At 37.2% G+C, this 70,370-nt stretch overlaps 6 protein-coding genes and 1 long non-coding RNA gene across 9 annotated transcripts; 3 read left to right on the top strand and 4 right to left on the bottom strand.

The window, feature by feature from the left end:
* Positions 1 to 352: 352 nt before the first annotated feature.
* LOC131328868 (VQ motif-containing protein 9) lies at positions 353 to 1,699 on the bottom strand. The gene has a single exon (XM_058361827.1). The coding sequence runs from the start codon at positions 1,486 to 1,488 to the stop codon at positions 628 to 630; it is 861 nt and encodes a 286-aa protein (XP_058217810.1). The 5' UTR covers positions 1,489 to 1,699; the 3' UTR covers positions 353 to 627.
* A 20,499-nt stretch (positions 1,700 to 22,198) lies between these two features.
* On the top strand, positions 22,199 to 27,558 carry LOC131328867 (alcohol dehydrogenase-like 2). The gene is made up of 11 exons (XM_058361826.1): positions 22,199 to 22,230; positions 23,032 to 23,158; positions 23,302 to 23,441; positions 24,237 to 24,283; positions 24,424 to 24,749; positions 25,499 to 25,581; positions 25,766 to 25,841; positions 25,973 to 26,037; positions 26,122 to 26,217; positions 26,338 to 26,499; positions 27,190 to 27,558. Exons 2-11 carry the CDS (start codon positions 23,104 to 23,106, stop codon positions 27,304 to 27,306), a joined length of 1,167 nt encoding a protein of 388 aa, XP_058217809.1. The 5' UTR covers positions 22,199 to 22,230; positions 23,032 to 23,103; the 3' UTR covers positions 27,307 to 27,558.
* Positions 27,559 to 30,217: 2,659 nt separating this feature from the next.
* Positions 30,218 to 38,946, top strand: LOC131328866 (cytochrome c oxidase subunit 6b-1-like). The gene is made up of 5 exons (XM_058361825.1): positions 30,218 to 30,469; positions 37,236 to 37,568; positions 37,989 to 38,071; positions 38,174 to 38,255; positions 38,508 to 38,946. The coding sequence occupies exons 1-5, from the start codon at positions 30,428 to 30,430 to the stop codon at positions 38,559 to 38,561; spliced, it is 594 nt and encodes a 197-aa protein (XP_058217808.1). The 5' UTR covers positions 30,218 to 30,427; the 3' UTR covers positions 38,562 to 38,946.
* A 3,174-nt stretch (positions 38,947 to 42,120) lies between these two features.
* On the bottom strand, positions 42,121 to 44,512 carry LOC131328865 (histone H3.3). Its single transcript, XM_058361824.1, has 5 exons — positions 44,160 to 44,512; positions 43,461 to 43,532; positions 43,248 to 43,324; positions 42,863 to 42,953; positions 42,121 to 42,434 (listed from the first exon to the last, which is right to left on the bottom strand). Exons 2-5 carry the CDS (start codon positions 43,530 to 43,532, stop codon positions 42,264 to 42,266), a joined length of 411 nt encoding a protein of 136 aa, XP_058217807.1. The 5' UTR covers positions 44,160 to 44,512; the 3' UTR covers positions 42,121 to 42,263.
* An 838-nt stretch (positions 44,513 to 45,350) lies between these two features.
* LOC131329860 (serine--tRNA ligase, chloroplastic/mitochondrial-like) lies at positions 45,351 to 54,314 on the top strand. 2 transcript variants are annotated; one of them, XM_058363264.1, is made up of 10 exons: positions 45,351 to 45,615; positions 45,755 to 45,903; positions 49,483 to 49,576; positions 49,665 to 49,813; positions 49,901 to 49,993; positions 50,720 to 50,899; positions 51,578 to 51,744; positions 52,950 to 53,084; positions 53,196 to 53,289; positions 53,736 to 54,314. In XM_058363264.1, the coding sequence occupies exons 1-10, from the start codon at positions 45,444 to 45,446 to the stop codon at positions 54,009 to 54,011; spliced, it is 1,509 nt and encodes a 502-aa protein (XP_058219247.1). In that variant the 5' UTR covers positions 45,351 to 45,443; the 3' UTR covers positions 54,012 to 54,314. The 2 variants fall into 2 exon arrangements, with proteins under 2 accessions (XP_058219247.1, XP_058219248.1); XM_058363265.1 differs by lacking the exon at positions 45,351 to 45,615 and having other exon boundaries at positions 45,765 to 45,903; positions 49,476 to 49,576.
* On the bottom strand, positions 45,713 to 47,032 carry LOC131329861 (uncharacterized). The gene is made up of 2 exons (XR_009200873.1): positions 46,956 to 47,032; positions 45,713 to 46,654 (listed from the first exon to the last, which is right to left on the bottom strand). It is a non-coding gene; the product is annotated as an uncharacterized LOC131329861 (long non-coding RNA).
* Positions 54,315 to 54,697: 383 nt separating the features above from the next.
* LOC131329388 (O-fucosyltransferase 7-like) lies at positions 54,698 to 62,964 on the bottom strand. 2 transcript variants are annotated; one of them, XM_058362483.1, is made up of 12 exons: positions 62,542 to 62,964; positions 62,020 to 62,109; positions 61,504 to 61,603; positions 61,353 to 61,420; positions 59,189 to 59,277; positions 58,925 to 59,105; positions 58,719 to 58,847; positions 58,493 to 58,626; positions 58,146 to 58,359; positions 56,545 to 56,729; positions 56,343 to 56,438; positions 54,698 to 55,221 (listed from the first exon to the last, which is right to left on the bottom strand). In XM_058362483.1, exons 1-12 carry the CDS (start codon positions 62,698 to 62,700, stop codon positions 55,068 to 55,070), a joined length of 1,599 nt encoding a protein of 532 aa, XP_058218466.1. In that variant the 5' UTR covers positions 62,701 to 62,964; the 3' UTR covers positions 54,698 to 55,067. The 2 variants fall into 2 exon arrangements, with proteins under 2 accessions (XP_058218466.1, XP_058218467.1); XM_058362484.1 differs by having other exon boundaries at positions 62,602 to 62,964.
* Between the last annotated feature and the right edge of the window lie 7,406 nt (positions 62,965 to 70,370).

The raw sequence follows: 70,370 nt of genomic DNA, 5'->3' as shown, positions 1-70,370 counted from the left end.
GCAGCTTCTACAGGCAATAAATAACATAACCCAAAGTTCAACTGCACAAACTATCTCACAGGACTTACTCATATAGGCTTCCATGAAACGGTCACTAAACATTTTCTTTGCTGCACTCTTTGGTGTCTCCATAACTACTATCTGACTAAAAAAAGGAAAACGGCGTCTATCTTGCAAAGAAAGATCAACTATAAAAAATCGATATCCCGAATACCCCAAACTATAAAAAATCCTCAAGACATGAAAAATCCAAAATATATATGTTGCTAAGTGATCCAAAAAAGAAGAAGACCATAAATGTAGGAACTAGGGATTAACAGAGATACATATTTACCTCTAGTTCGCATCGCACTAAAGCTGAGAATTTCCCCCAATTCCAATCAAGAAACTGACAACAAAGAGCCAACCTAGGTTCCTTTTTTAACATGTCTTCACAACCATATACATCACAAAACTCAGAATAACCAGGTATCAGCTATCATTTCTTCAACAACTAAAAATCGAAAACATAAATCCCCAAAAATGTACAGATACAACAGATATGTATAAGCCCTCAAAAAAAAAAAAAACCTAAGCAAGGCTTTCCTTTACCTGTCCGACCCTTGGAGTCAGGATTCCACAACGTACTCACAGATCTTTCCACCTAGGGCTCGTCACCGGCATCCTCGGCGACACAGGGAACGGCTGAAACCCTAACTGACCGGCCGTTGAAGGCGAAAACAGCAGGCTGGGGGACAACAGAGGGTACGGCGACCGCGGCGACGGGAAGCAACCGAAGGGCACCGGCGACGACGGGAACAGGAAGGCCGATTGGCCCGCGGAGGCCGACGCCGCGTGCTGCGGTGGCGGAGGAAGCAGAGGCTGTTGCTGGGTCGTTGTTTGTAGGTAGCGCATGTAGGCGGAGATCGGCGACTCGGCCGCCGCGTGGACGGACGGGAACGGCGGCAGCGGGGAGAGCGGCGGCGGCGCCACCTGTCTCTGGTTGTTGTTGCTGTTGTTAGGGTTTAGGATCGGGACGGCGTTGTTTAGCAAGGGAGGGGGGCGGTGGCCAAGCTGCGCGAGTGGGGGAGGGCGGATTCGCTGCAGGCGGGAACTGGGGGGCTTGGGAGGTTGGATCGGGGGAGGGGTGGTGAACCGCTCGTGGGCCGGTGAACCGGTTAGCTTTTGGACGACGTCTCGGAAATCGCTCTTCTTGATGTTGTAAACCGGAGGCTGGTGCTGCTGCTGCTGTTGTTGTTGTTGTTGCGGCGGGGGAGGCGGCGGGGGGAGGTGGTGCGGCGGCGGCGGAGGTGGTGGTGGTTGGGGAATATTCCGTTGGGGGAGATGATCGAAAGTGGGTCTAGTGGTGGTGGGCTTGGAGATCTTGTGAGATATCTTGTTGAGGTGTCTGAGGTATTGATCTGTATTGTTGTTGTTGTTGTTGCTGCTGCTGCTGGTAGAATTAGTGGTGGTAGTTGAGTCCCCTGATGAGTGACAGCTTTTGTCCATCTCTCACCACCTCCCTGAATCCTCTCTCTCTCTCTCTCCCTCCCTCTCTCTCTCTCTCTCTGGATCTATGACCAATTTCTCTCTCCCTCTCTCTCTCTCTCTCCGAGGATCTATGACCAATATCTCTCTCTCTCTCTCTCTCTCTCTCTCTCTCTCTCTCTCTCTCTCTCTCAATGTCTCTGTGTGCGGCTGTGTAACGTTAGTGGTGGGGATATTGAAGTCTTCTTTATAAGGCCAGAGCAGACTTGAGTGTCCTTGACCGAGTCACACTAGTGGATGAGTGTATACGAGAGCGTAAACGTAACACAATTGTGAAACATCTTTTGAAATGTATCTTCAAAAATCTTTTTTATGTTTATCACCAAAATGTTTTTTATGTTTGAAATTTGTACGATGGCAACGTAAGAGCAATGAAGTATTAAAAACGAGAAATAGAGATCTTAATAGAGAATTATGTGACCTAGTCTTCCGATATAGAAGTAAAATGTTCTCTATCATATGGAAAATGTTTATTTTTTGAGTGGCCAATCATTTTATAGGTGGTTGATATGCGGTCAAAAGATATGTTTCAAACTTGGTAGAAGCATTCCAGGGAGAGAGATGGAAATAAAAAGGTGTGAAAGAGCTAGCGAATCAATGCTTGCTTCCTCTTGTCTCTCTGCTTTACACTTTGGATGTATCAGTCTCTCCCCCTTTGATGATGATAAGTGCATAGCAGCTTAAAAGAAGAGAATTATAATTGGGACAAAAGGGACATCAGCATAAAGAAAGGGCAAGCAAACGGTGATGCACATTTTTTAACAAAATAGTTTCGTCCAATTTTCAAATTTTGGATGGTAGATTGCAGATTATGGTAAATATGTTTAAATTATATGTGAAGAATAAATTTGGTAAAATGATTTGGCGAGTGAGTATAATATGAATCCTACTGTCAAAAAGTATAATATGAATCCAAAATGCTTATTTAGAAGTTATTTTTAAAATCTGCAATTCATTTATGGTAATGCAATTTGAAGGGATAATGCATTCTTCCGTTCATTTTGGTTCTGCAATCTCAAATACTCATAATCTACCATTGAATAATTAGGCACCCAAACGGGATTTTAGTGAACAAATAACCAATGCATTATTTGTTTTCTACACAAAGTCAGAACTTGTTCTCATCATAAAGGATAAAAATTGATGATAAAAAAAGCGAGTGATTGAAAAATGATTATGTTATTTTTCAACAAAGATCATTTAATTTCTCATGTGGTCTCTCACTATATAAAATGGACAGCTAATTTTTTTTTTGGGGGGTAAGAATAAAAAAAGTCAAAGTTTGACTGTTCAATTCTTCCAAAAAAAAAATCACGACTTAACTAAACTTTGTCGATATTCGATCGACATGATATTTGACATTAGCAATATATACATCAAAGCCTGCAAAATGAGTCAATTCCAATCGTCAAGTATGATTTCATTTTTTGTCATGTAAAGGATATAGTACTTGAGATAGATTTGTAAGTGATGTAGTACTTACTAGAGACCAAAAAAGGTCATGAAAATAGAAAGTGGCCGGAGTTGAGTCAGTGGACCAAGAGTAATTATTCTGTTGTATTCTTTCTTGAGTACTAAACGCAATTTAATGCGTTATACTACGGAGTACTTGTTAGAAGAGGGATGGATCATTACGTTTGGGAACAATTTAAATTGGTAGTAATTTTTTACTCCTACTGGAGTATTAATTACTCCAGTAATTAACGAGCCAAGAAAAGCAGACCCCACAAGAAGCGTCGATGGAGACGACAACGCCAAGTTTCATTGGTGGGTCTATGCTTACCTTTTAAACATTACGGTGTGTTTGTTTGATTTTACTCCGTTTCGGGTGAAGAGACCAACAAACGTTCAGTTTCCTTGTACTCCAAATCACGATAACAATTAATTGTCTCATATTGTTGTAATCTGGTCAAATGGCAATTATGGTTGGTACAATGCCAAAGGCCAACAAAGATAAAAACTGTACTACTCCCTAGTAATGAGTTGCTCAATTAATTTGTTTAGAACTTGCTAAAAACAAGAAGGGGGCCGGTCCTATCTGTGTGGAACCCTAAGCGGACTCGAAATAATAAGCCCTATCTATTCTTATGATTAAATTCAAAACTAAGGAATTAAGAATATATACACGTTTATATACATAATATATTTTTCTTGTTAGTTTTAGCTAATTTGAACTTGTAAAAAACTTATATGAAATAAAATGTAAAATATTTTAAGAATAAACAGAATACCAAGTACTATATATTTTTACGTGAAAACGTAGGGCTATAATTCTTAAACGTAGGGCTACAATTCAAAGCACACAGAAAGTTATGATCAAAACGGTCTTTCTGTCTACCAGCCCTTACTCTTTTAATCATAACTTTCTATGTGTTTTGAATTGTGATGTGATTTTGGTGTCATTAGAAAGCTGACTTCAAGACCTCAAAATCGATATATAATTTGCATATTTTCGATTTTGGACGAAGAAGTTATGACCGTTTGAAGTTATGACCGTTTGAATTTCAGTTAGTTTGAGGGGGTTAAGTGCCAAACAAAAAAGTTAGAGGGGGGTAAGTGTACCCGAGGATTAGTTAGAGGGGGGTAACTATAATTTGCCCAAAAAGTTATAAGGGTTAGTATTGTCATCTCCGCCAAAACCAAAAGGGAGAATTACATTTCAGTGGAGAGAGAGGCAAAAAATACCCAACTCATGGACCACTTTTTTGAAAATTCATCTAAATATGATAAGGAGAAAAGTAATTCCCAATGCATGGAAAATGCTATGTAAAAGGACTAATATACCCATACATATTTGAAACCCTAAAAATTAAGTTCTTTCTTTGTGTTTTTTTCCTGACGTCCCACCTCGACCCCACAACCCCATTTCCACATTTACCCCTCCCCTCTTTCCAGTTTGATTGTTTTTTTTTCTTTTTTTCTTTCTTTCCTGTTTGAAATTTTTTCCTTTTTTTTTTTTCTCTTTATTTCCTTTTCTTTCTTTCCAGTTTGAATCTTCTTCTTTTTTCGTTTTTTTTCTCTTTATTTCCTTTTCTCTCTTTCTATCCGACTATTTTTTTTTCCTTTTTTATCCTTTACAGATTAAAAAATATAGTTACAAAAATAAGTATTTCAATTTTCAATCTGTTTGAACCGGTGCAAAGATATTATTTTTTTATCATTTCATCCTAAATGGTCGTAATAAATTTTTCACTCTAAGGCCTTTCAATGTGCACCCTAAGAGAACTCTAAAACTAAATAAGGAATCTTAGGGTATTTGTTGAAAGGCTTTAAAGCCAAAAATTTACTACGACCATTTAGGATGAAATGGTCAGAAAAATAATATCTTTGTACCAGTTCAAACGGATTGAAATTTGAAACATTTTTTTATACCATTTATATATTAAAAATATAGTTAAAAATTATGTATTTCAATTTTTTAGTTAAAAAATATAGTTGAAACACAAAGTCCTCCTTTTATAGCCTCCAGAAATAACATTTTTGGCACACGAATCAACACTCTAAGCATGAGGTGTAAGTATTGCCTCTAATGAATCCGACTGTTTTTTTTTTCTCCTTTTTTTCCTATATACATATTAAAAAATATAATTAAAAAATAAGTGTTTCAATTTTCAATCCGTTTGAGCCTGTGCAAAGATGTTATGAAAATAAGATGCACCTTGTATCAAGGTATCAAGGTGTGTTAATTTAAGTTGTCCCATGTATGAATCTAAGTTGCCCCGTATATGAACCTAAGTTGTCCTCTAAGTTGCCCTGTGTATGAATCTAAATTGCCCCATGTATGAATCTAAGTTGCCCCGTGTATGAACCTAAGTTGCCCCGTGTATGAACCTAAGTTATCCTCTAAGTTGCCTCGTGTATGAATCTAAATTGCCACATGTATGAATCTAAGTTGCCCCATGTATAAGCTTAAGTTGCCCCATGTATGAATTTAAATTACCCTATGTATGAACCTAAGTTGCCCTCTAAGTTGCCCTATGTATGAACCTAAATTGTCCTCTAAGTTGCCCTGTGTATGAATCTAAATTGGCCCATGTATGAATCTAAGTTGCCCCGCGTATGAATCTAAATTGCCCAATGTATGAACCTAAGTTGCCCTCTAAGTTGCCCCGTGTATGAACCTAAGTTGCCCTGTGTATGAATTTATATTGCTCCGTGTATGAACCTAAGTTGCCCCAGATTCATGACAGAAGGGAGGGGTATTTTTGTCTTCAATTCCATGTCTTGAGAATTATTGTTTTCCTTCCCATGATTGAGCAATTCCAAAAACATGGTCCATGAGTTGGGCATTTTTTGCCCCACTCTCCACTGAAATACAATTCCCCCAAACCAAAAGCACTTCGGCATAAAGACTGACAAATGCATTGATTGACGTTTAGAAAGATCAGTTATTATGGTGCGTGAGACTCACCACCGTCAGCCCACTGGTTGACTGTAGATTTTGCAATTCTTAAATTGTGCAGCAAATCTCAATAGGATATTGTGTGCAACGGCTTTGTGGTGCCAATGCTATGTATATCTTTGGCTAGTTTCGAATTTCAATAGCTCAAATCTCATAAGAAGATACTTTTTCCAAGCATGCAACCATAAAAAACAAAGAGTAAAGCGCGCGAGACTTGAACTTGTGACCTCGCCGTTTGTACACAGCCACAGATTTGAAACCTTATAGGCTATGCAATACATAGTACTTTCCCTGACTTGGAGTTCTATTTTTTTGGAACAAAAAATTAGGAGCCCTAGTTCGCCTCATGGGCCTTGCCCTAAAGCAAGAAGACGATTACATTAGTTAAAAACTTAAAAGTACAGCTGATAAACACCACGATACTCGATTTCAAACTCGTGTTTGCTCATTAAAAGTTCATTTAGGTTCAGTTCGTTATATAACAAATCAAACTTAAACTTTCTAAAGTTCATTAATTGTTCAAACCAAACTTGAATAAGTTACAACTCAATTCAGTCAGCATATAATGAATCAAAAAAATATGCTTCTCGAGACTGGATGCTAAAATGTAAGTTGTTTAGACACTGACTTGTCTCATTAATAAATGATTCTCGAGACTGGATGCTAGATTAAAGTTGGTTAGACACCGACTTGTCTCATAAATAAGTGAAGTATGAAGATGTTCTTTTAACAAAAAATCAAGCTTAAAGCAATCAACTGTTCGGCTCTTTCAGCTTGTTTATTGGCGTAGTCAACACGTTGCCTCTTTCTTGCTCTAACTAAGTTTGCTAGCAACATGAAGGTAGACTAATCCTAATATCAAGGCAGTTTGATTCGCTTGCTTATAAAAAAGGAATGGATGACCGAAGGGGTGTTTTTAATTTTTCTCTTATTTTGCTTAATTTTTTTTATTATCGGCAAAAGTAATATTTTATTAGAAAAATGGGGAGTTCCAACCAAAGGTTGGAACATACAACCACAAGGACAAAGCCCATAATACCTAAAGGTTAAAATGCCCAGATAATATAATAAGCAGCTCAAACAACCACCTGAAGGCCTAAAATGCCCAAATCTAATAATAAAAGCACTCAGAACAAAAACCTAGCCCACCAAACTAGGCTAAGCCCAGCCCGTGAAAGCCAAAAACCTAAACTACTTTTCTGTGCCATTAGAAGCCCAACCGTCCGACCACCAGCGACCACTGTACTCAAACAGTCAACCATCCAACACCACCAAAATGCCACCTCCAACACCACTAAGCCACCATTGGCAAACCCCATGGAGAGACGAAACGACGACCAAGAACCCAGAACTGTTGTGGATGGTCACCCAAGCTGTTAGGCGAGAATCGCGCCGCCCAACAGCAAGCACAGCGGGAGACCACGCCGATCAAACCGCCCACCACCGCAAGAACCACCTCGCCGTTAGGCCGAGATCCGGTCAACCCAACAGAAAATCAGATGCTAGAACAAACGAGGAATGAAGAAAGATCGAGAGCAACGGAACGGAAAGAGAGACGGTTGAGAGAGAAAAGGCACAAAGAAGCAAAGTATAAGACAAGGGCATTAAGTAGTTAATTCAGTTTAGCCTTGCTCGTTATTAACTCAGCTAGTTAGTTTAGATAACTCAATTGTGGTTACGGTGTTATGAGGTTGCTGAGCTGGCAAGCTATTTTGGGACATATAGTTTAGGTGGTTGTTTTGTAAACGTTACGCAAGAAAATCAGGATGATCAATGAATAAAAATTTCTCTCTCTACATTTCTATTATTTTGTTCTTCACATTTCTTTATGGTATCAGTGCAATCGAAGACCAACGTCACTCGATCCTGAAAGATTTCATTGTCATCTTCAAGAATTAGGTCAGATTTTGTTCGTCACTTTTCTGTTGTGTTTCAATGTCAACAATCGCAGTAACGTTACCACCATCTCTAGCCTTCTTATTTTTCAATTTTCATTCCTTGGTAAATATCATACATGATGGAGCAAATTACTTACTCTAACGTATACAAGTTGAAAATGTCATGCGAGCAAATAGTTATTTTGAGTATTTGGATAGAACTACTAAATGTACTTCTGTCCAAATCCGTAATACATAAGGTGTTTTATCCACAAATCCTGTATATACTTTGTGGAAACTTGTACATTCACAACTCTTGTCATGTCTTATAGCTTCATTGTCTCAAGCTACACTTTCTTAAGTTCTAGGGTTAACTACCACACAGAAAGTTTGGGAATCCTTATCAAATATGTCACGCCCCGCCCCGCAAACGGCACCCAAAGTGGGCCCGAGTCAACGCGACCACGCGACATTCCACACAGAAGACCAAACCACATCTCACAACCTATCAAAAATAAACACCCAGCAGAAGACTTAACACCTTAACATAAAAATGAATTAACGTATTGACCAATTAACAATGACATCGCACAACCAAGAAACAATATCTACATTATAGTACTTTAAAAATTCTATACTTCAACAAATCCACCGATGACTTACTTACAATTTGAATAAACCAACTTCTTCATCAACACATACAACAAACTCGACCATCCACAACGCCAAGGCTAACCTCAAATAGAACACCAGCTATCGACCAAAGTTATACAACCTATACAATTTAAAATCTTTAACTATCCTTAGCTACAATTCCATACAAATTAAGTTCTACACCAGCTAAGGCACTCCACAACAACGTAACTAAAACCCCACCTGACGCTAGCAAAACGCCTCAACACAACGACCGGTAGTGGACCCACTCTAAGCAACCTGCTACCTGGTAGATCAAAAAGGAAAGCCAGAGTGTGTGAAATATAGAAATGCTCAACATAATACCTCAATACCTAAAGGAATATCAACCAGAATGCACATCACCAACATAACTGAAATACTTGAATGTATACAACAGTTATAACCAACATATCCACCCAACTGAGCAATAATAATCAATGCACAACAATATGAATGTAATCACATCACATGCAGTGACACGCCTGCCACATCCCATGTACCCAAGGTATTGTGTCCCGTACACCATATTTCCATTCACCGTTAATTAGACGACACGGCACACGACATGGTGTGACTCACTCCACAATCCTTAAGCGGGTACAATCAACACACCACAACATGCATATCAATAACTAAACCTCAGTTAGCATGATATACAACCTCCAAGCATACATATCATCATGCATGCATATCAACAACTAAATCATCTGTTAGTAGGGTGCAAACGAGCCGAGCCGAGCCGAGTTTCAACATGTTCGGGCTCAGCTTGCCTTAATTTGCCTCGGCTCGAGCTCGAATCGAGCCCAAATATGTTGGCTCGAGCTCGGCTAGTGAAAATATTTGAGCGCTCGAGCTCGGCTCGTGTGGCTCGCCTAAATGGGAGACATGCTTGCCCAGCACGCGTAAAAGTAAAGGAGCAGGACTCTTTCTTTATATTGGTACAGTGGGTGTTTGTTCTCAAAAACTATCGATGTGGGACTCCTATTTTTTCCCTCACAATGAAAAGCTTCCCTCAAGACTTGTCCCACATCTGTAAAAGATGTGCAAAGGTATTGTACTCCTTCCCTATAAAACTAAGCAGTAGAGTTGCCGTCTTTAGGGTGTGGTTGCATAAGCCACGTTGCAACACATGGAAAGGAAAATCCAAAGTTGTGTATTCAAAACTTATTTACAGAAAAAAACACATACAGTTATACGTATAATTATATATACATATATATAATATTTATTTATATATATAAATATATACGAGTTCGCGAGCTCATCCGAGCCGAGCTTTAAGTTGCTCGAGCTCAGCTCGTTTACGAAACGAGCTGAGAATGATGGCTCGAGCTCGTTCGTTTATTTGATGAACCGAGTTCGAACGAGCCGCTCGCGAGCGGCTCGGTTCATTTGCAGCCCTATCTGTTAGCATGATAGACACCCACCACTATAGCAATATCCCATAAAAATAATCATATCGAAAGCTAACTAAGATTACCAGGATATGCACTCACCATCACAACAATATCTCATAAAAAATATCCACATCGAAAGCTAACTATAATTAGCAAGATATACACTCACCACCACAACAATATTTCATAAAAGATAACCATATCGAAATCTAACTATGATTAGCAAGATATACACTCACCATCACAACAATATTTCATAAAAGATAACCATATCGAAAGCTAACTACGATTAGCAAGATATACACTCACCACCACAACAATACTATATTAAGAAGAACCATATCAAACACACTCACCTTTGTATCGACCGAGGTACGCCAAACTTACGGTTTCGGAACCTCCCCAATTGACTGGCTTGTTACATAGTCACAAGCTAACCATATCAGTTTATTGAACGCTTAAACGTTACTACCAACTCCTGAAAATAATCTATAACACTTACAATAGATTAAAGATGCTTAACGCATGCAAGCATGTCCATCTTAAAGGTTTAGAAGTGTCCCTAAACAAGCGTAACACTCAAACACCACATAACCCCTACATTTGGTTTGAAATCTAAGACCAGCCTGTCGTATTCTGCCTATAACTTCTTATAGGGTTAAAACTAGATCATAAAACTACCACCATTAGAAAGTTCACCTCTGGTATATGAATTTTGATATAAAATTTGTTAAAAATGGAGTCCGAACGGTAAAGTTATGCTCGTCCAAAGTTACACAAAAATCTATCCAAAATCACAGATTATGCACGTCTATTAACTTCAAATCAAAAACTAATTTAACCTGATACAAACTAAGCCACAACCTTCACATATTCCGAAATACATACGAGTCTAGTTTCAGAATCAACAACCCGTGCACTAACCCGATACCCGAGCTAAAAGATATGACAATTTTTCCAAATGTGTCAGTGCAGCAAATACAAAACTCAGCAGGGACACACCAACTTGTATAATCCGCCAAACTTAGAATATACATCTAATAAACCCCAAATTTGGTACACACTATTACCACACACCAATGTTCATCCCTGATTTTCCCCAGAATTTTCACAATGAAGAAGCCTAGTCAAAATCACCTCCAAACTCAGAAATTCTGTGCAGCAAAGCACAATTTCCAGCAGAATAGTCTGTGTTCGAAAATTCATTAAAAATTGAATACTTTATGCTTTTCAGTAATTCTAATGCCAAAACATCACAAACTTATCAATCTTTTAGACTCATATGGACCCATAATCAGGAGGATCGCCTAACTATAAAAAAAATTGATAAAAGACGCAGCTCTGTAAGCTGTCTGCTAAAAAACAGGATCTTGACCACAGTTAGATTTATGATTTTTATCTTTTTCTACACTTCTCAAAAAATTCTGAAAATTTAACACGATACAATAGACACACTAATGAACCTTCAGTAAAAATACGAGAAATTAACAAGCTTTCTAGGTATCTTGAATAATTTTGCGAAGAACAACCCTGCACCTTAGTTTTTTCCTTCTTCTCCTTCCCTTTACCGCCCCTCTCTCTCTCTCCCTCTCTCTCTCTCTCTCTACGTAAAAATAAGATACGTATGGAGAAATATAAATATCCCCAGGATATTTTGCTATATAAAGGTACAAGGAAATTTATCACATGCTCTCTCTCTCTCTCTCTCTCTCTCTCTCTCTCTCTCTCTCTCTCTACGTAAAAACAAGATACGTATGGAGAAAGATAAATATCCCCAAGATATTTTGCTATATAAGGGTACAAGAGAATTTATCACATGCTAACGGAACCACGTCTTAACTTATGCTCCAATCACAAATCATACACAGGACCCTCACAAGTTCTATTGTTTACGATTTAAACCCCTAAAATACATAGTTCAATTAAAAGTAATTGAAATACCGAAATATCCGGGACGGGTATTACAAAATAAGTATAATTTAGTGTCTCGTACTCATCTTCAAGAACTCAAAAACAGGTTGTATAGCCATACCAAATAGACAACAATGGAAGTGTATATTTTTTTTATCAGCAATGGAAGTGTATATTGATCAAATTAATTAAGAGTATGCACAAAAAATGGTTGCAGTTGGTTGTCTTATAGATGAAGATGATTTGATATTTCACACCTTGAGAGGATTGCCTAAGACATTCAATGGTTTTAAGACTACTGCGAGGACTAGGGGTAACTCAATTACTTTTGATGAGTTAATTACTATGCTGAATGGTGAGGATCTTCAACTAATCCAAGAATCTAAGGTAGATAATATAACTGTTAGTTGCTAATCATACACCTCAAGTTCAAAGATCTAATCCTAGAGATAATGTGCCCCAATCTAGTACATCTTAACTGAATGTTCCCATGTCAAGCTCTTTTGATGTATCTTAACCTATGGTTCAGCAGTCCTGTAATCCTTCTCAGTTTTCATCATCATTTTCTACTATATCTTCTTCTCAAATCCACTTTATGCCACATTCATTTTATACTTCCCAAACCAGGTCTTTCACTAGAGGAAGAAGTAGAGGACCAAGGTAGTCTTGTGAGATTTGTGGTAGGAATAATCACAGTATTGATTTTTGCTTTTATAGATCACAGCAGCCCTTTGATTTCTCTAGTCTCCAGTGGAAGGCACCTGCTCAATCTTTTCCATGGCTTACTCCTCCTTGGATGACTCCATCTTCATATCAAGGGATACCTATGTTTCAACCCGGTCAGCCCTCCAACTCCAAATTTCCTAGTACTTCTTTTCCACATTCAGGTGGCTCATTTAGTTTCGGAGCTCAGTTTTCATCACCTCCAGGGATACCCTATAATTTTGGAGGTAGGCCTGCATATGGTTCACAAGCTCACTTTGCTGAATTTTTCTGGTGCTTATGCTTTACCTTCCGTTTCTTCTAATTTTATTGAATCACACTCTGGAGTGTCATTACATTTTTCTAGAAATATTCAAAGGGGTATAACATCTGCTAGTACTTATCCTTGGTACTTTGACAGTGGAGCCACCAATCACATTACCAACAACCTGCAAAATCTTGATCAGCCTCAACTTGTTGCTCACAGTAATGGTGTGATGGTTGGCAATGGATCTAGTGTACAAGTTTCTCACAATGATAAAGGTTACTACCAACATCTGTCACCACTTTTTAGTTATCTCATATTCTCTACACACCTCACATTACTCTTAATTTGATTTATGTGTATCATTTTGCTAAGCATAATAAATGTTTACTTACTTTTGATTCTCCCAATCTTCTTATTCAAGACAAGACCACTCGTCAAGTTCTGTATCAGAGGCCATGCCATCAAGGCCTCTATCCTATTCTGACCTCCTCTAAACATCTACAATCTCCCTCATCTCAAACTGCTCTTGTGCACATTGCCAGTCCAGCAATGATGTGGCATCAAAAAATAGGTCATCCTAGTCTTTCTCTTTTACATGCTTTAATAAAACAACATAAGTTACCTATTCCTCTTCCTTTTGTGTTGCATTGTAACTACTGTAATCAAGCTGAAAGTCATAAGCTTGTTTTCCCTTTGTTTGAAACTCATGCTACTGCTCCTTTTGAGCTTGTCCACATGGATGTATAGGTCCTTCCCCAATCCCATCTAATAAAGGTTTTAGATTTACTTGTTGATTGTGGATGATTTGTAATAAATGATTGTAATAAAAGATGTGGATTGTTTTGTTGTGCGAGGCTATGATTGGAGAGTCAGTATGTTGACTCTTTAAGGTTTTAAGGTGATAAGTCTTCCGTTGGGTGTTTATTCTAACTGTTGTGGAGTGTAGTTTGGTCTTGTGTTGGAATGCCATGTGGCCGTACCGACTCAGACCCACTTTGGGTGTTATTGGCGGGGTAGGGTGTGAATTGAATCTAAAGTCAAAAGGGTTTCAGTAACAATTTTGAGGATGTGTGAGTTTGAAAATTGACCACAAATTTATAAGGGGAAACAAATATTTCACATAACTTTGCTAAATTATTATGTGACTTAGTGAATCGTAGAAATTCATAGGATGTTCAACAAAACAATTCACAAAGGGTTGAATATGCAAATTGAACGTAAACTCACAAAGGGCCAACAACGAGGAATGTTGTCTGTGAATTTGTCAATTGAACACAAGCTCGCAAGGGGCCAACAAACAATTCACAAGGTTTTCATCAATATTTGAACGTGAAAATGTGTAATGAAAGTAATTGACAAGATATGCAAATGTGTAATATCAATAAAAAAAAATGTACGCAGATGAGTAAATTGAACACAAATTTACAGCAGACCACAAAGAAGTCTCACAATTTGTACTTAACAATTCATAGGGAGTGTAAACCAAAATCAACAATTTATTGTGGTGTATACTTGCGAGTTGAACACAAATTGACAGGGAAAAACAAATGAAAGGTCAAAGCACATTATTTCTTTGTTTTCAAAACCAATCCACATAAAAAAAAACTAAATATACATATTTGACAGGGAAAAACAAAGTGTTTATAATGGAAACAACATATTTGAAAATGACTTAACGGACCCTTATATAGTTGAAACTTTCAAATGGTCCAATAATGTGGAAATTGAGATCGAGAGAGTACCAAAAAATCTTTGGTGCATGTGACCAATTCCATATTTTGACAAAACCTAATAATAGAGTGAAACGTGGCAAGTGAACCCCGAGTTCATGGTTGTTCAAAAGTCAAATCAAACAAGTCAAATAATGATAAGATGGGATGGTTAAGAAAAGGATTGGAACGTGACATGGATTAAACTAGATCTTCTCTGCATTATATTAAGGAACAAGCTCTTATATTTCAAGGGTGATTGAAATCTCAAGCACATATGTCAATATCTCGCATACTCTCAAAGGCATCTTTAAGGAATATTTGCAATCACAATGGTAAGTACATAAAGACTAGATCATGTATGCCACGTGATAGGTAAAAAAATCATTGCTACTGGGATGTGTTTTCGCTAAACAAATGAATTACAGGCTAATGGTAATAGCTAAATTGTTTCCGTTATATAGTATTTTAGAGCATCCACATTGTAATAAGCAAATTGGTACGGATAAGCAAACTTAACAACAATGCTAAAAAAACACCTCACATTGTAATAAGCAAAGTTACAAGTCTTTTTAGCAAATAACCAAATTCCACCCATTCCATAACCAAACTTAACAACTTTTACTAATAACCAAAACTAAATAATCAAATCCAATAACCAAATTCAAAACTAAAAAACTAAAAAACACCCCACATTAGAATCGTCTCATCGAGAAGAATAATTTGGTGTGGTCGGGTGCGTGATTAGAACTCGTTTGTAATTGGACATAGGTGCATTGCGTATTGTGGGGGGGGGGGGGGTTTTATAGAGATGCAAAAATAACAAATGTGGTGGCAAAGTTTGTTAAGTTTGATTATGAACTAAATGGATAATCAAATGCTGACGTGGCACATTTTGATTATTGATTTTGATTATTCTCATTGCGGATGCTCTAAAGTTGATGTATGTGAATGACTTATCTAAAAATCCGTGAAAATATGAATTTTAATTCATTTAATTTAGCAAAAATTCACCCTGCATGTGATGTGGTTAGTGTGTGAGAAGAACTAGGGATTGCGCCATAGACAATAGGAATCGTTTCGGTTGAAACAATGTCTCTACGTATTTCAAGTCTTCGGAAACGAAAGGAATTGGTTAATAGACATGTGTAATTCATTCAAAGCCCCTGTATGAATCAGTGAATTCAGACAGGCCATTCCAAATTCAAACTTCTCAGTTTTCCATTTTTTCTTTTTCTTTTTTCTTTTTTTGGGTAGGGGGACTTGGCATGTGGTGCTTGTTAATTCATATATTACAAATGATTTTCACACTCACCTTTTATTTTGTCGCTTCTTTAATTTATTTGTCTTTTATGCATGTAAAATTACCAAACTATCCTTACGTCTTGAGCCATTTTTGTTGGTAATCTCATGTGAGTAAACAAAAAATGAAAAGAAAAAAGAGTCCCAATAGACAAAAGTAGAGTGTTAAAATCATTTTCCTTTCCCATTATGGAAACTCTAATTTGGTATGACGGCTATCCAAGTTCCATACATACTTCAATTGCTTGCATAAATCATTATTTTAATATTGTCATTTTTTATTTCACAATTCGATTAATTACTTATGCAGAAATATGGGTATTACTTATGTAAAAATATATGGGTATTACTATCCACTCACTCATAATTATGTCCTAATCGAAACTTTCATTTTATGGATTGTATTTATCGTAAGCCCTACATACAAATCAAGACCTCATTGAAGTTATGTATGTTCTTCTCGAGTTATGCGGGTCCAATTTGTATTTTTCTTATTTAAATTTTGCGTTATCGGATCATGTCATATTCATGTTCATGTCAAAAACTAATGGGGTGTTTTTTTTTTTGCCACGGCGATATACATCAGTGGGGGTTAGTAGGGGTGTTAGAGTTAGCACGGGGAGACCAGAAGCTATCCATAGCCCTGGTCCCCTAAAAACTAATGGGGTGTTTCCGGTAGTGAAAATATTGTAGATTTTTATTTTCGGTTGAGAAGTTGTTAGGTGTTTTCGGTAGTGAATAAGTTGTTGATAAATTTGTGAGTAGAGTTATTGTAGCAAAAATAGTTTTTGTTGACAACTTTTTTGTTAGTAAAAATGAGATGGTATATGTAACAACCCGAATTTTTAGCCAAATTTTTTTCGAATAAATTAAACTAAATATTTTAATGAAAATTTTTTTGATTAATTTTTTTTGTTGATTAGACCTAGTGGTCTAAAATTGCGCCGAGAAAGAGGGAGAGAAAGAGGAAATTGAAGTTGTCTATAAATAGCAAACCCACCTTTGCTATTTCTCACCACTTCACCACTCCCATTTGGAGAGAGAGAGAGAGAGAGAGAGAGGTGTGTTGGCTGAAAAACATGAGGGAGAAAAAGTGAATTGTTTTGCCCACCTTTTTAGCCAAATCACCGCCAAGACCACCCTCCAGTCTAGTTTGGTCTTGGGTTTATAAGTAATAAAATCTTTAGAGTACAAGTTACGATTATCCGATCAATCCGAAGCCGAACGAATTACGTTGCTCATGCTTCGACTCGACGCCATTTATAATCATCTACTACTGCCTAAAAGCAAGGTAGAAATCTCTTACCTACTCACCTAAGTATAATATGGATGTGTTATATGATATTGATATTAGAATTTTCATATCACATGTTCAATTTAATTTTTGGGATTAAATGATGAGTACCGTTATTATCGATCACGAGGTACATAGAAACCTCCTTCTACTTACCTAAGTATAATGTATTTAGAATATATATATACAATCAGTCTCAAATGAGGGAGTCTTTATTTTAGTTAAAATGCGGATCTCCTCATTTCTCCCATTTTCCGATTGAATTTCGATGATCCAAGCCGCTCAATGTGTTCAGAACGTGATTTTAAGGGTATCCGCAAGAAATCGGCAAAAAAAATGACCGGAAAGGGCTTCATCCGAGCAGTTTTTGTTTGAACCGTTCGATAAAAAACAAACAAAAAGAAAAGAAATGAGGATCACATTGAGCGGCCCGGATCATCGAAATTCAATCGGGAAAGGGAGGTCCGCATTTTATTAAAATGAGGTGGTCCTTACGGGAGACGGACTGTATATATATATATATTGGAAAAAAAGAAAAGAAATTTGAAGTTTTGTTTTCACATGTAAAAAAAATGTGTGGACATAATGATGATAATTGAAGTATACCACGTAGGAACTGGAAAATGATGTCTTGACTGTATGATGGAAATGTTTTAGACTTGCTTCACGTGCAATTATTTATTTTTAGTTTAGAAAAGCATGACTTAGAATCTAGTTCTTGAAATTAGAACCCAACTATTATTTTGCATGATAAAATTTTAAGAGATCGGTTGTAAGGTACATTTACTAATGACGAAATAGCAAATTTGTTTTGGACTGTTGAAATTCGAGAATTGGAACAGTAGAAAAGCATGGGTATTGGAATCTAAATACTGTTGCATGTTTTTGAGTTTCAGAGGAATAATGTTGAATGCGCAAAATAATGCATGTGTACGAAACACGAGAAACCGAAAAGTTGGTTATAAGTAGAAAATGGGGAAAAGTTAAGAGGAAAGGTCGATAATTGTGAAAGAATGAGAACCCGGTAGGTCCTCAGTGAAAATGGTCAGCGGAATCATGGCTCGGTTGTGCGTGTGTGAACATGAGAACCCGGTAGGTCCATTAAGGATGGTCAGCGGAATCATGGCTCGGGTGTGCGTGTGTGAACATGGGAGCCCGGTAGGTCCTGAAAGAATGGTCGGCGGAACCATGACTCGGGTGTGCGTGTGTGGCCTAGGGTCCGGTAGGTCCTGAAAGAATGGTCAGCGGAACTAGTGACGTGTGTGCGCTGTGAAATGTGAAATGATCAAAGACTAAGAGCCCGATAGGTCTTGAGAGAGATGGTCAGCGGAATCAGTGCTTTTGGGTGGCAAAATCTGAATTTAGCCTAGGAGCTCGGTAGGTCTTGAAAGCTAGTCAGCGAAACCAATGCTCGAGAAAAAACGGATGGAAAGTGAAACCGATACTTGAAAAATGAGGACACGAATTACGATACGCTATGATGATGATAAACTCTGATAAGACACTAACACTTCATTTGTTGATTTGATTTTATGAAATGAACTGTTTTCTGCAATTTACTTTACAAAATTATATGATATTTTTTGCTAGTGTAAGGGACATAGGGGTATGAGTTAACTACTGAGCTTAAAAACTCACGGTGTTACTTTTGTGACCCTGATATATTATGCCAGGCCTAGGTGACGAACAAGGAAAATTTTATGCTGAACAAGTTGTTGCAGAGGAAGATGGATGCCCTGAAGAGTAGAATTTACCATAGTACCCCTCCCCCTTTTTTTGTATAAATGTAATTTGATTCAAGAATTATTGTTTTGTAAGACTAAATTATGATTTTATTTAAATAAATACTAGACTTGGTTTTACTGTATTTAAATTAACGTTCCCATAAATCGCAGCATTACAGTATAATGCTAAAGTTTTTTTATTTGTGAAAATGAGATACTAGTAAAATGCATTAAGCTTTTAGTGTTTTTTAGAAACGGGGCCTAAGCCAACCCGCCCTGCAATTTCGAAATGAGTTCTAGTTGTGTTAATGACATCGTGTTCAAAATTTTCAATACTCTCTGCAACCATGATTTTCCTCGGGAATACACCTAATCTGACTTTAGAGCATGTACACAAGAGTAGCTAAATGGATGTATTTCGGTATTTTACGGAGGCAAACTCAAAAAGATGCACTGCACCGGTCTCGGTAAAACTTTGGTATTTTACCTTTGGCCACCAAACCTCGCTTAATTTCCGGAGGCACTATTCATCAACAATTGCTTACTTTATTATTATCCCACGATCGACTTTTTCTCTGTTCTCTATCCAATATTGCAGCTAAAACGCAGCAACTCTCTCTCTCTCTCTCTCTCTCTCTCTCTTCTCGTGTGGAGGCAGTAGAAGACGACGATCTACGAGGACAAAGAGTTAGATGAGGATTTGGAGGAGCTGAAAGGGTGTTCGGACTGCTCTCGAGCTAAAAGGGTGTTGGATCTGGAGAAACTGAAACTGAAAGGGTGTTCCATAAACTAGAGGTTTCTTGACGAGCAGTAGAAGTCGGCGGAGTTCGACGAGTGCTCGTCAGTTCTTCAGGCAAAGTTTTCTGATCGTGGATTTGGGGTCAATTTGGGGTTTGGATTCAATTTTTGATTTTCTGCAGATGAGAGAGAGGGGGGTAATATTTAATAATATTTTATAATAATAGAGATGATAATAGAAAAAGATTGATGTGAGATTGAGAGATGTTTGGGTAGCTAAAATAAAAAAAATGAACTATTAGTAGCTAAAATACATCTCTATTGGTGTACATGGTCTAGTTCCCAACTACTACAAAAGTGACGTGTCAGGCAAGGTGGAAGATAAAGGTCATCCAATTGCAGAGCCGGTAGTAGTTGTACCACAGAACAGTCATGCTGTGCTCAATACACATGCACCTCCTCGAGTCTTCAGCTCCGTCCAGTAAGCCTTACTGTTCAGTCCCGGTCAGTCGGCCATTTTCCAGCTAACATCAGTTTCTTTTCATGATCGGATCTGTTCATATGTAGATCTCGTCAAAACGCGTAACCATGTCAAAAATCATGTCCATCGGATATCGTTTGATATATGATCGTAATCCATTTATTTTGGAAAAAAAATACATACCCACATTGGATTGGAACCCCTTTCATCCATTTGTCCAAAATAGTGTTCTGATCGTGTATTGAACGATATCCGATGGACATGATTTTTGACATGGTTACGTGTCTCGATGAGATCTACAAAATAAACGGATCCGATTATGGAACAAAATCGATGTTAGCCGAAAAATGGCCAACTGGCTGGAACTGGACAGTAAGACTTACTGGACGGGACCTGAACCCCTTCTAAAATACTATTATCCAAACACTTACGTAATCAGAGTATTTTTGTATCTGAAAACTGTGACTATCTGGTCGAGTAATGTCGTCTTGTACAGTATTCTGAAAAATAAAGTTTGATCGGGCATGCATAAATAGCTATATGATCAAATCCATTTTATTTTGTATGGCAACGTAATTTTGTTCTTAAGTTACCGTTGCCCATTCAATATAATGTTTTACAAAAATAATTTACTTAATTGACGAGCTCTAAAAAATGATTCGGGTTATAGTTCAAAACTCAAAAAGGGTTTTTTTTTAGGAGAGTACATCAAGCTGTTCAGCTGTTGTGACTTGATTGAATTTGTGTTAGGAAAGTTAGGAAACTAGTCAAAACTTGAAAATGAAATGCGAGCAATCCTTCAAAAACGTAATAAGAGCAAGTTTACCAGTGGAGAGTTATACTACATTGTCAACAATTCTCAATTTTATTTTAGCTATCAACTTTTTCTTTCACAACTACACCAACACTATCTATTTTACCTAACATCTATTAAAATTTTATATTCTCTTTTTTCAAATATTACAAATATTACCTAAATAATAAGTTTACATATACATACATATATGTGTATACAACGTATTCGGTCTTCAGACCCCCAAAACCCAATCTTCGATCTATATGACTACCTCCGATTGGAGCTTGTCAACCGCCGTCGAAGGAGATCACGGGTTGATCGCTGCTTCAAACCCAAATCGAAATCAATCGTTGCTTTAAAAATCGAAAGCCCAAATAAAATCAAACTTCAGCCCACTGTTTTTCACCGGGAAAATCGATTTTCACTACATCTTTTCCGTCAAAGGCTTCTCCGACGAGCTGATGAGTAACGGAAGTGGCCGGATTCGACGAGTTCAGTCGACGAACTGAAGGGTTTCGAGGATAATGGGTTTCACTGGATAAAAAAAAGAGAAGAGAAAGGAGGTAGGAGAGAGAGAAAGAAACAATAAAAAAAGAAAGGTGTGTGAATAGTCCGTAGGTAAAAATGAAGAAGAACTGTTCATAAATGTATTTTGCCTCCCCTTTTACCTCATCTGCTGCACGCTGATTTTTTGTGCTTTTCTTCTCCAAAATAGCTAAAAAGACATTTTACATCTTCTGATGTACATGCTCTAAGAATTCATAGGGGAGTGGCTTTTGGCTTTTTCCCTTTAGATTAAGAAAAATTCTTAAATCAGCTCAATGAGCTGACAATAGTGAATGTGTAAATGTGTATTAAAGGATATAAAATACATAGAAATACGTGTTTTTCTCGTCTTCTAGTGTGTTTATCGTCAGCCCACTAAACAATAGCAAGATCGTTATGTTAATAAAGTAAAAATGTTAAATTCAGAGTAGAGGACAATCAAGAGGTGTTTCACTTTTCAAAAAAAGTACTTTTTGAAAAAAGATGGTAATTTCAAACTTAAATATAATGAAAATGAAAAATATTTTTTCAATTTTTTTTGGACAGTTTAATAGATCTTAATGAGATCTACCAAACAAGATCCATATTGATAGAAAAATTATTTACGTAAACACACATAATTTTTGAGCTTAAAATTAATTTTATTTTTCAAAAAGTATTTTTTTTGAAAAGTGGAACACCCCTGATGGGGGACTACCCACAAAGTTGTCGACAGCAGCACCAACCACCAAGCATGGTACCATATGCCAAAAAAAAAAAAAAGTTATATAATATGGTAGTTGCTTACATAAAACAATGACCTTTTATAATTATAACTGAACAAGTTAGTAGTTCAAGTTAGTGAACAGAAGTCCACCTTATACAATAAATTTAGGGGAATGCTACATGCCAAGAAAAAACACCCAGAAAAAACCCTTAAAGTTAGTGTGGGGCCCACCCACCCACCCACCCACCCACCCACCCAACTCATTAATTTTCCCTTTTTTTTTCTTCTCGGGCCAGTCCTCATTTCTATTCTCTCTCTCCTCATCTCCCCTGCTCCTGCCCTGCAAATAGAACCAGAGCACTCTTTTTTTTTTTTTTTTTTCTGATCCGAGAACCAGAGCACTCAATTCAGAGGAAATGCTCAGGAAATCAAAACATCCAAAAAAAAAAAAAACAGTGTCAGTGTAAGTGACTTCAAAGTATAAACCCCTGATATCATAAGTAAATATAATCAAGAAAATAGAACAAAAAGCAGGGGATTGCTCTTCAAAGATTGAAGGTATATTATTACAATCTATAAGAATGAATGGATCTCAACCTTAGAAGATAGTTGAATCTCTGTCCATTCATTTCTCCCATTTGGCGAATCTCTCATTTCTTCGACTCCAAATTTAGAAGATTGTTGTTGGAGTAATTTTGACGGAACTACTTAGAGATTGCAGAGAATTGGTATTGTTTTTTGCAGAGATTTCAGTTTTGGCGGGCTCTAAAATGAAAGAAACCTTAAAACACATGGTCCTTACACGAAGATAATAGGAGAGAGAGAATAGAAATAAGGGCCGGCCCAAGAGGGAAAAAAAAAAAAGAAAAGAAAATGAGTTGGGTGGGTTGGTGGGACCCACACCAACTTTAAGGGCATTTTTCGGGTGTTTTTTCTTTGTATGTAGCATTTTTCATAAATTTTTAGTGCAATCCACCGCCTAATAAGTGAACAGAGAAGTCCATAAGAGAAGCATTCAAGCAAAGAACCAGAGCAAGAAAAAGGAGAAATGGAGGAGAACAAATGCCCATCAAAGACAGAAGGAAAACCCATAAGATGCAAAGGTATACATATTTTCAGATCACTATTGGGAATCTGCTTTTAAAAACACTTGGTATTGGGATTGGGATCATCATTTCTGTTGCCATTTTTGAATTTTGATTAATTAGTGTCTGTTTTCATTTCTGTTTGTTCTGTGTTCCAACAGCTGCAGTGTGTAGAAAAGCAGGGGAAGCACTGGTTATAGAAGAGATAGAGGTAGCCCCTCCGAAATCTTGGGAGGTTCGGATCAAAGTAATCTGCACTTCCCTTTGTCACACTGATGTTACCTTCTGGAAATTAAATTGGGTAAGTTCTCCCCATCATGTCCTATATCGAATATATTGTTGGGCATCTGCTCAATTTTGAGTTCTAGCTAGCCAAGTGGGCTCGGGCTCGTTTCTGTTGGCTCGAGCCAACTAGTGTTGTAGTAGTACATTTCAAGCTCAATCCTTCCCAGCCTGAGCCCAACCTTACGCGGACAATATAATATGCCAAACGAGCATTCACTAAAACCTGGACATTTTCGACTCTCTAAACTCTATTTTGAATTTGTATCTCACGTTAGAGTACGTAGGAGTGCAACGAGATCAATATTGGTGTTGAGGTGATTAATTTTGGTAAGGATAGGACGACAATTTTAATGCACCTATTTGTATAGAGATTCATTCTATGGTGAGTCTCATGTAGAAGTAGGCTTTGAAGAGAACACTTATATTTTGGGTTTGGTGAGGTTTTCTAGATGAATTTTCAGCAGAAATTCTTCTTTGAAAGCTCTCTTGAGCATTTGTTCTCCTCTTCAATTAGTGAAAGCCATTGTTTGGCTGCCTTGCCCTTAGGATAGAGGCTAACACCCATAATAAATCGAGCCACATAAATCCTTGTTTTTTCATTGTTTGGTTTTCTCTCTCGTTTGTTCCTTGTTTCCATTTTGCATATTAGTAGTAGTTTGGTTCTTCTTTTCGGTAGTTATAACCATCATTGTTCATAGTACGTTGAGTTTTTACTGCTTTCGGAACAACATACATGTCATGCCAACATCATATTTGGCATGCCAATTCTGCACAGTTATGTTCTAATTATCCCTCTCATGCCATCATCCAGGGACCAGCTTCAGCTTTTCCAAGGATTTTTGGGCATGAAGCAGTTGGGTAATAGCATAACACTTGTTACTAGTCCCTTTTTTTCTTTCATATGATCATTTGATAAGTTTATTAATACAGTAAAATAAATCTTTATACTACTTCCAAACAGACCATTTTGAGATTGGTTTTGTTTCCTTCTATTCCAGTGTCGTAGAGAGCGTAGGAGAAAACGTGGAGGAAGTAAAACAAGGAGACAGAGTGTTGCCTGTATTTTTCCCGGAGTGCGGAGAGTGCAGGGACTGCAAGTCTACAAAGAGCAATTGTTGCACAACGTTTCCATTCACTCATTACAATGGGATGCCGAGGGACGGAAGCAGCAGATTCAAGGACTCGAACGGCCAGGATTTGAATCACTTCTTGTTCGTTTCTAGCTTCGCCGAGTACACTGTCGTGGACATTGCCAATGTCGTGAAGATAAGCTCTGATATCCCTGTTGACAAGGCTTGTTTGCTCGGTTGTGGAGTTACTACTGGTGAGTGACTGATCCTAGTACACAAATTCTGCTTTCACTTTCGGCCGCCTTTTGCGCACTTCTTGCTTGCAAGATAAGTCTTTTTTGTTGCTGTCATGTAGCCTAACTCTTCAATATAGCCGACACCGAATGTACTGAAGTTTTAGTGCAGAACACATGGTAAGATTTTAGTATGCAACTGTTGGCATTCGAGAGTTAGTGAAGTTTGTGGTGGAGGGGGTGAATTGATTAATGCCAAGTCTCAATTCAATCTAATTTAGTCAAATTCAATTGCGAAAATTAGCATCCCGTCATTGATAAAATTCCTCAGGTCGCAGATATGGTGGTAGACAATAAATGTGATTAGGCCTATCCTCTAAGGAAGTAAAAACATTTTTGGAAAAAAAGACACATGCTCTTTCCCGGAACATCTATGCGAATACATGCCCAAACCCTGCACCGGATTCATCGCCTTGAATAACTGGTTTTCCCACGAGTCTTTCTTGGATACCTTAAAACTGTGCTTCTATCTCCTACAAGGCTACAACCATCTTGACATGGAGACACCAAGTCACCAAGGACAAAAACCATGATCCTAATAACCAATAGTTTAAACAAGAGGAAATCGCGATAGGAGTATTCGGTTTCCCTAATCTGCAGTCATTCAACAGTAACATAATTCAGGGGTTGGCTACTTATTGTCATTCAAATTTCTTACGCCAGTGATGACGGGGAAGATCGAACGAGTGATTTTAGAGTGAGTTTTGCAGGAGTGGGGGCAGCATGGAAGGTTGCAGAGGTGGAACAAGGCTCCACGGTGGCAATCTTTGGCCTTGGGGCTGTGGGCCTTGCGGTAATTCACTTGACTCTGGCTAGAATTTTCTTAATTTGGACTAGCACACCAGACTTTTAAAATCATTCTACGTTATAGCTAGAGTACTTGGATTTCAAAAGCCTACCCAAATTTCTCCTCCCGAAAAATATCCGTGTACAAAAGGAAGGGGAAGTGTTTTCTAAGTGTAAATACTGTGTAACAGGTTGCAGAAGGAGCAAGGCTGCGCGGAGCTTCAAAAATCATAGGAGTTGATCTGAATCCTGACAAATATGACATTGGTGAGTCTTGATAGTACTTTTTCTGATGTTTTAACTAATTAAATCGAGTTGGACTGAAGCTTAATGGGAGAATGGAACTTTGTTCAGTTTTGGAATGTTGAAACTAAATTTATCTTGCTCATGCCATGCAGGGAAGCAATTTGGGGTTACTGACTTCATCAATCCTGCAAATTGCTCACATAAATCAGTCACCGAGGTATTAATATACTGCTCATCCCCAGCATGTTTTGATCAATTTGACAAGGATTTTATGTGCTATAAACTGTTAGTTAATGATCAGGTGATAAGAGAAATGACAGACGGTGGTGCTGACTATTGCTTCGAGTGCATTGGATTGGCGTCCTTGATGCAAGATGCTATCAATAGCTCTCGACCGGTCTCTCTCCCCCTCTGGTTAATGAGTTTCATATAGAAACTTTCTGAACATTTCATTCGGATTAAACAGCAAAGTTTTATGGAACTTTAATCGAGTCGGTTTATTTCTTGATGTGGTTAGGGGTGGGGCAAAACGGTGATACTGGGGGTGGAGATGCACGGTTCGCCATTAAGCGTCAGCTCTATTGAGATTCTCAGGGGAAAAACTGTTACAGGATCCTACTTCGGAGGAGTCAAAGCCAAATCAGACATTCCATTCTTTGTCAAAAAGTATCTACATAACGTAAGTTCTGAGGACTACTTCATGGTTATCTAGTACTCCTATTTAACGCAGAGAGCTGTCTAGAAACCAATATTGTCAAGGCTAAATAACACAGACACTCTCTCGAGTAGTGGCATTAGTAATAAAGGCAAGAACATTGACAGTGGAAATCGAGTGGTACTTTTTTCTTTACTCCATTCCCTAAGGAAGGAAATGGCGGAATGGAAGCTCAATTCAAAACAACAAGCAGCAAGAAGAATAGGAAAGCATCCTTAGTCCACTTTTGCCTTAATGCACGTATTGAATTTATTCGGAACTATTAGAGCCGGATCTACTTTGTCGGGAAGATGAGTCTAGTAACCAATAGTATTATTAAGGCTAAATTGCACGGACATTCCCTCTTGTAGTGGCTCGTATTACTAACACCACCTCAATTGAAAAGGCGGACCATGACACTCCCAATCTAGTTTAGAATTTGGATTTAATGGTATAAGTACGTAAAAATTATTTATAAGCAATAAAAGAGCAAGAGTCCGTATTGTTTCCACACAAAAAAATTTTTTTGACAGGACAAGGCTTAGACTTTTGGAGAGTAAGACACAAATACGAAAGTCTCAGAGACATTTTTTTCTCAATTTAGCCTTGGAAACATTGCTAGCTAAATCATTGGTATTTCTTCATTTGATGGAACGAATTATTGATGTTTTTCAGGAGCTTAATTTGGAGGGATTCGTGACACATGAAATCAGCTTCCAAGATATTAACAAAGCTTTTGACTTACTCCTCCAGGGAAAGAGTATCCGATGCATCATATGGATGGATAAATAGAAGGATTGTTGCTTGTAACTTCTATTTGTACATCTGTTTTTGTGTCAACTACGCCGTTGTGTTGCCAACTAAATTCAAGTGCATATCCCTGCAAAAAAAAAATTTGATCAGAGCACATCCCAGCAAATTATTATATACTGTTTTTTTTTTCCTGCCCATTTGAGTCAGTGGAATGCAAAGCCTCTCTGAAATATCAAATTTACAGCTGGTTTGTAAATTATTTTCCTCCTAAGACAAGGCATCTGTTTTTCTTTCTTGTGGGCTTTTTCAGTATCTCAAATTACATTAATTCGCTGTGTAAAAAATTAGGAAAATATTTTCCGGTAAAATATTTTACTTATTTTCCAGTGTTTGGTTGTGTAAAAAATGAGGAAAATATTTTACCTATAAAACATTTTCTATTAATTGGATGAAAATAACTTACCCTTAAATCTTCCGTAAGTTATTTTCCGAAATGAACCCGCTGCCTTCTAATGCAATTCTCACTGCTCAATTTCCTCGATCGTCAGTCCTGACCTACGTTCAATTCCAATATTCTTAGATTTCTCAATTATTTAAGCCCCCAACTCTCTTTCTACACTATTTTGTTAATTTCTGAAAATATTTTTCAAGTACCAACCAAACACCGGAAAATAAAAGTTTGAAATTTGTTTTCTAAAAAAATATTTTACATTGTAAAACATTTTACATCTAAATAAATGGAGCCTAAAAGATGGGTTTTTTTTTTGGGGGGGGAGGAGAAATCCTATGAAAGGCAGTGTAAAACACTACTAGTATATGTCAAACTGATCAATTTTATCTCGGTCTCTCTCTTCCCCCTATTGCTACAAACTTCCAAGTTTATTTCTCTCCAGTCTCACACATATTGTTTGGAAAAATTACTGTAATTTGTAAGGATGCGATAACTCTCACTTGGAATTCAAAACTTTACATGACGTACTGTTTACTTATTTGCTTATTATTGTGGACGAACATAACTCAACTTAATCTAGTTGTCAAGAGGTCTTTGGCCCAACGGCATCTTAAGCACTAGGAGTAAAGAAGTCAGGAGTTCAACCTTCCAAGGTGCTAATCTATTAGTATAACAATACTTGAGCATCCGCATCAGCTTCTTTACATTTTGGATCACTTTATTAATTTAGCTATTCACTTTTAAAATACCTATGCATTATACTCTCTACTCTCACTCTCTTCTCAATAAAATATTTCCCCTCTACTTATAAGTACATGAAAAATAAAAAATAATAATAATACCAGAGAGAGGTGTAAGAGATTTTAGAACCTAGACATACATGAAAAATAATTTAAAAAAATTAGTAGCGGGTGAATAGTTCCCCTTTACTTTAAGCTAGTGACTGTAGCGTTTCTATTTTGAAAGGAGCACCAAGCGAGGTTGGTGTGAGCCTATTTTTGAACTTGGACTCTCTACTGTAGTGTATGGGGTGAAATAAAGACACTAGTAAAATGCTCTAACTTTTACTTATCCAAAAAAAATATGCAATACTAACTTTCGCAGAGCAAAAAACAAAAGAAAAAAGAAAAGAAACTTAACATAGCTACGTTTTTTGACAAAAGGAAGATCATTTATATTAAAACGACAAGATTACAAATACAATAACCAAAGAAAATACAACAAAACAAAACAAAGAAAAATCGCAAGAAATCAGCATCGAGGTCGGACCCATCAGCCACACTCTTGAAGGAGGATGGGGTGACAATGTGGTTACTTAAATATCTTACGAGCTCTAGACTCTTTGCATTGTATACTCGGCCTTGTAAATGCGAATTACATACTATCTAAAGGTTGCATTGTACTCTGATTGTGTACAAAATGTGCTTGAGTGAGTATCAAGTTTTTGTGGGCAGACAATTGCAATTGGGTCATTAATTTCCTATATCCCTAGACAAGCCAATTCCCTTGCTCATGAGATGGCTTCTTGGGCTATGAGGAACAATCTCTGGATCCCTTTAAGCTGATGAGCTTCCTTTGCCTTGCTTGAAGGTTCTGAACATGGAGTTGAAGGATCTGGACCATATCCAAGTTGGGGGATGACTGTTTAGTATTGTTTCTCTTGTTTGTTCGCCTTTCTTTTTCCTTTTTCCTTTTTATATATCTCTCTCTCTCTCTCTATTTTCCCTCATAAAAAAAAAGTATCTCTATCTCTAATTTAAAGGAAAATTATATTGACACTCTCTTTTATTCTCACTTTTTTTTGCCTTTATTATTGGAAATGACAAAATTGTTCTCCTACTTATTAAATACCACATTTTCACTGTAGATACATAAATAAACATAGGTAAAAGAAAAAGAATGTATGAGTTCAAACCCTACCCCATGGCTAAATGTTAAGTTCAATCCTCCAAAAACCATTTTGGGGCTAGCCCAAGAGGTTAGAACTAACCTAGTGAATTGAGTTCAAACACTAATCCCTGCAAGGTGCTCCCATTGGACTCGAGCACCATTAGGACGGTTGGGGTGATCCCCCGTACTCCTTTCCCATAGATTTAGGTTAGTTTAGGTGTAACAATGGAGTATAATTTTTCACTCCTCAGCGTCCTCGTCTTCGCCTGTAACACCTACATACTTAATTTGAAGGCACCATAATACTCCCTCTCCCTCTTTCCCATTATGTTCTCTATCTACGGGAGACCGTGTCATTTTGACCTTAAAAAATAAATTCTTTTTGAAATAATTTCTTGATTGTTTTTTTCTTGTACCGTTCAAAAGATTTTAATGAATACTTTTCAATCTGAAAAAAAAAATGTCCAAAAAATATATATTTTTAAATGTTTTATTTGTTAAAGATTAAAATGATACAACTAATTGTGACAAACAAACAAAACAGGACAAATGGAGTAATCCCATTCCTAGGGCTTTTGGTGCCATTTTGTTGGGCTTCCCGATTGGGGGAAATGTCTTTGAGTTTAATTACGTACCATTCTGACAAAATTGTAACCCAAACCCAACGGCCCGATAATCTTTTCAACGGGATCGAGAAGCGACACGTGGCTAACTGTGAACGGCCTTCACCCTCTCGCCTCCTTCGCGTTCCTCCTACTCTGCTGTAACTCCTTCATCAGCCGTCTCTCGCAGCTGAAGCTCCCCCCGTCCAATCCATCCATGGCGCAAGTCGACAACACCAAAATCCAGTCCCTAAATGAGGTAATTTTACCTATACACCCTCATGCACACTTATTTTCGTTTGCGTAATGTTGAAATGGCTTCGGACGCTTTTCAGATTGTTTTACCAAGTAGATCTAAATCGATCTCTTGTCGTTTTGTTTGAAAATTCGATAAATTTTGAGCCTCGATATCTGTTTTTCTCTGAACGGCTGTGACTTGAACGGATCTGTTTCTTATACAAATGCAGAAAGACTGAATTTGTAGCATAATGATCTGATGTGTGGCACTGTGTATAAAACAATTCAGGGAAATCTTTATTTATGTATAATTCTGGTTTTTCTGGACTAATAAGAGGTGATTCTGATTCTCTTGATTTATGGAATGTCTTGAACTTTGTTTCGGATTCGGGTATGGACCGTATGGGCTTTTTTTTTTTTTTTGATCTTTTCTTTTTAGTTTCTGGCTTAGGGGTAGATTTTAGTTGGTTAGATTACTGCAGCAGGGGTTTCAATGCTACTCCATCAGCTCAAACCCAAACCCAAGATCTCCACAAAGCCGCGCCACATGCCATTGGGAAAATTGCCGAGGAATTCCCAATCCTGGATTCTGAGGTATCTTAATGTGACGTGTTCAAAAGAAAAAGAAAAAAGATTCTGAGGTATCTTATATAGTCATGACTGAGAGATTGTTTGGGCTTCCGATGTTTACCCTGAAATATGCAGTTTCTTTCTGATCGTTTTATTGATGGGAGTTCAGTTTTTGATTTGTAAATTTACTTGGTTCAGATTTATACAGGGGCTTTAACAAACTTACTTGGTTCAGATTTATACAAGGGCTTTAACAAACTTCTCCTCAGCCCTTGCTAAATTCTCTTTTTTCATCACAAAGATGGCCTCGTTGTTTCATTGTGTGTTAGGTTCTAAGAAGCACGGATACAGATACGGATACGATACGATACTGATACGCGAATACGTTATTTTTCCAAAAATAAGGATACGATACGTTGAGGGATACGTTGAATATAAAAGTAAATAAAAATGTATTGTATATAATTTTTAATTTCTAAAATTCCATTAATGATTAAAAAATTTCATTACACAAATTCACCATTTCACATGCCGAGATAGATATTTACATGTAGTTATATATATAACTGGATTAAATATATATACACACACACACACCCAACGCGAGAGAGAGAGAGGGGGGGGGGGGGGGGGGGGACTTACAAGGTTGTAAAAGAGAGATGAGAGACGAGAGAGAGGATATCGTCGGTGTGTTTCTGGTATCGATTGGTGGGGGAAAAAGAAAAATATAGTCCTAATTGCAATGTTAACCCATATATTTTAAGTAATAATATATTTACCCTCGCCCGTATCCAACACGTATCCGCGCGTATCCGAAACATATCGGGATACCAAAAAATAATTCTAAAAGCAGGATACTTTTAAAAAACATACCGGATACGTATCTGGAGGATATCCAAGAGTACAACATTCGATACGGATACGATACATGATGATATTTAGGCCAAAATAGAGTATTCGTGCTTCATAGGTTAGGTTGCGTACCTGAGGGTAGACCCAAAGCATGAGAGTGTTCTAGGATGTTGACAAGTTCTGAAGACTCGGGACCGTTGAAGGCGGAGGAGGAGAGAGCCAAGGCAGATCCTAGAGAGAGATGGGGTGGCAGTAGAGAGGTTGAGTAATGCACTCTGTGTTGTGTATCAATGAGTGGGTTTGGCCAAGAGTCCGGTAGAGAGCCTTTAGAATGTTGGGGAAGCGTCCCTTATATAGGTGAGGAGAAGGGTCTGAAGTCCAGCTGTCTGAGGACAGGTGGAAGGTCCCTAGAGGTCACAAACCAAAAGGTCGTTGGCCTAGGGTCAAACCCATGAGGTTGACTGTCAGAGGTTCAGTGATATATGGAAGGGGGAATTACCAGACAGTGGTAAGAGAGGCAAATAATGCCCAACGCATGGACCACTTTTTTTCAAATTCATCTAAACATGAAAAGGAGAAAAGAAATTGCCAATACATGGAAAGGACCACCTAAAATGACTATTATGCCCTCAATTTTTTTGTGAAATTGCACATACATGAAATGGAGAAAACCAAATTCTCAATACATGAAACGGAGAAAAAGAAATTCCCCATACATGGAGTCAGTTTGAAGTTGAATCTGGGTTTGGATCTAAGTTGCCCCTTCTATGGACTTAAGTTGCCCCTTCTATAAATCTAAATTGTCCCTTTTATGAACCTAAATTACCCATTGTATGAGATCATGAGTTGATATGTACTTGAATCTGAGTTTGGACCTAAGTTGCCCTTTCTATGAATCTAAGTTGTCCCTTCTATGGACCTAAATTGAATCTAGGTTTGGACTTTTAGTTGCCCCTTCTATGTACTTAAGTTGTCCATTCTATAAACCTAAGATGTCATTTCTATGGACCTAAGTTGCCCCTTCTATGAGATCATGAGTCGATATATAGTTGAATCTGGGCTTTCACCTAAATTGCCCATTCTATGAATCTAAGTTGTCCCTTCTATGGGCCTAAGTTGAATATGGGTTTGGACCTAAGTTACCCTTTTTATGGACCTATGTTGCCTCTTCTATAAATCTAAGTTGACCCTTCTATGAACCTAAGTTGCTCATTGTATAAGATCATAAGTCGATATGTAGTTGAATTTGGGTTTGGACCTAAATTGCTCATTCTATAAATCTAAATTGCCCCTTCTATGGATCTAAGTTGAATATGGGTTTGGATTTTTTTTTTTTAAATATTTAGTTTTATCCTTCTCTTAGGGCTCTTCAACAAGAGCCGTAGAGTTAAAAATTAATTATGATCCTTTTTGATAAAATGATTAGAAAAATAAGATTTTTGCATCAGTTCAAACGGATGAAAAATTAGAACACTTAATTTTTTCATTTGGTTTTGTGGTTCTCTTAGGGCTTTTCAGCGAGAGCCCTAGAGCTAAAAATTAATTATGATTATTTAAGAAAAAAATTGGTTTTATTTTTCTAATCATTTTATCTTAAAGGATCATAATTAAATTTTAACTCTAGGACTCTGGTTGAAGAGCCTTAAGAAAATCATAAAACCAAATGAAAAAAATTAGTGTTCCAATTTTTCAATCATTTTGAACTGGTGCAAATATCTTATTTTTCTTATCATTTTATCTTAAAGGATCATAATTAATTTTTAACTCTGTGGCTCTCGTTGAAAAGCCTTAAGAGAACCATAAAACCAAATGAAAAAAATTAAGCATTCCGATTTTCAATCCGTTTGAACCGGTGTAAAGAACTTATTTTTTTGATCATTTTATCCTAAAGCATCATAATTAATTTTTAGTTCTAGGGCTCTCGTTGAAGAGTCCTAAGAGAAGGATAAAACCAAATGTTTCAACACCAAAAAAATAATAATCCAAAACGGCGTTGTGTATAAGGTATCAGTGGAAGTTCATCGACCTGGAAATCGGTGGATGTAGCTTCACTGCTCTTTCAATCACATAATATTGCACTTTCAATTAAATTATATTGCTCTTTCAATCATATAATACTGCTCTCTGAGTGTGTGTACATTGCTCCCTGAATGTGTATTCATTGCTCTCTGAGTGTGTGTTACAATAGAAAAAGGGTATTTTTGTCTGAGTAAATTATGAATACCATGAGCTGGGCATTATTTTTCCTCTTTCCATGGGTTTTTAATTCCTAAAAAGTGTCCCATGTGTTGGGACTTATTTGCCCCACTCTCCACTGAACCGTAATTCCCCCTATATGGAAGGAGCTGCATAGGTAAGTTACACCTACCAAAGTCTGAGGTATTCAGAGCATCTCCAACCTTGACCCATTTTAAGATTCAAATTTAAAAATGGGGCAAAAACTACAAAAATCTTTCTCCAATCTTTGATCCAAACCCTTCCCCATTTTGGGTTTTACCCATTTTTTTGCCCAAATCTGAGACAACTTTTGCCTTGGCTTATTTCTCCAACGGCTAGTTAGTGAGAGAGAGAAAGAGCCCTAAGAGGGAGATGTGTAAAATTTGGGTTTGATGGTTGGAGATGTGTCTACCCAAAATGGATTTTTACCCAAAATTTGACTCAAATTTGAATAAAAATATGGGTGAAGGCTGGAGATGCTCTCAGAGGTTCAAAAGAGGTATGATACACAAACCGAGAAGTTGTCCTTTGGTCAAAGGGTCTACGTCTCTCTCTAAGGGCATCTGTATCAGGCTTGTTAAAAGCCCATGCAAACTAAAGTAGCGAGAGAAATCCAAAAAAAGTCTAAAATGTACTCTGCACCAGACTTGCTATAATACCCTGCAATATAAAAGAGGAATAGTTCCTCGTTTAGTAAGCCGAGAAACTATTCACTAGTCATTTCATATAATACTATTATTCTTAGCCCCACCTCCTATTATTATATTATTTTATCAAAAGTCCCCACTTATTTGCACTACCCGTCCTTTTCAGGAGAAGCCCCATATTAGTTTCATTGTATATTTAATTGAAAAGAGAGTGTAAATAAAGAGTCTGATGCAGTGAACATTTTAAAAATAGATAGCTAAAGTAATAAAGTGACTTTTAGCTCTCTAATTTGGTCCAAAATTTATTGATGCTGGTGCGGATGCTCTAAGGTTGCGTTCTTATGAACTTAACTTAAACTTAACTTAAATCTAAGAATTTTGTCCTTATTTGAATTTTTTTTGCATTGGTTAGTTTTGTGCCAAACTTTTGTGAGTGTCACTTTTTGCGCTAAAAAGTGGTTATTTCTCAAAATACTTGGGTAAAAGTAAAAAAGTTTACTTTTCCGATTTAACCTACAAAAATTTGGCGCAAAACTAACAAATGCGAAAAAAATTCAAATAAGGACAAAATTTCCATATTTAAGTTAAGTTCATAAGAACGCAGCCTAAGACTGGTCTGAAGCTCACCTTCAGATGATCCCTTGAATTTAAGCCTCCAATCCACAATCCTCCTTCGGTCCCGAGTGACTTGGGCCCTGCCTTCAGCCCAAGTGTAAGCCTTCGACTTCAGGAGGGGGTTATCCTTCAGCCATGCCTCAGGGGTCTCCTTCGGCCGGGCTAACCTTCGCCTCTTGAACTCTCCCTGTTTCCTTCATACCTTGATACTTGGTACCATATACCCACATACATTATATTCTAAACGATACAACCGAGTATTTCTTATGTGCTCGGGGGATCCATTGCCTACCCAACTCATTAACATGTTCCGTGCCCAACTTTTCTCTGACAACTTGTAGGCTGTCATGACCACACTAGGGTACGAAATTGATTGAAGTTTTGGTGGCATTTTACGGTCTATACCCAGTTAATGATTTATGTAGAAAAATCAGTATTTGAATATATCGAAGCTGTAATTAGCTAACATTGTATTGGTTATCGGTTATCCTGTTGGTCAGGATGTTTGCAAGTGTTAACCTGGTAAAGTGTGTTAGGTTTACATATACCAAGTTTCAAATCTGACTTGTTGACAGTTGAATTCCACATTCTCCTCAACTCTATGAAAGAATATACTATTTTTGGGCTTTAGGCCCTCACCCTGAGCTGCATCGCTTGAACTGCTGGTGCTACAGATCTTGAGCTTTTTGCTTTTACCTTCTTTTTCTCGTAAGCTATGCTTTTGTCTTCGTAGAGCATGTGATAGGATTTTGGTTTGAAGCTTGATTATGTATTTACACAACAATTTTCTCTATAGGCTCTGTCTTGTAATCAATTTAACTTTTTTTTTTTTACCTATTTTTGTCGAGCTTTCTTCTGTCTTGTGAAATTCAATGGCCTTATGTACCTACCTATGCAAAATGTTATTGCTGCTTATATCAATCAATGTTTTTCTAGCATGCATTTACTTTTTCTCCTCATTTTCCTCCAGCATTTGCTCAGCTCTTTATTTTTCAAGCTTAGAATTCTGATGACTCCATCTGTGTTTTCCATGACTTCATCAGGTTCTTTGTTTAAATACTATCTCTCTCTGAGTAGGCTTATTTTGTTTTAAAGTGCCAAGTTCTTGCCTGTGTTCGAACTTACAGTATTCAGATCTAAAAGGGTACTTGCACCTTATATAGTATCTGAAGTTCCGTGTTTCCGCTAAAAATAATCCTTGGTATATTTCTAGGCTATAATAACTGATATCATGCAGTTAAAGTGTTTTCATTATGGGTTGCCATTGTTTTTTAGGTGAATAAAAAGCTAACAGCATAAAATTTCAGTTTGTCTTAGTCCTAGACAAAGTTCGGTCATACTATAAGAATGTAGTTACCTAAAATAAAACAAAGCTCTCTCCTTAATTCTCTCTCCTACGTGTAATTTCGCAATTTTTTTCATCTTTTTATTCATTATTCTACACTTTTTACAAAATTTATGTGCCAATCCACTGATGTATAGGACAACAAGAAAAAGTTCATGTTTTTTTTTGTCCCCGTGCATCGAACGGGCAAGATGCTAGTACCAATTATATGATTGTGAGAACATGGGAGGCTGGCCCTTTGCTTTCAGCATGCTCTCTTAGGCAGTGTTCTTGGATTGTTGTGATGTTTTGGGATGGAATGAATGGTCATTCCTTGGCCTCCCAATGGAATGTACATTCACCTAAATTGTTCAATGATGCTTCCATTTGTAAATCTTGTAATTTATTTGTGAACCAAACATGGAAATGAGTAATGGAAGGGACTGATCATTTTATTCCAGCTTCATTCCAGTGAACCAAACACTACCTTACATCTTCTCATGTCTGCTAGTGGTATCTGTTGCTCATAGTAGAGTCTTCTTGTCTGATGCTTTGATACACAGCAATACTTATTGGTGAAAGAAGAGAAGCAGGATATGAGTATGAAAGCTGCAGAAGAACCTGAGGTGAAGAACCCTGCAAACACCACCTCTGAGGAAGTTGCAACTCCGAAAACTGAGGAAAATCTAGTTGTTAGTTCGAATGGAGTATCCCCAGCTGCTGATGATGAAAGTAGCGGAGCTTCTACCACTACTACTGAAGAAAGCAACATTACCACTCCAGTTGCAGAGGAGAGTGCGTCTGAAGCCACCGAACCTACTGCTGAGGAAAGCAGCGAGAGTGCTGATCAAGAAGACTCAGGGGATCAAGATGCTGAAGAGACACCAGAGATTAAGGTAAGCTTGTTTGGCCCATCCAATTTCAACTCATTGTTGAGGTTTGCAGTTGAAATGGCTGAAACAATTTTGTTTCCTAGGAGACCCAAATGAAACATCAGTGAATCCTGAAATTCTTATTTTCCACCAACTCATACCGAAACGAACTGAAATATGTTGAAATTCTTTGAAATGTGAAACATACCAGAACATTGAGTTCTTTACATAGCTATTAGAAATGTAAATCAGTGGCATATTGATATCTTCCAAGTTCTTGTGACATTTCCTTTATGTTCTGGCTACATTTTCAATATGTTTTCAAAACATTTCGTTTTCCTAGCTTACCAAAACAAACATACCAAAGCGAAATTTTCATCATTGGCATTGCTTGTACTTTCATCTTCTAATGTTTCTTTCTTCCTTGTGTATATCAAATACCAGCTTGAGACAGCACCTGCAGATTTCCGTTTCCCAACTACAAATCAATCTAGGCATTGCTTTACTCGGTACATTGAGTATCATCGGTGAGTGAATCTGATCCAAGAGTTAATTCTTAAAGCTGATTTATTCCCTCACCTTCTTGGCCCCATTAATTTTTCCGTCATCTTGTTTTCTGGTTTGTTCAGGTGTGTAGCTGCAAAGGGGGAAGGTGCACCTGAGTGTGATAAGTTTGCAAAATACTACAGATCTCTTTGCCCCGGCGAATGGGTATGTATCTGTTCCCATTTCCCATACCCTCATATGGTAACCTAAGATTGTTTTCGAATATTCTCAAGCCCGGTTGATATGATTACGAAAAAACTAGGGTCAGTCCACCAATTTTGCAGGTCTAAGTGTGAAACTTATCAAATCAGAGGGGCTTCATGAATTAAATTATAATGTATATTATTTTTCCACTGCGTGATCTCAACCTTTAGAAGTGTGCATGAAATTTTTTTTGCCTTGCTTCTATGAATGCAGGTTGATCGGTGGAACGAGCAAAGGGAGAATGGCACATTTCCTGGTCCATTGTAGGTGGTGCCTGGTGAAGATAGATATAATATGGTTCTAGCCATTGTATCCAACTTGCTTGGATCTCCCAGATCAATTTCTGAAGTGAGGATTTAACAATTGAAAGGAGAACTCCGATTAGTATCTAATAATTTTTTTTCCCGCATTGGGACTTGTTAAAGTCCAAACATGTGTTGCTTCTGAGATAAGCTATTGACAACCATCATTTGGACGCAATTTCTCGGCTGCATTTTTCCTGCTTCAACTGTTTTGTAGCAGTACCAGGTCATTGAGTAGAATAAACTTAAGCAACGATGTCAGTTTTCTGTACACGCAAAATAAAAGACTTGTAACAGTCTGAGTTGTTTTGCTTGCGACAAGTGAGAACGAAAGCTTGTTTTTTCTTTTACCGTCACAGAAACCAATAGTATATGTAGTAGATATGTTTACACTGTCTTCGAGCTTTATCATGAGCAGTCTTAACCATTAACCATCAGTCTAAACACTTTTAACGGATCGTTTGTCGGACGGATAAGGTTTTGGGTGGATAAGGAAAAAGAAGAGTGTATATGTTATAAGTAGGGTGTCAAATGGGCGGGTTTGGGTTTAAATGGGTAAGTTGCAAGTGGGTTGGGTCTTTAATGGGTCATTGATCCATTTAGACCCATTAATTATGAGTCTAATTATCCATACCCAACTCAACCCATTTATTTAAAAGCAAATCCGATCCGGCCATTAATCCAATTACATACTATATACCGAAATGACTAAAATACATATGTCCACTGTAAATTTAAAGGACTAAAATACCATGTACACTAAAATTATCACACTATCCCTGTACTACAAAAATGACCAAATTACCCCTTATACTTAATTACCATATTGGTCGCTCTTAATTACCAAATCGCAGTGTATCCAAGTGACTTATTTTTTTGTCTTTATTCAAATATTTTTCGCATTTGTTAGTTTTTGGTCAAATTTTTAAGGATTGTTGCTTTGTCATGAAGAGAAGAATCTAAAAAGTAAAAAATTATGATCGAAATTCATATTTTTTTGAATAAAGACGAAAAAAATTGGCTTATTTTTGTCTTCATTCAAAAAATTGGCTTATTTTTTTGAATAAGCCCCGAACAAGCTAGCGTTCCATTCGTAAGTTGAATTTTCCATTCGATCAGAATCAAAACAAACCCATTGCGAGATGTATATATCTTTTTTTTTGTATTTATTCAATTTTTTTTCGTATTTGATACTGTTGCGTCAAACAATAGTGATTGGTCTCATCAAGAAAAATCGAAAAAGTAAAAAAATTATAATTGAAACTCATAAATTTTTTTCAAAAAGACAAGAATAAGTAAATTTTTTTTGTCTTATTGACTTATTTTTGTCTTTATTCAAAAAATTATAAGTTTCGATCAATTTTTTTTACTTTTCCAATTCCTCTCGTTGAAACAAATCCATAAGTCACAAAAGTTTGACGCAAAACAAAAAAATTTGAATAAGGACAAAAATAAGTCACTTAACTTTTTAATCCAAACCTATGCGGGACTACCATAAGAGAAACTTATTCACGGCGGAGCGCAATTTCATTAGTCCATTCCGGCAATCGATGGATGAGATGTGTTTTCAATTTTGACTGGTCAAAATAATTATTACCGATCACAATTGGTTTTTAATTCGTATCGTTCAAAATATTTTTGGACACGTGTAATTTAGCACAGAAGAATTGAGAGAGAGAGAGAGAGAGAGAGAGAGAGAGAGACCTGGTAAAGAGGCTTACCGAGCTGGGAATTTCATTCCTAGTGAAATCTGGCAAAGAGTTACTTTCATGACCCATTGGGTCATTTAAGTTGACCCAATTGATGTCCTTTAAGTTGACCCAATTGATGTCCAATTAAGACCCAACTAACAATGGGTTAGTTGGGTTTGGACCCATTCTTACCCAACTAATAAATTGGTTGGGTTGGGTCTATTTTTTAGTTGATGGGTCTGGGTTTGTTAATGGGTTTGGGTTCAATTTGTCACCCCTAGTTATAAGGAGGGATTATTTAAGGAGGGGATTACCTAATACTTGGTTTGGGTAGTAGTTGATATGAATGGATAAGAGTGGATAATATGATAATATACTTGGTTGCTCTCATTTAATCATTTCATTGAGAATACAAAATGATTTGGGGGTAATTTGTGTTTTTTTTTCCCCACCCAGATAAGCTAATCCTAGGGTGGGAGGTGTTATTAGCTAACACCCTTGGATACAAAATGATTTAAGGGGTAATTTGATTTTTTTTTTCCATCCGGATAAGCTAATTCTTGAATGGGAGTTGGTGTTATATTTAGATGTGGTTTGTTTAGAAGGTTAGTAGACTTCAATTGAGCTTTACTCAAAGCAATCGAGTTGATCTTGAATAATTCGAATGTTTTAGCCGATCAAAACAAAAAATCGAATGTTTTAAATATAATAAATAGTACGAGCCAAGTGATAATTTGTTCAATCTTAATTATTATTATTTTTAATCAGGTTCAATCTTGATTTGAAAGCTTAACAAACTTTAAATGGAGTAGTTTTTAACGAGTAGAACTCAAAATGCATAATTTGATTATCAACCTAGTTATAAGGTAGATACACACCCTCCTACCTAGGGATTCAAATAAATCGATTTTTTCGCAAGCAATTCTAAGCTCAACTTAATAGTAAAAGAGTTTTTGAGATTGAGGCTCGAGTTATTTTTCTACTTTCCGTGAGCGACTCAACTCATTTGTATAGACTCGATTTGTTTATAGAAGCTCGTTTAGTAAATAAACCGAGTTCAAACGAGCTAAGCTCGAGTTAGACCAATTTTAAAAGAACCGAACTCACACTTCAAATATCTGCCTACTTTTTTCGTTTACTCTACACTGCCAAACATGTCCGAGAAGGTAAATTACAAGGGGAACAAAACTCGACTCATTTTCATTATCCGATAAAGAACAAAATTCATTTTCATTTTCATCTGCCCACTAGTCTACGCATCTAACTTGGTTTTCACACTGTTGGCTTTCCGGGGTAGCTATCTAGCTGTGGGACAAATTTGAGTGATTTTGCCTCACGTAAAATGGGAATCCCAGATTCGATTGGTGGTACAGTTGAATAACATCACAGTTCCATCCGTGTCCCGAAACATCCCGATAGAGCTGCCCTTTGGTCTTAAATCCAAGGATTTATTCTTCGCAAAACATACAATCTTCATGCAATAACCCGACAACACTCGACATCTAAATTTCAAGAATTGAAATCTAACACATGTATCCATAAACCTCTGGCATCCACAGCAAAATTCAAACTCATAATATTTGCCTTGCCATAAGTTAGTATGCGGCCAAAAATCATATACCATAACAATACAAATGCAAGGAAATGATAAGTTGATTGCACAATTCTAAATTTCATTCCACCACCCAGACAAGTTCAGTGCATCATGAGGTACACCTCCTCAGAAGAACCTCAAAACACAAGCGCATAAACTGGAGAACGGAAATTTGATTAAAACCATCAGACATTGGACAATCCCAACCAAACCCAAGACCACACCCAAGATTCAGCGCATTAATCCACAACCATAATACCATCACATTAATATCTATCAATCATCCACAAGAAGGAAATAACAAACAAAATATACTTCTAGTAAAATAGACAGTGCCTAAAACATCTAAGGGTTGCCATCTTCGTCAACAATCAGTGCCCAATTAAGCCCTCTCACCCCTAATTCTCCTGGCAAGCTGAATATCCTTGGGCATAATAGTGACACGCTTGGCGTGAATTGCACAGAGATTAGTGTCTTCAAACAACCCAACAAGGTATGCCTCTGCTGCCTCCTGCAGTGCCAAGACTGCATGGCTCTGGAACCTCAGGTCAGTCTGCACCAAATGAAAATCCCATAAGTTCACTAAAAACAAGATTCCAGAACCATAACTAACTTATAAACAAAGCAAAAAAGTTGAGAGGCAAAAGATATCTGCCATGGTTACTCCAAAAGACAAAATAAAACACTAAGAAAAAGACCCCATTCACCATTGTCATTAGTCACATGTAAGATTTCATAAACTATAGCTGCAATGTATGATCACTGGGAGGAAAGGATTGTCAAGTATTTGCCATCAACTAAAAAGGAAAGATATAGATCCTGTTATTTTGTATTTGGAAAAAGAGAAAAGAAAAAGCAGGGACATTCAAAACCATGTTACATACCACCACAAGTCAAAATTCCATGCGATGCAATGTGAAACACAAGATACAGAAAACAATTAATCAAAGGGACAATAACAACATAAAACAGATCAACCACCTTGAAGTCTTGAGCAATCTCACGAACAAGCCTCTGGAAAGGTAGCTTCCTGATTAGGAGTTCAGTACTCTTCTGATACTTGCGGATTTCACTGCACCATTCATCAAACAAATTAAACATTACATAACAACCACTTTCCGTTTCTCTAGATGAAGTATTATCATTCACTAACAATAAGAGAACGAATCTTATAATAATTATTGGGTTTTGTCGGTTAAATATCTCCTCCAAAACTAGTATATGAATTTGAGCAACCTCTCCACTCTTTGCCAATTGGTTTGGAGTTGGATGCTTTAATATTGTATATTTTATACAATCTTCTTTATTATAAGAACACTCAATTAAGAAAAAAAAAAACAGATGTTCGCACGAATGCATCACTCACCGAAGAGCAACAGTTCCAGGCCTGTATCTGTGGGGCTTCTTCACTCCTCCAGTAGTTGGGGCAGACTTACGAGCAGCCTGAAAACACAAACGCATAAAAGTTATTTCCCAAAAACAAATATAGCGTACTTCAAAATCCATAATTCATAAAAAAGAAAAAAAAAAAATTTTGGGAAAAGATGTGGAACAAACGAAAAAAGAAAGATGACAGAACCTTGGTCGCAAGCTGCTTCCTTGGCGCCTTGCCTCCTGTAGACTTACGAGCAGTTTGCTTGGTACGAGCCATCTTATGTTACCGAACATAATAAATCAACAAAATACAACATCATTTACAACTGAACATGAAACCCTAATCATCTGGACACAGGGAGGAACAAAACCTAGTTCTTCCAAATCACTTTTCGTCCATTAACGCAAAGATGACGCAATTAATTGCCCGTAAGTTCTGAATAAACACATGAAAAGAGTCATCCTTTTTTAAATATTACGAATTCTAGGGTTTCCGCCGGTCAAGAAACCCTAATCGCACGATGTTTATACCATTCCAAGTAATTTTCCGTCCATTAACACAATCTACGCGGTTAATTGCCCTAAATTCTGAATAAAAAAGTTAAAAGGAGACTTCTTTCAAAATATCGTGCATTCTAGGGCTTCCCGCCGTTTTAGAAACCCCAGAGAAATCTTCTTTCTCCTTCAAGTTGTTAAAAACCAGAAACCAAACAGAAAACACATAAACCCACATGCTCTCTTCCCAATCCCAAGCCCTAATAGCGAAATCCGTGCAAAATTGAAAAAAAAAGCCTAACAGTAATACTATCATCCAAGGGACAACATCAGAAATTAAAAAGCATTTAGCCAAATTCGACATCAGAAAAGCGATATGCAGAAGAGAACAAGAGGGAAGTACACGTACCGAATCGGGAGAAACGAGATCGCGTGCGAGAGCGAGGAAAGTAGCAGTATTTCTCAAGAAACAAAGGAAGAAAGACAAGACAAATGTGCTGGCGCAGAGGGACGTAGGAGAAGGATATGTGAATCTTATTTATATAGGGGTCCGTGGGTTTGTACTTGGGCGGCTAGGATTTGACTTTTTATTCTGGTTCGATCGAGTTCGATTGAGGAGAGAGAATCGTACAGCCGAGGATTGGTTCCGTTGTGTTTTCTGTGGCTCGGTTTGACGGTCGAGATGGGGTTGTTGGAATGGCGAGTCGGATCGTGATGTTTTAGTGCTCGTTTTCTATTGGTTGATGGTATTCATCAGCTCTTCCTTCCCTGGAAATTCTATTGGCAAAAACGAAGTTAAAAAGGAAAAATGCTTTTCCACTCCAATTTTTTACTCCTCCATCCCCATTTTTTAGTTCCAGTTAATCATTTTTATTGTTCCTAAAATATTGTCACACTTTCAAACCAAGAGGGTCATAGTTAATGAAAGTTCTATTTTACCCTTCTAATTTTAAATCTGTAGTACTTAAAAGTAAAAACAAAAAGAATTGATTTTCACATTCTTTTTTTTACAATTCACACTCCTTTTTTTTTTGTCTCTTTATCCACTTGAATCTACTATTTTATCCTTTATTCAATACACTTCTTTCCACATGCGAGAATAATATTGTAAATTCATGTGGATAAAAACAAAAAATAGAGTGTGAATGCCTAAAAAGGAATGTGAAAATCAGTTTCCAAAACAAATTTAAAAAACAATGATTAAAGGGTAGAATGGAAAAATGTCGTAAGGGTGTCCTATGAATCCAGAAAAAATACTTATCGATATTCATTGGAGCTAATTTTTTACACGTAACCATAAAAAAGATTATTTTAAAATTTATGGGTATTTTTGTGGGACCCGAAGTTGGCCCCACACGCATGGGCTATAAATGTGCGGTAAAATTTGTGCATATTGAGATGATTTTTTACAAAATTCTATAAAAAAAATATTTTAAAAATAAAAAACAATTCAAATAATTTTTGTAAAATTTGAGATGAGCCCACAAAATTCATATGTATGGACATTTACTCCTAGCTTTATTGATTTCGACAAACCACCCATACTCATCGAGGGTTATGCGGGCGACGGCGTAAGCGGAAAAACAGGATAAAGGAAGTGTCTGTCGCCTATAGGATAGTCATAGCAGAGTAGCAGTTCCAATTCCAAACACAGTGGCATTGGCATCGTCATCCCTCACGGACTGGAGAAGCGATGGGCTTCCGATGCTCTTCTCCCATTTTCAGACCATTCTCCAAAACCCTAACCTTAGGTCTCCTCCTCTCTCCCCACAAACAACCCTCCCTCCTTCCAATACGTCTCCCCAGAGCTCTCTCCGCCGCCCCAGCCTTCCAACCCACTCCCTCTCCAATCCCCGACGACACAGGTCTCCCTCTCTCTCTCTCTCTCTCTATATATATATATATATATATATATGTGTGTGTGTGTGTGTGTGTGTGTGTGTGTGTACTTCCCCGTACCCATTTGGTTTATGTGCTTGCTATTGTTTTTGGTATCCGGTTCAGTTGTGAAACCGCAGTGGAAAGCGGCAATAGATTTCAAGTGGATACGGGACAATAAAGCTGCTGTCGCGGTCAATGTCAAGAACCGGAATTCGAATGCTAATTTGGAACTGGTACTTGATCTATACGAGAGGATGTTGAATGTACAGAAGGTTAGGATTCTTGATTCTTATATCTCTGGTGTTTCCATTCCATTGGTCTGTTACTTTGTTTAGTAGCTATGCTTTGTTGGTTCATGAATACTAATACTAATGAATTTGGAATTGTTTGGTTAGAATAGTTAAAAAGGCAGAGAAGCTGATGTATGCCAATATAGTATTTGTGCATCAAGGACATTGTAACCTGACGGAAAAATTCTGAAGGTATTGACTCTACAAAGCATAGGAAAACAAGTGCATCAAGGACATTGAAACAGATGGAAATGAACACTTCAATTTTACAACTCAAACTCACGTAAGGCCTCATGCAAGTGCATTGACTGATAGCCGATAGCAGAGAAACTAGAAGAGTAGTGATATAGTGTGTGGATTTGACATGAATTATTGAAGGTGCTTGTCACACCCCGTTCCGGAATAGCACCTCATCAGTCTATCCCAATACGACACGCGACAACAACCCAACAAAAAGCCAGCTACTAGCAATTCCAAGAATAACTAAAAACTGAAGTTCAACAGCCACATTTTATTTACATCTCAAAATAATTGTCATTTACAAACTACAGCGGAAGTCTATCAAGAAATAAACTTTACATAACCAACAATTATCCAAAAAAAAACTAAACTAGGCAAATATCATCTATGGGCCAGGAGTCAAGACTCCCACAGGCCTCAACCACACACTCCTCGAGCGAGTCACAAAACGCAAAATGCGACCTGTAGTGGACACTGACCTATACCTGCAAAACTGGAACCCCAAACGAGTTTCAGGAATGTATATGAGACATGGATGTTCAATAGAGACAATAAATCCAAGGTCATCATTAACTAAGCATAAAGCAAATAATTGACACAAAGTCTTTAATCCGATACAAAGTCACTGGCTCGACACAAAGTCATAATTTTGGCATAAAGCCATTGAATCGACACAAAGTCATAGGCACGACACAAAGTCCGGCCGTTGGCCGTCGTTGCCCATCAACACAAAGTCACAGTCCAATATCACAAGTTCAATCCAATTGAAGAACATCTATGAATCGAACACTCACCTCGGTCTCCAACAAAAAGAAAACCAACACAGTCACTCCCTACTTGGAGCTACGGAACTCGTTGTCGCCTCCGAACCTAACAAATATTCCGCACATATGAGCTCAAAGTTCAATTCCAAAAGCAAAGAAGTAAATAATTGTACCAAATACTACTACAAGCTTCAACACCCTTTTCAACTAACTTTCAACAGTTCCAGCAAGCGTGTCAACAGTTTAGATCACATTACTAGCGAGTATGATCAGTTTAAATCATCTATTCACCAAGTTGTAGCACATACGGTCAATTTTTAGCATGCTCTACTCATTTTATGCACTTAAACGCATATCACAACGCTTTAAGGCATGTTCTCAGGAAATACAATAATTTCCGGCAACTATTGCACAGTTACAGCACCTATAATTCTTAATTTCAATGTTCCAAACAGTTCCAGCATGTTCCAAAAACAGTTTCAGCATGTAGCATGTGTTTCCTGCACTTTCAGCAATTTCCAGCAATTCTAATAATTCACTAAAAAGCGCATACTCAACATCTATGAATGATTCTGATGCCAAAACATCACCAACTTAACAATACTTAAGAATCATAAGAACTCATGTCCACCCAGCATGCTTAAACTTGAGGAATTTCACGAAGAACACAAGCCAAAAGCTGTCCAGAATCCCAGAACTCCCCAAAACCTGAACTTTAATTAAAAAAACTGCTATAATCTAGAAAGATTCACGGCACAACCCATACATATTCAGAAAGATATACGAGTCTAGTTTTTGAATCAAGAAATGGTTCGCAAAATAGACACCCGAGCAAGAAGTTATGCCCGTTTTTCCAACACATGTCTGTGCTGCCAGCACAGACGCGAACCAGACACCAGCTCGGTTTATGATTTTTATCTTTTTCCACACTTCTCAAAAAAATTTGAAATTTTTACAGCATAAGCTACACACTCAGAGGCATCTCCAGTAAAATTACCAGAAAATAACATAATCGGCGTGTCGATGAGAAAAATTCGTCAAAAACAGGACAGATTGAACTTGGTTCAAACACAGTTATGCATATTCATAATATACACGAATTTTCTGAAATAAAAACCCAATTGCAACCTCAAAAACCCTCTCCCATGGATGCAATTCAGTGCTAGCTACATGCCAAGTACGGAATTTGAACAATAAAATCATAGATTCAAGTATAGAAGAACATGAATTACCAAACAAGGTCTTCAATTCAACCTAGCCCTAATTCCCCTTTCTGTTCTTCTTCTTCCTCCGCTGATCTCTCTCTCTCTCTCTCTCTCTCTCTCTCTCTAACGTAGAAGCAAAACCTCCCTGATGGGTTTCTTCTTCTTTTTTTTGTTTTTAAAGAAAAGAAACACACACACCTCAACACACACACGTCACACATGCATAACACTTTTAAAAAAAAATGCAGTTTGCCCCTTAAAATACTAGAGTATAACATTTAAGCACCTCAAATATAAAGGGTGTTACAGTGCTACAATGCTTAACTGACATGAACACGATAAAAGAATGTAACATACAGAGGTTCATACCAATTAACATGCTCCTGTGCAAGTCTAAAATTTGTCTCCGTTAATGGGTCATAAGACTCGTATGAATTATAAGTTTGGATTAACTAACATTTTCGCTCGAGTGACTGGAACAGTTTCTGAGCCCATAGCCTTACACCTTGAGTATATTCATCATTTCTTACCCCTGAAAATATGATGCATTTCGAAGAACTTCAGCCTTAGTTGAGTTATAAGTTTTGAAATTGTGTTTCAGACACAGAATAGTGGACAAACTTGACTAATCTTCAATAGAGACCAATTTGCTCTCTCTCTCTCTCTCTCTCTCTCTCTCTCTCTCTCTCTCTCTCTCTCTCTCTGTGTGTGTGTGTGACCTTTATAAAGGGAATAAGAAGTTAATGTTGTATATCACACGAATGAAGTACAACATGAAGCTGAGCCTTACGAATGTATGTGGCGTCAGCTGGTTCGGAGTCTGGACTCTATACAGAAAGTATAGACGGCTTTGAAACTACTTGTCTTTGCTCTCAATCTTGCCAAAATGAACTTTCATCCATTAAGGAAGTACTTCTTGCCTCATTCTTCCACTTCCTGAGTTCAAGCTCCTTAGGCAAATGCACTATTTCAATATGGAAAGCCTATGAAAGGAGTTGTGTTTAGAAAATTATGTTGTTTATAAAGCACACCTGTAATTTGCGGATGTAGTGTGCTGCTTACACTCTACATGGCAATAACAAAAACAGATTAGTTTATTTATTTGTTTATTTTTGATAGCTGGATGTCTGAGCTAGCTTGCACGCACTTTGACTAATTCCGGGGCCCTAAAGGTAACGATCGGGCATAACCCTAGTGGCCCCAAGGTTTGGAATGTTTGGCCTCCGTGGGAATGGAACCTGTGACCTCATGGATGAGCACTTTTATTGCTTTCTCACAACCACTTGGCCAAATCCCTTAGGGTTTAGATTATTTTATTTATCAATTGTGGCTAATTCACTCACAGATAGCAGGAAGTTGAAAGGATTCGTGCTGAAAGGAATGTGGTTGCTAACAAGATGAAAGGAAAACTGGAACCCTCTGAGCGTCAGAAGCTAATAGAAGAAGGTTTTCATTTGAAGTTGATACCATTCTTTAGGTGATTTACATTGGAGTTTGGATTGTTGTATGATGTCCTCTGATGAACTTTTTTTAGGGAAGAATCTGAAGGAAGGACTTGTAACTTTGGAAGAAGACCTGCTTAAACTTACGGAGGAGCTCCAGCAGGAAGCACAACGTATACCGAATATGACCCACCCAGAAGTTCCAGTAGGAGGGGAAGATTGCTCTGCGCTAAGAAAAATGGTATTTTCTCTTGAAGGAACACTCTCCCAAATGAACCCTCTCCCAAGTACGAGTTTCTTCACTGATTGCTTTCTCTTATTTCTGTAGATTGGTAGCCCCAGGGGGTTTGGCTTCCCTATCAAGGATCACGTTCAACTCGGGAAAGATCTAGATCTCATTGAGTTTGATGCTGCTGCAGGGGTATTTCTTGTTCATCTAAGTAATTAATAATTTTTAGCTCATTCGTATGGAGGCTTGAAAGTGGTCATGCAGTGCATTTTTGTTATGAATGGGGACTTTATCTAAGTGTTGTGACATACTGTTGGTTTAGTGAAGGGATGGGCAATGTTTCTGGGGTAAATACTTCCTAGGTTAAGTGCTTTTCAAATAGTCGAATGGGGGAGGAAATAATATTAGCTTCCGGATAGGACCACTCTGAGTTTCTCTTAGCTGTTTAAGCTGATAGATTTTCAACTTGTATGTCCAGCTTAGGTTATATACCACACAAAATCTCTCCGAATTCCTCATCGTCCTTTTACATAACTATGGTTGGTAGGTATCTCTTGCATCTTTTGATGCTGAATAACATGGTCAATGGCATACATTCATGGAGATTTTGCTTTCATGTCCCTCAAACTCCCAAAGGAAATTTTATTTTAATTTTATATGATATTCATTTCCTTTACATTGGACTCCACAGTCTCCACTATTCCACAAATAATTTTGATCTATTGCATTGTTTACATTCATATATGTCAATATCTGTATGGCTGGTGGAAGTTGTGAATCAGTGAAAAACTTGATCTTCAACCATTTAAATGGAGAATACGCTGCTCTGGATTCCTCCTTGCAACTAAAACAGAAAAATAAATAAATAAATAAAGATTCTTAACTATAAATTAGCGTGACCTGGTCATGGTTGTGCAGGTCAGCGGGTCAAAGTTCTACTACCTGAAGAATGAAGCAGTTTTACTAGAGATGGCCCTTATAAACTGGACCATCATGGAAGTCATGAGGAGGGGCTTTACACCTCTTATAACCCCGGAAATAGTGAGATCCTCTGTTGTTGAAAAATGTGGATTCCAACCTCGTGGGGAAAATACACAGGTTTGTAGATATGTTGCTGAGAGCAATAACTGCGTCTTCCTATATACTCATGGAGCTCTGGTCACCAATGCTCTGACCACAACCAGATAATAACTTGCCATTTGAATCATAGTCACCATGAATTATGCAATTCACTGTGTCAGTCTCAGCTCTATCCTGTATTAGGCTTCAAACTTCTAAGAAATAGTTGGGTACTTGGGTTCTTAATTGAACTAGTGTGATCAGTAGATGAACTGACTATTTTTGTTTTCAATATTTTGAATATCCGTTCGTTGTTAAGGAGTTTGGTGGTAAAAACACTTGCACTCCACTTGTTCCCTTGCCGGTCTAGCCTGCCATCTGAGCCTTAGCATGGATGTCTAGTTATGAACCCTGAAGAATGAAGAACTACCTTGATTCTTCGTTGATTTTATATTCATTATTTTTTCCCCCTTTTTCAATCCTGAATGCTTGTTTTTGGTGAATGTCTGCTGTTGAGGATATTCTCTCCATTTTATTGAGTTTTTGTTCCTATGAAAGACCCAACAATTTAAATTCTCTTGAGTGGCCTCCTTTGTTTTATTGGTTGAGGTGGGGGATTGGCTGTGTCATTAATGGTTTATCTCAAGACATTTGACATGTAAGAGCTATGGACACTTTAGTTAGCTGTTTTGTTGATATTTTTGCCCACTAATGCAGGTTTATTCTATAGAGGGCAGTGATCAATGCCTTATTGGCACGGCAGAGATTCCGGTGGGGGGAATCCATATGGACTCTATTCTCACTGAGTCAGCCTTACCTTTGAAGTATGTAGCTTACTCCCATTGCTTTCGTACCGAAGCTGGTGCTGCTGGCACAGCAACAAGGTAAATCACCTACAAGTAATTCTCAAGGAAGCTAATTCAAACTCATCAATCCAGTTTATGTGGTTTCATATACGGTCTGAGCACTGTAAACAATATCAAAGTATCATTTTTTTTAGGCTAATGTTAAAGCCACGACAGTTTTTTAATTCCACGACATTGTATCAGTAGTGACCATACCCTCACATCAGTCGAACAGATTTGGTACAACCTCTCCCCTCAGGCATCTGCTTTTCAACCTGCCATTTCTCTCCTGAGTCTCCTCCTATCTCTCTGTCCTTGTTAACCAAAAGAACCTCAACCATTAGGATAACTCATCGATTCCATCCTAATATAAGTGGTGATGTAGATCGTTGATAAGATCCAGATCCATGGGCAGATTGTTGTAATGTAAAATGAAAACGAGAAGGCTGCTCCTCAAACAGATGTTGAAATGGAGTTAGAAAGATTAATAAAATGAATCCATTTTCAGATTCGGCTGTGACTACGAAATCAAAATAAAAGTTCTAGAATTCAACACCTTTCTGTGTCTTCTCCGACTGCTGTTCTCGCAGAAGAGAGGGCTTAATTGAGTGGAGAAAGAGGGAAGGTAGGAAGAGAAAAAAGTGGGAGAAGCCAAGTCCTTGAGGGGGGGGGGGGGGGGGGGGGGGGGGAGGGTGTTTTTTGAGGTAAGTGTGGCAGTACAATATAGATTTTCGTGGCATTAACAGAGTGTATCGTGGCATTAATGCCATCCTTTTTTTATATAATCTTTTTTGGAGATTTGCATGTGCTTTCCTTTTATGCTCCTATATATTGATTGGTAATGCATGATGCACCTCTTACATTGATCTTTGTGGGCATGAATATAGAGGAGTTTCTTTTGTATGCATGATATCAAATGGAACTTTCCAAAATAATCGTATAACTAGCAGGGACTATCTGGTCTCTGACAAAGAACATGCCAGTGAAGATTGAGAGGGGAAACCACAAAGATAGCTCATTATCCTACTAATCTTTGTAGTACGATTCTTATAACGACCCACGCCAGCTGACCTGCTTACCCTTAGCCTAACCACATGGCTCAAAAGGTTAACTTCAAGTTATACATAGCTGCTCGCAAATCCTTATATACCATTTCATCTTTTCAATTTTTCCCGATGTGGGATGTTACAATTCTATTTGTGCTTGGTTTCTTTTTTGATACATTGGTTACTATTCTGGAGCAGGGGCCTATATAGGGTCCACCAGTTCAGCAAGGTGGAGATGTTCATCCTTTGCCGACCTGAAGAAAGTGATTCTTATCATGAGGAGTTAATTGGAATTGAAGAGGACCTCTTTTCATCACTAGGATTTCATTTTAAGTGAGTATTGATTGCATCTGTTTATGAACCTAATTTTATGCATGTTCACTGGCTTTATTTTTTGTTTTCCTGTATCATTGCATTCAATTGTAATGTTGAGATTCTTCGCAGGACCCTAGATATGGCTTCAGTGGATTTAGGGGCACCTGCATATCGTAAATTTGATGTGGAGGCATGGATGCCAGGTTTAGGACGATTTGGTGAGGTATGTAGTTGTTTTCATGTCGTTATTTACATCTGGATGCCCTGTTCAATTGTTGGGAAATGAAAGGATCGGACTATTTGAGTTTCCTTCTTTTTGACTCTGGATGTCATTTTTTTTAATTTTCCACCAGGATTTTTTTCCCCAAATAAAAGAATTGCCAATTTTTTGTCGGAATATATTATTTTGCAACCAATTGCGACATAATTAGAGACTATATTTTAGCTTTATTACAAAAATTTTGTTTATTTTGCCCAATGAACACATACATGTTTATAAGTTTGAATTCCTTTACTTCCCTTCAATTCATTTTTACGAACTCCTGATTTTTCAGATCTTATGAATCTCTTTAGTGACATGTTTCCAGAATTGAAAAGCATCTTTTGGATGAATCTCAAACGGGTAAAGGCATGAGTTAATTCCTATGTGCTGTATTATTATTGAAACAGATATCAAGTGCCTCAAATTGTACTGATTACCAAAGTCGTCGACTGGGAATCCGGTACCGCCCTGAAGCATCATCGTCCACAAATCCCCAAAAGGGTAAAGGCAATCTTGCTCCACCTCAATTTGTGCACACATTAAATGCCACAGCTTGTGCTGTTCCGCGGATGATGATATGTTTGCTTGAGAATTACCAGCAAGAAGATGGTTCCGTTATTGTCCCCGAGCCATTGAGGCCCTTTACAGGTGGACTTGAGGTGATTACACCGAAATCCAGATAGGATAATGACAAGTTATATGTATTTCAAGTTTCACTGTATTTGCAGCACTACATTGCAACTATTTTTTGCAAATTCACGGGTTTCAAGTTTCATTGATATTTTTCTTCTCATTTTTTACCCTATTTACATTGAGCAGTACCTTGTTACGCGTCACCAGTATTTCGAATAACCGAAAAGAGGGACTAGGCTTAAGGAAACTAGCCAAGTCACATAATGTGAGCAAGAGCATGAATGTGTCTTGTAAAAACATTCTATTCTATTGGATGATTATTTGACTTAGGTTTTACGATTCCTTTTTAATCACTGCCTGGAATACGTGTCAATAGTGATCGATTTCTTATATGGTTATTTCCAAATAGCATGTGGTGCTACAAAACCATAACAAAATTTATGGGTGTGGGATCTCTCTTATTGTTAAGAATACTACTCCAGACAGATGTGTCTGAAGTCCCAGATGATTCACATGAGACGAACATGCATCGAACAATTTGGGACACATCTGTATTCGAATCTTGTCCCAAGCATTTTCCTATAGCTATTCTTCCTGAATCTACCACCATAGCGCGCCCAATACTTACTCATCTTTTATGGGAGCCCAAAACTCAAAACAACTCTTTTCCGATAGTCTCGATAGAAATGTTAAAAAAAAAAAAAAAGTTTGAGCGATGAATCAGTAGACAGAAATGGAAGGCAGAAATAATAATTTTTTCCTCTTTTATTGCACTGAATTCCCAAAAAATGGAATGGATACGTCAACGTAGCACATTATTTTTACAGCCCGCACTAATTCAATACCACATCCCCAACAAATCTCTTCTCCAACACTCGCAACTTGCCGGAGTGCCCAGTCTAATTAATCTTCATACCTCTTCCCCAGCCCAATGTCATCGCCGTTTTCACCTGCATGTATTTAGATAGGAGCCAGAACCCATCCTCACAATATACACATTTTGCGACCTTAACTCCATCAGTGGGAGCAACATTCTTGAGCTTCATAGGCACCAATCCACTGGCCTGGGGACATTCTTACCAGGGGTTTTGAGCCGATGCCTTTGTCTACTGTATCATAACAGATGTATTCAATGTAAACGATGCCTTGTGACACAAACAATCCGGTAAAGGGTTCACATAAAATGCTTCTTCCGACCGAAACCTATCGGTGCCCCTTGTTCCTGAAATGGGCCCTTTTCTCTTCCTTGGGGACCCTTGCCTGTGCAACCAACAAAAATGCAACAGTAACGTAAACTCAGTAATAATGGTCACCTCGGATAAAAAAAAAGAAAGAAGTAATAATGGTCACCAAGTGGTTTGCCATATTATTCTACAGTTGGAGCAACTCCAGAAATCATAAAATGACACATTCATTTCAAATATCAAACTCGACTGAGTCACAATATGTTTGCTAGGTGAATGTCTAACCAAACATGTTGGCCATGGTTCTCATACTCGTATCCGAGTGTTGAGTACTTGAAACGAGCACTTCACATACTTAGAAGAATCCATGTAACATACTCTTGAACCTCATCTTGCAGGTAATGCCCAGATGTAGTGGAACAGGATCGGCCCCATCAGAACACACATACTGGTATCGATGATACAGCATATGTTGGCCGCATGGAACGCAATCGGCCGAGACATGTGTAAATAATGGTATTGGAGGTCTAAAATCCCATTATGTAACGATCAATTCAAAACGCAAAAGCCAAATTCAGAACCTTGCTGCCCAATGGTTTCTGAATATTTGCAATTGCTTATTAAAGCGAGTGGATGCAATCTTAGCACTGAAACAAGCTACACCATGAACTACTCCCACTACAATAAATTGAGAGAGAGAAATTGATTCATCTGCTCTTTCTTTTTTTAGCAAACGAGGTAATGTGATGAAAGTCTGACACTCATATTGGAAGGGACTGAACTCCACAACTTCCTAGGAAATCTTTGAAAGATAGCCCACACCACAACAGGCATGGAGAATGTATCGCATTCTCTCCAACTATGAACAATGGGAGGGTAAGAAAATATACTGCCATTCTATGTATGTAAGTACCAAAAACAACGATGGAAGACCCCCAAGTATGAGTCCCATATGTAAAATGACCAACAAAATGAATCATCATGATTCATGACTGGAGAGACTGTATGGTGCCAACAAAGGTCCATGTCCATGAAATAAAAACAGATAGACCAAATTTTTTTGTCAAGGTTCGACAATCTGGACATTACACCAAGAAGAACCACTTGTAATGGCAACGATTGTGCCACGGAGAACAGAAATGCTTAGTGTACCATAGTTACAAAATGGGTTTAACAAGGTTCTTCACATTCACATACCGTCGTTTGTGGAGTTCAATAACGCGAGTGGAAAGCTTTCTGCCTTCCTTCAGTGTTCCCTGCTCTATTTTGTCAAAAAGGTGAACAAGGGCTTTCCTGAAAATTCAAGAAAAGTATAGAGATACACTTTCAGAACTGTTGGGAGAAGTAACAGCCCATAGAAATCACTTGAACCTTTATGTGGAAGGGTCAGTTCTCTTGCCTGTCAGGGGAAATAGTTTTCCTATGTCCAAGGAATCGACGATGACCTTCAACTGCCCTTGCCATGTTTCCAGAGTACGAAGGAATAAATATATCGCTCTCAACGGAGACAATGTAATCCAAAGCAGCCATTTGAGAAGAATGGTTGATAAAAGGCCCTAGCTCCTCCGCTGATGCCAGTTTTTCCTACGAATAGAGAAATAGATATAAACTTCTGCGCTAGGCTGCAAACACATAACTTCATTAGCCCTGCACAGTCAAATATTAGACCACAAATCAATCACATAAATGCGTGAGAGAGAGAGGGAGCTTTGACTTCAAACTGCCTAAGTTCATTTTAAGAACTTTGCACCTCAAAGTTCAGCTGGAAGCATTTCTCATCCTAATAATGCGGATCTTGTAATTCACCTCTACGCATGAGGCAGTTATAAATTTGAGCTTTTTGGCTTCAAGAATTCCATCCTGTATTTAGCGGCACGTTGCATTGTTTATGACCTCATCCATCGTAAAATGACTACATTTGAGGCTTTCAAACCTCCATATTAGTCAAGCCCGATCAACGCTCGAGTTCAAAACCCAAGCAAAAAACAAGAAAAATCGAAAACTCATCCTAGCCGCTAATTGCGTAGCTCAACCCTAGACCAACATTCTAATAGTTAGTTTTTGTCTCCATTCACATTTTTTATCTGCTTGACAGGTTAGTCACTGAAGCAGCCTTCTACTAGGTGGGAGCAATAGATAGTCCAATTAAGTTGGAAACACAGGAAACGCTCCCACAAATAAATTACAAAATGTCACATAGCATCTCAATAATAAAGCTCTCCATAGGTCGCCATGCTCATGGACGGTGTTACAGTCATGTAACTTGGTCTCAAACTCCCATTTCTCCCCCCGTGTCTTCGAGTTGCAGTTGAACTTCACATACCCGAATACAAAATGCAAAGAAAAAGAAGATCCCCACCACTGATCATCCAAGATTTACAAAAGGGTATGGCAAGCTTGTTGCCAGTTGCCACCGTAGTACCATGCTTTGACTGTTTTTCATTTCTTAATTTCTTTCTTTGTCCTTTCGTTTTTGTAATTAAAAAGAGGGACGATTTCTCAAGCTTTCATTGCCAACAATCTTATCGCACAATGAAGACTTTATCACTCATCAATGCGGAACTACAATCTCTTCATGGGAGTAGATTCATCACCAATGCAAACAACAATCATCAAAGTGCATGCCTCGACAAATTTCTTAGTCTTGTACCCAAACTACACCTACTAGACGCCCATTATGGGTACTAAAAGGGCATACATTTTAATACACAGATCCACTACCACTAGTCCACTAGTAACTGGACTACCATCAGCACAAGGCAACCCAGTGATGGCTGACTCATGGTTCTCATGTTGTATTCCCTCTACACACCATCCATCATTAACAATGCTTTAAAGATTTACTGAAACAAATTCAGACGTGCACGAGATCCTTGTGTTCCTCCAAGTTGAAAGTATGTTGTTTGACTGTAACTCATTCTTATTAACATACAGCAGTCTACTTGTCGAGTATAAAAATAAAGCACACACTCCAAACAATTGGATGAGTCCATGACATACCTTGTTCATTAATAAAGGATAGCGTGATTGCAGTTCGGCCATATGAGAATCACCCCCATATATCTCTCCAGCAGCAATATATATAGGGGTGATTGAAGGGAAACCCAGAGCAGTGAGGAATATTCCAACCTCCTTTGGAGTCAAGGGGCAATATCCTTTGGCTCTCTGTTCCATAGAATCGATTTCCTTTACTTTCCAATACACAGTGTTCTCCCTGAAAGTTCAAAATGGAAGAACAACAAAAGTTAATGCCAGGCAGCATATTCATTGAACGTTGTTCACTCAAATAAGTCAACAAAGCATAAACACGGAATAATTATTATCACAACTACGTAGAAATTTCCCACCTGATTAACTTTAGGTCATCAGCTTCTTGTGGAGATAAATCATGAGTGCATCCACTGAAGGCAAGCATATCCTTTTCATATCGTAAATGCAAAGCAATATATGGACCATAAGACCTCATACGATCCACCAACAACTACAAAATCAAGCAAAAAATAACAGTGCATTAGCAGATGGATATTACTTATTAGCCATTTTTAAAGTCAAAATTAGTTTCGAAGATGTTACTTTTCCCATGGCTTCAATACGTGGTGAAAAACGGAGGGCTTCATAACAAGCACGACAGCGTAACTTCTGAATGTCCGGAGGAAGATTATTGTTTGCCAATCGAGAATCTGACTTAGCTGCTCGAATAACCTAGAAAGATGTGGAAATTCAAATAATCCAGTTCAAACAGAGAGTTGCTCGAGAAATCAATGCTCTGGTCAAAATACCTGATAATCTTCCCACAAGCTAGCTATCTCATCCTGGTAATAATCAACACCAGACCAGCTTCTAAAGTGCTTAACTGCTCTAGTTGCAGTAGCCAGTTCCTGAGGAAGCTTTCTAATGACTTCTACATCATTCGCCAAGGAAGTGATAAAATGGTCCTCATCGAATACATCAGAGAAATTACTGCAGTTTGAATGTATTATTAGCATTATCACCAAGAATGCAATTTCAAGTACAACTGCAAATATTTGAATCTGAAAGTGTACCTAGTGTCCTGCCAAAATGAGCGTTTATCAAGTTCTGGAACTACAAGAGTAGCATTTAGAATATGGGCGACGGCAACCATGTCACATATCTGTAAGTTCAGGAAAAAAAAAATGTTAACCGGTTTTATGACAATATCTTATAGTCATACCTAAAACTATAAAGATAGGGACGATATGTATGACGATGCCTGGCAGCTTTACTTATGCATCACTCGTGCCATAAGTTGCCGGCTTGCCGCCAAAAGAAAAACCTATTAGGTACTTTTCAATATCTATGAAGTATAGTCTCTAACAACGAAAGAGAGAGGGAAGGATTCGTATTCTAAAGAATTTCACAATGCAACTATAGAGAGAATTAATTTGTGGTCATATTTCAGTGCCGAAATAACAAGAAAATGGGTGAGGTTGCACGTACACTTGGATGAATGGGAACTAGTTCAGAAGATGTCAGTCTAGCCGACTTAATCAAATTTCAGGATTACCAATTTTCCATAAATTCTGATTCTCAAAAAAAAAAAAAAAAAAAAATCATAAATGCGCTTGGTGGATTTGTTGCATAACTAAATCAAATACCATAAAATTTGATTGCCTACAAAAGTCTAAGACGGAAGAGACAAGCGTCACCTAGGTTTTTAGAATTGACCACTAGTGACTAGACAAGCACCTATTCCACAGTAATATGCCCAAACTCATAAAAGTCATGAAGGGTTTTATTTGAGTTGAAATTGCAAATCCTAAATCTCTAGAGTTTTTCTCATAGGAGTACCAGAAAAGACCACCCTCAATTTTTAAACCTCAGTCTGCTCTTTGCCTGTAGCTATTAGGAAGCAAGGCACAAGATGCAGACTATAGGTGCAGCTGCTTCTTTGGTCTTGTCTTCTCTCTGACCTCGGGTTTCGCTTCATTCAAGCAGGGGAAAGTCACCAACAACAGAGGCATACGAGAAGACATTATGACGAGGATGTTGCAGCTGCGTCTTTGGCATTTCGTTTGTATCACTTTCGAATGTCTTCTAACTAATTGTATCTGTTGCTCTCTGCCAGAGGTGGCTCCAGGAATTCTAGCCAGCGGTGACATATGCTACCTTGAATTCCAGATGTTCTATTCAAAACTAAACCACATGACCTAGGGCATTTTTTTCCTATGTTTCATGAAACGACAAATTTGCAAGACTCTCAAATCGTGAATAATAAACATATTTTAATCTATTAAATGATGATCCAAGATAAAGTATAAATACATGACCTTTCTTACTTAGAAACCATTGCATAATAGTTTAATTATCAACATTAACCCAATGTTTTCAATGTACATGACCAAGATCAGTGGAAATAGTCAAACGGATAGATATAAGAACTTGGAAAATTTCTAGACACGCCACTGAACTTTCTTTGCACTCTCTCCAGTAAAGCACGATAATTATTCACATGATGAGTGTAAATACACAATATTGGGAGTAAGTTATAACTAGAAACCAAAAAGTGTATTCACAAACTCTTATGAAGTTGAGATGAGTGGCAAGAGCAGGTGATTAAGTTAGAGATATCCACAGGGTTCACTAGGCTAAATAGCTGTTTTGACCGGTTAAATTTTCAGTGTACAGTTGGACACCCCTAGAACATCTTCAGAGTTGAGAGGTACATCTGAACCCCTGGAAGTAGCATAGAGCCAACCCTGCTCTCTGCACAAATGTTTATAAAGGAAAAACACATAATTTCCTCATGGGAGATTTTTTCCCATTCCTCCATCTCATGGCAGGCTGAGAGGAAACAATTCCACAAGCTCCCTGTTGTTATGGGTTTACATCACCGAATGTCAATATCTTTTTTATATCTAAAAGAAAAATCTCTAATGATGCATTTCAACTGAATTACACAAAAGATTGTTTACTACACAGCTATAATCTGGTGAGTATTGGCAAAAGCCTGACTTCCAAAACTTAAAACCTCATATCAGATTATGACTCGAGTGGCTATACTGCTTTCTCAGGTTTACCGTTTCTACCTCAACTTAAGAGCCATAAGCAACCCAGCAAAAAAAATTACTTAACCATTATGGGTTGGCCGAGGGAGCTTAAAGAAAAGTAAAACAATCCTCCCTTGGTAAAAATCTCACGCACACACAAATCCATTGGTATAGAGAGAGAGTGAGAGAGAATACAAACCCCAGCTCGCATTTGATTTAGCCCACCATTCGTATGAACAAGGAGGTAACCTCGAGTCTCTCCAGTACCTGGTGAAACAACATGGAACTAATGAAAAAAGAAACGGACAAGGACAGTTAGATATGAACTTCCATAACCAGAAGTTCCTTACTTTTGTAGGTTGAACTTGGCTCAACACAGGGCACAAAATCTTGCTTTTGCGGTTGCTTCCATAGCTTGTCTAAATCCAAATTCCCACTTGCACCATCCAACTGTCCAAGTCTAAAGGAGTGAAAACACGAAATATGCATGACTATTTTATATCATTATGCATACACTTTATCAATCTGCACAAAAAGTGCACTCATCCCACACATATACCAGAACTAAAGAGACGTTCTTCTTGATGAGCACAACAAAAACTAAAGAATTAAGGACCATTTGATTGGCAGGGTTTTATTGGAACCAGTTTAGACATCCCATGGACAACGATTCCGGCATTTGAATGCAACAATCGGCAAGGGTTTCGTTTGACAGCTAATCCTACCGAACATGAGACGTACAAAACATTGAAAGATATGGACTTCCTAGAATTCAAACAAGAATGACCTAAATTGCATAAATGGATGAACTATGGCATTTACACGTAATGAAATGAAATTATAAGCAAATTAAAAAAAAAAAAAACCTTGTGAGGAGGGAGAGGAGATCTCGACAAATGGGGTGGCGCCACTTCTACCATCCAGTTCCGCTCTCCTCCCAATCCAATTTCTTGTTGCTGCAAGAAAAAAAAAATTTTAAAAAATCAACCAAACTGATCTTATATTACAAAACCTAATCCCAGAAAACAGAATACGGTAATCTAAAGGAAACTGAATCCACAATCACAATTAAACCCTAGATAAAATAAAATAAAATAAAATAAAATAGAACCGCAATCACTAAACCCTTCGTTTCTTGGAAAAAGAATCTTTCTTTTGAAGTCTCGGCAAATATCCAAAAATTGTACTATATAAAGACCTCGATTTCTTGGGGAAAAAATAATCTTTCTTTTGTACATTGGCAAATTTCGAAAATCTGCGTCGATGGTATCGGCAAAAGCGCTTGAAAACTGAATTAAGAGAACAGACAAAGTTGCAATCAGAACTGAAGGTTAAACCCCAGAAAGAATAGGGGTAAATCGGTTGAGAGAGAGAGAGAGAGTCTCTACCATGGGGAGCTTGTAGGAGTCAGGTAAGTTGGGCACTTGGGAGGAAGGGAATAGGCGTACGTGGGCGAAGAGGAGAGCCAGTAGGCCTATCGATCCTATGGCGCACGATAGCAACCTCCGAAGTACTCCCAACGTCCTCCACCTCCACTTCTGCTGCATCTCTCTCCTCCCTTCTCTCTCTCTCTCTCTCTCTCTCTCTCTCTGTTTTCTCTCTCTCTGTTTTCTCTCTCAGATATGAGAATACGAGGAATCACACAAGGTCACCATTCCCTCCGACTGTCTTTCTCTCTCTATAATCTGGATGTATGTAGTAGTAGGGGTATTTGAGAGAGAGAGAGAGAGAGAGAGAGAGAGAGAGAGCAGAAGGCAGGTCTGTCGGCTATTTTCGGTTCTCTCCCTTCTTGTTTCTGCGCGTTTTCTTTCAGTTTCGACAAAGAAGGATTTATATTTTTCCTTGTTAGTAAAAGAATAATGAATTTATACTACTTTTTTTGTTTTTTTTTATCTTCACTGAATTTATACTACTGTACTAGTATAGTGGAGAGTACTCCACTATTTAGGCCCTCTTTCACCAAGGTATTTATTTTTTATTTTTTATTTTACGAGACTGATCATTCTTCTGTAATGTATTATATTTAATTTAAAAAATATATAATTATTTTAGTTAGAGAGAGAGTAAAATAAAAGCAATGATCTCCGGGCTCTCTTTGATTATACAAACTGCATCCGAGCCCGGAAAGTGATTATATTATATTACTAGTATATAAATCTCTGTCACATCATGAAATTATCGTTTTTTTTATATAAAGTGAAGAACCAATATTGCATTTTACGTAAGAGATACGAAACTCTAAACATAATTAGGGGTCCTTCGGCTAATTTTTTTGTCCTTATTCAATTTTTTTTTACATTTATTAGTTTTTTATCAATTTTTGAAAGATTATTGTTTTTTCATGACAAGAGGAATCTAAAAAATAAAAAATTACGATCAAAATCGAATTTTTTTACTCCCTCCGTCCCTAAATGTTTGGCACTTTTGGGAGTTCTAACTTTTAAGGAACAAATATTATTGTATTGTGCAAAAATCAAGTGTCCAATCTTACCCTTCTAGTATACTTTAAATAGTACTTGAAAATTTGAATTTGAAATTTGGTGCCCAAAAGAAAAGGGTAACATAGGAAATTTACCATATTTTGCTTTTGACTTTTCAAAATGGACAAATAATATGGGACAATAAAAAGTATGAAAGTGCCAAACATTTAGGGACGGAGGGAGTAATAAAGACGAAAAAATTAGCTTATTGGCTTATTTTTGTCTTTATTAAAAAAAAAATAGATTTTGATCGTAATTTTTTACTTTTAGATTCCTTTCATCATGGCGAAGCAATAATCTCCAAAAAATTGATGAAAAACTAACAAATGCAAAAAAAATTGAATAAGGACAAAAAAAAATAAGCCATTTGGCTTATTTAGGCGAACCTCCCCTTAATCGTGCATGTTGAAATGTTGTGTCAAAATCCTTGCAATAACATAATTTCAAGGTCACAATGTAATAATCAAAATCAAAAGATTGCTAAAGTTAGCAATGTGTGCTTAAAAAAATGCTCACATTGTAATAATCAAAGTTAGTAACTTCCTAACTAATAATCAAATTTAGCCATTTGAATAATCAAAAGTAACAATGTGGGATTTCACATTGCTAACTTTAGCAACCCTCTAAATGAATAATCAAAAGCTAACGTAGCAAGTTTTGATTATTCACTTTTGATTATTACATTGCAGATGCTAAGTAGGCCACAATAACCATAGTCACATACACAAACTCTCTCACGTTTATTATGGGTCCCGCACATACTACATACCTCCAACGTGTATGGGACACACAGTACAATAATTCTACAACCACATCCATTTTACACACCCACACACACGTGTGTGGGTGTGTATTTGAGTGTGTGTTTGGGTGTGGTCCTAGAACTACTCCACACAGTAAATGTAAAGTGTTTTTGGTACTAGCATTTTTCTTCAAGGTCAGGACTCTGCATCCACTAGAAGTTTGAACTTCCCCTCCAGCGTAAATGTGTTATCCCTCTTGTATTTGTTGAAATTATTTCTTGTCTGAGTGAGACTATTTGTTGGGTTGATCCTATAGTGATTGTAAATTTATTTTCAATTTGATATAATAATGATACTTTGTATTCTCTACCACATGTAATTGGAAGAAAAAAATTAAATCAAACTTCTTTTTAGTTACTCCCATCGTCCCAATTTAGTAGTCCCTTCTTCTATTCTAACCGGATAAAAAAATTAGTTATATCTTTAAATTGGTAATGAATTTTATATCCAATATGAATCTTGTTAATTGATAAATCTCGATTAGTTTTATAATAAAACATTCTTAAAATCACATAAAATATTATAAAATAAAAGATATAATTAATTAAAAAGTAACAGAAACTCTCAAAAGGAACTATTAAATTGGGACGAAGGAAGTACTATTTGACTCCAGTTTACAAGAGAGAGCACACGGTTGATTTAAATCCATTTTTCAAACCAATTACTATTATTATGATAAAAAAATAAAAAAATTACTATTATTCAATCACAAACACTTACGCACACTCACATCTTTTGGTGGGGCCCACACACACTGGAGGTATAGTGTGTGTGGGCGTCAATATGAATGTGAGTGAATTTGCGTAAATGTTTGTGGTTGTAGAATGATTGTTTTTCAAACACAAAATAAGTTTTTCCATATACTTTCCTCGTCAATGGCCAACCAGAGTGTTGGATACAAATTCATACTTTTTTTTTTTTGAAATAATACTACTATTACGATTTAGCAATAAGTCTTGGGTACTTAACTCCTATAAGGTCTTGTTGTAACTGAAATAATATTACATCTGGAACAATAAAAAAAAAAATTACTACTGATCATAAACTAAAAGCCTCCTTAGCCATCAAGTCCACACATTTGTTCGCCTCACGAGGATCAAACCCTGACTCCACCGCCTGAAAATAATCAAGCAACCACCCACACTTGACAATCAAATTATGCAAAGCATATGAAGCACAACTTTGTTGATACTCAATCAAACTGACAGTAGAATTATTATCCACCTCTCTTCCTTTCAAAAAAGTACTCCCAGTATGAAATTGTTGATGAGTCATAAATGACTCAAACTTTTCCTTGTGAAAATGTCAAATACTATTTGAGAAAGTGTCCTTGCCCATCTAATGTGGACTTTGTAGTTTGTAATGTGGGATCTCAAGAAGAGCCCACATAGATTGCATTGATCCTGGATGGCTTGGCTTGCATGTGCTACAAACTTCTAACTTAAGGCTAATATTGCATTTACACACTTCTAACCTAAGCATCTCATCTCATATAAAGAGTCAATAGTCCAGTACCATCAGTCCTGGATCATACTGAACTACTATTTCAAAATTTAATTTAATTTTGAATAAATGTGTTTTATTTTAAAATTTCCAATGTGGAAAAAAAATGTAACAATGATATATTGCAATACATTCGAAATGATACATGGTATCTCAACAGTTCTAATATCGTATCAGCAGAAAAAACGACACTCTAACTGGTATGTTCTTCATAACCTTAGTTCAATCTACATCTACTATTGTTATAACCCGATGAGAAATTAATAAACCACATACGGTGGTTGCCGCAAACGGATCGAGCTAGTCTAGCTTTCAATATTTAAAATTGCGTCAGTTGAACAATCAGAGTGCTGGCCATTAGTATAATTAAGTTGTATAATAACCAATATTAGTTAAACAATGTCACCTTCAAACCTCAATCCAAGGCAATCATACAAACTCAAAAGAATAAAAGACTATATGGTTCTATTGTTGGAAGTAAAATACGGAGTAGTAATTATTTGTTCGAAGACTGGGATGATGAATCATACTAGTTCGTACTTATATTCTCTCTCATCATTTGACAAGAAGTTGCTTTCACACCTACCCAATTCCTTAACAAAGGGATCGTGTTCACCTTAAAATAATGCATCCAATTAAAGATGCTAGTTAGGTTGCATTAGTAGGAGTATATAGACTTGAACCGTACCCTAGCGGGCCCAATTAATGCACGAAATGTCCGCGTAAGACTTGATAGCACTTCTGAGATTTTAATCTTGAAGTTTTTTTTTTTAATTAATCGATAGAAAAGATCATTTTACATCAGATATGATGTACAGAGTACAAACTTAGGGCGCTACATTAATTGTGAGAGTCCACGAGATAACCAAACCTGATAACTCAATCCAATATAAGAAATAAACTCATTATAGGGTATAAACAAAGAAAGAAAAGAAAAGTTCTCTAAAGGAAGAACACTTGAACGCAAGTGAAGAGACTCGAACTCTTGACCTCCTAGTGAGATTCAAGAGTCCTAGCCAATTGAGTTATCCCCGATTGATTGATTTTAATCTTGAAACTTAAAAGGCCGGTGTAAATTCCTGAATCTTGATCACTAAACCATCTCCTGAAATTGTAGCCCTTTCTAATATATTGTCAATAGGAGGTCGGGAGTTCAAATTTCTGCACTTGCATGTGTGTTTCTTTCGGGGTTTGATTATCTCATAAATTCTCACTATTGATGCAGTGTTTCAAATTTATATTTTGTACTTTATATATGATGTTAAAAAAAGATAAATGATATTGACATTTCAAAAAATTAAAAAAAATAGTTTTAAACTTACACTAATTTTGTAGTGTCTCCGTCATTTTTTGGAATGAAGATAACAATTTCTAAAAAGGACAAAGTGAGAGAGATCTCAGGACCGTTCAGAAAAAAAGGAAGAGAGAGTACTCAAAGAGGGAGGTGAGCTGTGGTTTCACGTGATTGGACAGAAAAAAGCAACTGTAGCATAAATGTCAGGTGAGAGGTGTAGCTAAAATACAAAAGAGAATGTAAAAAGGGTACTTTGGATAATGCAACTCCCATGAAAGACCATACTATAACGTACGGCCGCATATGTAGCTAGCTATATAGGCAAGATAGAATACAAGATGCTCCTCGTATATGGGTACTAGCCCCAACGGTTAGTTTGATGTCTTTTGGGTTTGGAAAATTTTTAAATTTAATTTTTGGATAATGAGTGAGGATAAAAAATAGGATAATAATAGAGTGGTAATGAGTAGAGAAAAATAATGAGATAAATGAGATTAATGATTGAATATAGAGATAATGAGTGAATAGAGAAATAAAAGTAATGATTGAAAATATAAGTAATGAGTGGATTTGGGTTTGGAAAATTTTTTCCGAACCCACAACCGACTAAGGGCTTAGTTGTTTTGTTCGCTCTCCTCATAATTAATTAAGATTTATTTTATAAAATTAGGCTGTATAAAAGTAATTTTTTTTGTGACTTTTCTAATCTCCCCGGATGCATAAATGTATTTTTTTTATTTAAAATTCTCTTAAAAGCAAATGGAAGAAGACAAAAGATTGGGACAAAATGAAGGGTGGGAATTCAAAGCATTCTTTGCCTGAGGGAGGCCCTTGGGTTCTCGTGACTACAACTTTGTGTAATGGGTATCCTCAGGGGTAGTGCAGTTGGTGGATTAGTCAAGACGGAGGGATTTATTATTTTGAGGTTTTAGATTCGACTCTTCTGCATTGCGAAAAGTTTTTGGGGTCATTTCATGCGTAAAAATTCTTCGGGTTAGCAAAGGCTTGTGGGAGCTAGACAAATTAGTCCTCGTGTGCGCGCAAGTTGGCCTGAGGACCACTTTTCATTATCAGTGGTGGAGCTATGTTGGGGCTCAGGGGGGCTCCGGGGAGCCCCAGCTCCCCGAGCGTCCGAGTTTTAAAATTTTATTTTTGTATATATCTAATTTAAATATTTTGATAATTATTTGCGTATAGCTACTAAAAATCTTAATAATTTCGGTTTGATTTGATAAAAAATCGGTTATTTTACATTCTCATTTTTCGATTTCTTTCATAAATAAAAAATAAGCATGTGATTGTTGAAGTAGCCTAAGGAATCATTTCAATATACAAATGAAATGGGCTTTGGATCTATATATATATATATACAAATGTAATGAATTGAAAATCAAAAATCTTATAATATAATGAGTATACGTTCCGATAGAAAATATATGTCTGTTAAGTCGGTCTCTAAAGTCAAAATCTTGGCTCCGCTACTGTTCATTACAAAAAAAAAAAAAAAAAAACCCTTTGTGTAGTGGGTTAGCTATTTGAGGGTACTTTCCGACCCATGCCGCTTTCGATTTCAATGAGAAAAGAGGATCCAAGGATAGTTTCTAATAGTAGTAGTAATTAGGATGATAATAATGAATTACTAACTCGGCATGCGTTTTTTTTTTCTTTTTTTGACAAAAGTGAAAAGATTTAATTAATCTGACAGGTAGAAACGCCTACACATCAAAAAGTGAAGAACCCTATGGGAGCAAGATGGAAGTCCACATGTCGGACAAACCACAAGAAAGGGCTTGTTTAGCACAAACATGTGCAGCCCTGTTACAATCTCGTTTAACAAAACTAAACTCACATAAAATAAAAAACTCCTTGAGAGATAAACAATCAAGAACCAAAACCTCGATGCCAGAAGGCTAATGATTGTGCGGACATGATTGCCAAGGCTGCTCTTGGAGTTAATTTAGGCTTTATACTTTTTAATTCATGTCCTTCTATTGTCGTTTCTTGTTTCCAAGAGGACCAAGAAGACATTGTAAAGGTTAAATACCTCGTATGTTTCCTAGTTTTATGTGATCCTTTTCTTCCAAAGAAAATAAAAAAAATTACTAACTCGCTGGGTAAAAACTTATTAGATATCAAATTGTTACATTTAACAAACCTAGCTTGAACAAATTATCGTGAAGCTTTTTTTGAACGGCAAAAGGATGGAGGAATTAATTAACATTCTCGTGAAGCTAGTTAAGCTTTTAATCAAGCTTGAACAAATTTTTTACTGCTTGTTGTAGTTCATGATTTATCGAAAAGTTCAAACTACTTGAAATCGGCTTTATTAAAACTCGCTTTAAAACTACTTAAAATCGACTTTATATTAAAACTTGCTTTTAGTTCATGATTGAAGCTAGTCATGTTTTTGAAACAATGCTTGAATAAGACTTTGCTAGTTTAATTCGGGGAACAAATATAGCTGAATCTTGGACATAACAATCAAATATAGCATATTAGATAAAGGTCAATTCACATTAAATTTCTTCCGAGTGAAATTGAAGGTATACTACTGTTCATTTCTTTCACTACTAACATGATTTGTTCAAATGGATAAATCGTATTAATTAGCATATTTTTTTACACGAATAACGAATATATCAAGACATGATGTATAATGACTGAATCGGATAATCAAATAGAATGTGATGGTCTTAATTATTTTGCATCATACAATAGAGCATTATGAGAGGATCTTGACTTATCTTGACTACCTCCACAGCAGGGTGGGGCTTATGCGTTGCATTATTGGCTACATATATCGCAGTGAATGAATTTTGTTAATTAGCCATGTTCTCTTCATTTTCTATTAACAACTATCTTCGGTAATAAAAAAACAAAAAATTAGGATACAAATTAAAAAATGGTTGAAAACCAAGAGGAACAAAGTGCCAATAAAATGACCGATTCAGATCATTCTCAAGGCTTTTATGAAAAAAGCATGCGCGACACACAAGGGGTCCGGGTTGAGTATTCGATCAATGGTGTTTTACATACAGGGACAAAAAAAACAGCATCCCATGCATGGCATTGATGACACCTTAATCTGATTACTGATCGATCACATACAATCATAACTGGGACCTTTGGATTCATCA

This window comes from Rhododendron vialii, chromosome 6a (assembly GCF_030253575.1).
Source record: "Rhododendron vialii isolate Sample 1 chromosome 6a, ASM3025357v1".
In the NCBI taxonomy this organism is placed as follows: domain Eukaryota; kingdom Viridiplantae; phylum Streptophyta; class Magnoliopsida; order Ericales; family Ericaceae; genus Rhododendron; species Rhododendron vialii.
The sequence above is the reverse complement of the archived record's forward strand: the minus strand, read 5'-3'. Positions and strand labels throughout refer to the sequence as shown.

What these genes read in the sequence shown, in the direction of transcription:
- LOC131328868 (XM_058361827.1), bottom strand. Translation starts at nt 1,488, where the DNA reads ATGGACAAAAGCTGTCACTCATCAGGGGACTCAACTACCACCACTAAT.
- LOC131328867 (XM_058361826.1), top strand. Translation starts at nt 23,104, where the DNA reads ATGGAGGAGAACAAATGCCCATCAAAGACAGAAGGAAAACCCATAAGA. An exon ending in AAAACCCATAAGATGCAAAG is followed by an intron (nt 23,159 to 23,301) that starts GTATACATATTT and finishes GTGTTCCAACAG; the next exon opens with CTGCAGTGTGTAGAAAAGCA. An exon ending in CGGTTGTGGAGTTACTACTG is followed by an intron (nt 24,750 to 25,498) that starts GTGAGTGACTGA and finishes TGAGTTTTGCAG; the next exon opens with GAGTGGGGGCAGCATGGAAG.
- LOC131328866 (XM_058361825.1), top strand. Translation starts at nt 30,428, where the DNA reads ATGGCGCAAGTCGACAACACCAAAATCCAGTCCCTAAATGAG. An exon ending in CGGTACATTGAGTATCATCG is followed by an intron (nt 38,072 to 38,173) that starts GTGAGTGAATCT and finishes TGGTTTGTTCAG; the next exon opens with GTGTGTAGCTGCAAAGGGGG. An exon ending in CTCTTTGCCCCGGCGAATGG is followed by an intron (nt 38,256 to 38,507) that starts GTATGTATCTGT and finishes CTATGAATGCAG; the next exon opens with GTTGATCGGTGGAACGAGCA.
- LOC131328865 (XM_058361824.1), bottom strand. Translation starts at nt 43,532, where the DNA reads ATGGCTCGTACCAAGCAAACTGCTCGTAAGTCTACAGGAGGCAAGGCG. An exon ending in CCTGGAACTGTTGCTCTTCG is followed by an intron (nt 42,954 to 43,247) that starts GTGAGTGATGCA and finishes TGAATGGTGCAG; the next exon opens with TGAAATCCGCAAGTATCAGA. An exon ending in AGATTGCTCAAGACTTCAAG is followed by an intron (nt 42,435 to 42,862) that starts GTGGTTGATCTG and finishes CATTTGGTGCAG; the next exon opens with ACTGACCTGAGGTTCCAGAG.
- LOC131329860 (XM_058363264.1), top strand. Translation starts at nt 45,444, where the DNA reads ATGGGCTTCCGATGCTCTTCTCCCATTTTCAGACCATTCTCCAAAACC. An exon ending in GCTCTGCGCTAAGAAAAATG is followed by an intron (nt 49,814 to 49,900) that starts GTATTTTCTCTT and finishes TTATTTCTGTAG; the next exon opens with ATTGGTAGCCCCAGGGGGTT. An exon ending in GCTGCTGGCACAGCAACAAG is followed by an intron (nt 51,745 to 52,949) that starts GTAAATCACCTA and finishes ATTCTGGAGCAG; the next exon opens with GGGCCTATATAGGGTCCACC.
- LOC131329388 (XM_058362483.1), bottom strand. Translation starts at nt 62,700, where the DNA reads ATGCAGCAGAAGTGGAGGTGGAGGACGTTGGGAGTACTTCGGAGGTTG. An exon ending in TAAATCAAATGCGAGCTGGG is followed by an intron (nt 59,278 to 61,352) that starts GTTTGTATTCTC and finishes CTGAACTTACAG; the next exon opens with ATATGTGACATGGTTGCCGT. An exon ending in AAAACTATTTCCCCTGACAG is followed by an intron (nt 56,439 to 56,544) that starts GCAAGAGAACTG and finishes TTGAATTTTCAG; the next exon opens with GAAAGCCCTTGTTCACCTTT.